The sequence below is a fragment of the Tetrao urogallus genome, assembly GCF_951394365.1.
Source record: "Tetrao urogallus genome assembly, chromosome: 11".
NCBI lineage: Eukaryota > Metazoa > Chordata > Aves > Galliformes > Phasianidae > Tetrao > Tetrao urogallus.
Genome location: NC_136824.1, coordinates 15,149,914 through 15,222,002, shown reverse-complemented (window position 1 = coordinate 15,222,002; position 72,089 = coordinate 15,149,914). Strand labels below are relative to the sequence as shown.

The 72,089-nt window shown below is 38.1% G+C and overlaps 2 protein-coding genes across 2 annotated transcripts; both read left to right on the top strand.

The window, feature by feature from the left end:
• Positions 1-48,687: 48,687 nt before the first annotated feature.
• Positions 48,688-58,432, top strand: BNIP2 (BCL2 interacting protein 2; the record flags this gene model as incomplete). Its single annotated transcript, XM_079540654.1, has 10 exons — positions 48,688-48,737; positions 49,421-49,488; positions 50,398-50,562; positions 52,321-52,497; positions 53,239-53,341; positions 53,606-53,737; positions 54,290-54,376; positions 54,492-54,590; positions 56,119-56,154; positions 58,384-58,432. 10 exons carry the CDS (start codon positions 48,688-48,690, stop codon positions 58,430-58,432), a joined length of 966 nt encoding a protein of 321 aa, XP_079396780.1.
• Positions 58,433-63,860: 5,428 nt separating this feature from the next.
• GTF2A2 (general transcription factor IIA subunit 2) lies at positions 63,861-67,834 on the top strand (the record flags this gene model as incomplete). The annotated part of the gene is made up of 4 exons (XM_079540655.1): positions 63,861-63,932; positions 64,915-65,019; positions 66,239-66,365; positions 67,691-67,834. The coding sequence occupies 4 exons, from the start codon at positions 63,861-63,863 to the stop codon at positions 67,714-67,716; spliced, it is 330 nt and encodes a 109-aa protein (XP_079396781.1). The 3' UTR covers positions 67,717-67,834.
• Positions 67,835-72,089: the final 4,255 nt, after the last annotated feature.

Sequence of the window (72,089 nt, the reverse complement as noted above, 5' to 3'; positions counted from 1 at the left end):
GCTGTCTTCAAGGTTTATTGTAGCACCTCTGCATTTTGATGGCTCCATGATAGAAACTGTGGGGCCCTCCTGACTTAGAGTTTATGCATAACAAAAATGCTGTTAAGAAAATTTAGTATCAGCTGTTCTGCAGAGATGTTCAGGACTCCAATTATGGTTGATAAATACTGCTTTGTGCAGGGCTTCTGCAAGTATTTGTAGGAGTCAGAGGGCTATTTGTTGTGCTGGCTCAGTCTTCTACCCAGCACTGGATGAAATGCCCTGTGCAACAGTTAAGGGAAATGTTGGCTGGCAAAAGGCTGCTTCTTACCAGAAGATAACATGCTGACAGACTAGCTGATCTGCACCGAGTATCTGAAATCTGGCTGACATTAGTGGCAGGTGGAGAGGACAGTTAGAGCACCTGCAAATTAATTCTTCTATCCAAAACTGGGGCTGCTTAATCAGTGTTCCTAAGGGCTCTGTGGAAAAAAAAGATAAAGGCTCCTTTATGCCTCTAGAGGAGAACATCTTTTGGGTGGAGAAAAGATGTTCCCTGTGCTCAACAACATAAAGGGGACCCATTCACCAATTTATTATAAATCAATTTATTTCAATAAGTTCCTAATGCCTCATTCAATTCTTTTCCAGATGAAGATATCCCATATAGATTTAGCTTTGCTCTTTTGCTCTAGCTCAGCAAGAACACTAATACAAAAGGTATTCCTTGCAAATAAACACTGCACAGATACAAAGAAATACTGTGCAAAACCTAAGCCGTGCAATGAGCTCCAGAAAGATCAGACCCACAGATGTGCTGACTGAAGTTTAAGAGGCAACGTAACAGATGTACAAAGCTGTAGATCAGAGGGGATATAAAACAGTTAAACTTGCTTAAAGGCACAATGTGTCACAATCTAACGATTACATGCATCCTAAGCCTGACAGAAGAGGGAACATACGCTCAGCTATGTGCTCTTGGCTGTAGGCATGCCAGGAAGATTATAAAAATGCCATGCTGTGATATGTTGCCCTCCTGCCTGAAAGGCTACCATTAAGCTGCTTATTTACTGCACCTATTCAGGCAGCAGTGCGGTTCAGAGTGCTACCTGTCTTCTTGTTGGATAAATTAGTTGTGGATATCACAGGATTATTGCTGCCTATTGTTCAGTCTGGTGAAGGTGGGAAGAGATGAAAGATGCTGTTCTGACCTTGTAATGTTTTGTGTAAAATAAGAGATGCTTTTTCTTCATAGTGAGTGTCATAGTTGATCTTAGTGTAGGACTGATAGAGTTTGCTAGTTTGGAGCTAATTTAAAAAGGCTACAACAATAATGAAGGGAAAACTATCTCATTTGTATACATATATAAATGAGATAAATATAAAAGGAAAAGGAAGAAAGATGGAGGTGAAATGATACAGAGATGTGGACGAAAGTGCACGTCACTAGAGCTTTCTTTGGCTTTGCAAATCAGAACTGCTTGAAATGAAATCTTCCAAAAGCACACATGTAAAAATGTAACCAACCTTTCAACTCAGAATGTTTTTTTTGTATAAATTGTTGTCCTCGTATTTTTATCATATGTGGAGCTACGAACTTTAAATTAGTGATAACAGAAATTGGCAAGTACAGCATTAAAAAATAAACCATGCAGCCCTACAGGCTTAATTATGAAGTGAGCAGGAAGACAGACACAGAAAATCCTGTTTCAAAATTTTACCTCACATAATATAAATAAAAGATTATGTCTTCCACTGGTAGTCTATAGATCAAAAGGATAATATAAAATGACTACTCTGGTATTTATCTTGCCTTTATTATGTGTATAAACTATACATTTCTCATTTGTTATGTCTCTTAGGTATAAACAGAAACGCTTAAATATATAATTATGGATACGTGTCTCTGTATGACTGTGTAAGCAAGTCTGTTTTCACACTGTCATTCGAAACATGACGTAAAATTACAAAATGTAAAAATAGGAAAGAAATTAAAAGCATTCTGGTATATGGCTAGTGGGATGCAAAGGAGGCAAATGAAAACAGTAGCTATCAATAGAAATTTATCTTAGTAATTTTTACTCTGAGGTATGTTTTAGATAATCACAGAGCATCAGATGCTAACATAGCAACATATATTGCATCTAAAAGATACACACAAGGTACACACTGTTTTTCATTCAAATTCTACGTGTGCTGAGCTGGTGATCTTCACTGCTGTTTCAAAATATTTCTCCATGATAAGGTTGGTTAAGTCACTGGACAGGGGAGATTCATTTTCCAAGTGAACCTCTGCTAACTTGAACTATTTCACATAGCTTTGTAGCAGATTAGTGGCCAAAAGTTGAATTTTAATGTCTGTAATCAATAAGTATAACTTCCTTGATGGTCACACACAAATAGGCCTAAAGTCCACATCAGCCTATTTGAAGCAAAGATCTGAAATGTTATGAATTTTCAGCTATGCATTTTTTATCACTGGTGAAGAAAGGAGGAGGAAAAAATCTAAGAGAAATAGGTACAACTTTCTCCTTCCTTCCTTGAGCTACTTATTTGATCATTTTCAAATGCCAGGGTAAAAACTGCCAGAATAGCAATCAATCTTCAGCCAGTGAAACCTGCACACGTTAGAAGTGGCTCTGTTGTGACAGGAGATGAGATGTTGAGGACAACTCAAGAAATACCAGCATCTTTTAATTAGGGCTTGCTAAAACTAAACCTATGTATTTTTCCTTGTTACGTCTCAGAATGCATGATACCCTCAGCAATGGGATCATCAGAAAAGTGTCAGGCTGTAAAGCATATTACTGTTCTAATCAAGAAATGCCCCATTTCTGCATCTGTTTGCTTGTGATTTAGGACCGTAGCTGTAAAACCTTGCTGTGGCAGTTGCTCTGTTAACATCAATTGAGATGACGGCTGAAGCCAATATCTTACTGATATTGGTCTGAAGTGACCTGTGGATGTATAATCTGCTTATTTTGTGACAAATTGACAAGGGTTGAGAAAATAGCACCTCTGTTGCCAAGTCTGAACTGTGCACAAATGCATCTCTGGAAATTCTAAGGTGACTGCAGTAGCACGGCTGTGTCTTCAGGTACTAGAGTTTGTTAGCTTTTGTTTGAAACTGAGTATTCAAGGAGGTCATTTGGCTTCAGTAAAAAAGGAAAAAAAGTAATGAAGAATGAGGCACATGCCCTTATGCTAACTCTGATGGAAGGACCTAAATCACTGCAGTTGCAATTAATGATAATCACTGGCAAATCTGCCTTAAATGTATAATTAATCCAAGCATGTGAGTAGTCTGACTGATGTGAATGGAACTGTTAACACACTCGTGTACTCACATGCACAGAATTAGTCAGGCGCTTGGCTTCTCCAGGAGAGCGGCATGGAAATGCAAAATTCTTCCGCTAAGTTGCCACAGGCTCAAGAGAATCGTGTTGTTTAATTACCTTCAACCAGGGTTAAAGAGGGATGGAAATATCCTTTTGTGCCAGAGAGATTCATCCAGATGCCATCTGTAATGGCAGGAACAGCCAGCTTCAAGGAGGCAGCCACAGGTGAGGTTTTGTTGTGTGGCAGTTACTTGAGAGGTCAAACTACTTTAGATTACTAATGCAAGCATGGGGTAATCAGTCTAGGATAAGGTTGTGTTCATTCAGACTTAGAGAGATGTTTCTGTTTGAAGGGAACATCCCCAAACAGCGGGGTGGTGGAAAGGGCAGAAGGTGGGATGGATCCCAGAGCTGTACAGACTAGAACTGTATCCTGTGAGCAGTTCAGGGTGATGGGTGAGAGTGGGGTTAAGAAGGACGTGACTAGAAGTTTCACAGCAGTGAACAACAAAGTTGCTAATAAGTTGCAAGAGCACATACAGATGCCATCAGTTTTCACTCATTTCTACTGCCTGAGAAAAAGACCTTCAGAAAGAAGAATGTAATTGTTAGGAAATTGTGTGGGTGGGGGTGTATTGGTCAAAATTAAAGTGTGATTAAGAAAATTGAAATTCAGAGTGGGTTCAGAATATGATAATCCTATAAAGCATATGCCTAATTGTGCCAGTATTAACATAGGTAATTAAAACAGAAATGTGTTGTGTTTGGCGTGTAGGCCTGGATAATGTTTTGCATATACTTATATATAAGTGTGTGTGTATATATATGTATATATGTACATATGCATCCTTTATTTTTTCTATAAATTTCTTGCATATCTTTTGTGATGTAAATGTGTAACTGAAGATCAGCATGCACTTACATCAGAGGTTAATGCTTCAGAAAACGTGTCATTCTGGTTAAACAATCTGATGAGGCTGAGCAGTTTTGATAAAGGACTAAACCCAGAGCATTTTAATGTGGCAGGGCTTCAGGCAAGCTTGCTGTGAGACAGGTGAAGGGCCCAGCCAGGAAGCCAAGTCAGCGAGGTGCTGGCTGAACGCTGGCATGCTGGCAGCAGAGCTCAGGCTCTCACCTGAGCAGAAAGCACAGCTCAGAACAAACCAGGAAGGCGCTGGCAATGCTTTTCTCAGCAGTCTGAGTCCAGCTGACACAGCTGCACTAAATCAGAGCTGACCTACGGGAGGCAAAAGGAAGAGTTTGCAAAGGTAACTGTTCAGACAAATGCTTTTTAGTGCATTTTTTACAAAATTAAAACAGTACAAGGGCATGCTTGTAAAAGGTAAAGTCATTTGTGGGTTAAATGTAAAATAGCTGATGAGTTTGGATTTTAAATATTACAAGGTTTTGGCAAATTATTATTTTTTTTATCTGACCTAGATTTGCACTTAAAACTTTCTTCATAGCACACTGAATGTTTTGACCATTTATGGGGGCCTCGTAAACTCAGTGGATTTAGCTCACTAGCAGCCATTGTAAGCCACGTGCAGGTGGGATGGTGAGTGATACTGAAGGTATTGTAACAAATGCTTTTTGGATACTGAATTGTGGCCAGTGTAAAAGCAGCTAAAAAGGGCTGTATTGATGCTTCAGAACTGCTGGGGTATGTCAGAAATTGTTAAGCACAGCCTGACCTATTAAAGTGCATGCTTTCTTACCAGTACAAGGAGTACCCATCTTGGGAAGGTGTCTCCCAAGTTATGCATTGGCAGGAGTATGGCTCAGGTTTTCACTACATTTATTATCTTTCACCACTGCTAAGGCACCCCAGCTCCCACCAAAATCATCATCACATCTATGAAATCAACAGCATCATTCCCTGAATCACTTGTAGTTTGTGCAGTCCTGATCTTCACAAGAACAAAGAAATTCCTCATTAGTATGAAAGAATTTGGTTTTAAAATATTTCTTGGAACACTTTAAAAGATTAATATTAAAACACCAGTCTTAAAAGTCTCGTTTTAAGTGACTTTTCTATTATTAATCCAGCCAGCGCAAATCTGTTCTACTGAGAGCTTTGCCTTAGTGAAAACTGCAAAAATGGTGCTACGTGGTCAGCCTGGCTCCAGCCTAGTGATGCTTTGTCAGCAGTGTATGGGGAGTTCGGTTACTGCAAGAAAACAGTGACATTATGGAGCTGTAAGCAGTTAGAAAATAGATTGCTTATTATGTTACATGCTTTCAGTCTGTTTAATGATTACATTTAAGCTCTGGCTGAGTGATATACTTCTCTCAAAAGCCACAAGTGTCTCTCTTGCTTAATATTTAGATGTTTTTTGATGAAATTAACAGCTAATTAAAACTTAATGAGAATGCATTTAGTAGAATGCTAAAACATATTTTTTTTGAAATCGCATTGTTTTATTTCTAACTACAGTAAGTAAGTTGATGCTGATTAAAGGATGAATTTATAGACAGATCAGTTCTGGAAAGCCATATCCAGTGTGTATAGATTTTGAATTTAACTCAATTATTTATATAGTCATGTAAGTAATTGTAACTTATAATTTGAGGTAACAGCTTTAAGGTGTTTGTCAACAATAATGGTAAAGATAAAATTTAATTAATAAGAGATGGCTTTTGTTTGAAATACTCCTCTGTGTTTGCAGTATGTCTGCAAACAATGTATTTTGTGTCTGATCTTACTCAGCACTGTGCAATGCTGGACCAAGTCTGTTATACCGTCAGTGCTTGCTTTGCTATGTAAATTCAAAGTCAGAAAAGGCAAATGTTTTGTCTTCTAAGGCATCTCTGTAATTAAAGGGATTAATTTAATATATTTTTTATGTAAGCAAATATTTTAAATGATCTGATTTCACAACAAGCAGCCCCATTCTCCAAATAATACTTATCTAATCATTTAAGTTTCAGCTTAATTTTTTTAAGCTGAGAAATTTAAAATTCATCCTAGAAAGAATATAGTACTCTCTTAGGACTTACAAAATGCCCTCTGAAATCTCACCTCTGGAAGTGTTGAATGACCTTAGTTAAGTGATGTGTCCGTTTGGACAACAGAACGATTGCATCATATGCCAAGTGCTTGCACTGACAACCAGAGTGTTTTAAGAGCACGCTGGGTGGAAGTGAGAACCTCATGTTTTTCCATGTAGTGTAACTGCCTCCAGAACCGTACCTTCAAGTTGTCCACGTGTGTGTAGTTGAATTACTGACATATCTCCTAACTGCAAGATTGACATTCCTGTAAGGAGACAAAGGTCTCCCAAGATAGGGTGGTGACAGCTTCTGTCAGGGAATCATGTTCACTGTATTAGAATGTGGAGGAAGAAACTGGCAGTGGAGGCTGTTGAAAACCAAGATGCTTTCATCACTTCTGCTTCACAAAACTATGAACCCAATCAGTGTGAATGAAAGATTCCTCTGGGACTGATTGCCACAAGTCAGACTGCTTGCCACAAGAGCAGTCAGTCTGTTCAGAATACTGTAGTCATTAGAGTGTTTCCCTGTTCTGACTGGTTCCCTGATGTGTTTGCTTTAATCCTTCTTCCCAGTTCCTCAGTTACACTGATAAATGCACACCTTTTGTGGACTGTTTACAACTCTTGATGAACCATGCACGTGTTAACTGCAGCATGTCATCCTTCTTCCTGAGAGAACAAATTCAGGTTACTTTTGTCCTGAATGTACTTTGCATGTAAATGTAAATACCTAAAGCACGTTTTCTCACTTGGTCTTTGTTTTAGTGAACCTCCAAATCTGTGATGTTGGTGCCAATGCCATGTTTGTATAAGCTCTCTGCATTCATGTATGCCTGTCTTTTAATACTAACAGTTTTCCCTTCTTCCCTGGAGAGTTTTTGTGTAATGGTACTGTTAGGACCTTGATGTGATTTAAATAGAACTTAAAATAGAGGTGTCTTTTTTTAATTAGTCAGACAATTTTGTACTGAGTAAATACTGAGAAAAGAGGAATAAATGACCAGATTCTGAAAGAGCTGGTATGGGGACCTGCCTGCAGATTAAGTAGCTGCCCTCGGAAGGATCACCTGGAGCTGCCAGGGAGGCAAGTGCCAGGGGAGGCTACAGGGCTTCCAAAGAAATGAGAATTGAAGGGGTGAAGGTCTTTACACACGTTAGGTTTACAAGGTTGGATTCACCACACTGATCAGCTAGTCAGCATTCTTCCCCTATCAGAACAATCACTTCGTCTTCAGGTGTAAGCATATGATTTTAAACAAACAAAAAAAACCAACAGAACCTTGAATTTTTGTTTGCGTAATCTTCCATAGCTTGAATTTTCTTTAAGGATTTAATGGTCAAGTGAGGTCTAGAAATAAACTCACAAAAGATATAGGCTGCTCTTCTGAGTTTTAGATGCAGGGAATTAATTGAATAGAAAATTCCCTGTTAGATCAAGGAGATCTTCTTGAGTAAGTTTCTGTGGGTCAGGGCACTGAATATCAGCATCTTTGGGGCTGGTAGATTTACTTGTTATGTTCTGGGTTTACTACCATTGGCCAGTGTAATCTTCTTTTAACTGTTGTCTGCTAAGTTTTGAGCCATCTACGTAGCCTAATCCTTCTCTGTAGTTAGATAACATGCGGATTAGGTTGTTAGATAGGTTAGATAATATGCAGATATTTTTTTGGTGGAACAGTGACTCTGACTAGGCAACAACTATCTGCTGTGTGTTTAATGTCTATTCAGAAGTGCTCTTCAAACTACTCAGTCCGGAAGCTGGTATGAAAACTACCTTCTCAGTGGAGAGGCAAGTGTTCCCATGCACTAAAGCTAGGCACAATTCCTTGGACAAGTGCCTAATTGGTATTCAATCTTAAAAAATGTCTTTCATTAAAAATATAATTTGACGAACTGGGTAATTGACTTGCATTTGATTAAGGCAGATTCTATTGGATTAACATGATTAATAGATAAAATTATAATCAAACAGAAAGCAGTACAAAAGGTGACTTAAGTCATGGATCATATTAAGATACTAAATATAAAAAAGATTGATACTGTAGGAATATTAATTTCATAGTAGATATCATGCTGTTCTTTACAGATAGTGATGTAATTCAAATGAATTTTGTAGTCAGAATCAAGGCCTATTCCAAAGACTTGAGAGCTGTCTGGCAAGGCAAGTGTGTTCGGGATAAAACTTTGCGCCTTCAATGTAACTGTTTGCTGCTATCAGAATGGGAGCAGTGAAATACTCTATTACTCTTAGTAATACCAGTTTTGAACTTCAGAGGGGAAGATAATAGCTTAAGAGTCTTATAGTGAGAAAAAGATAACCAAAGAAGAACAGCTGTCTTTTGAGACCTCTTGTTACATAGCACTGGAATACAGTGGAGTATTTCATTGTACACACCTGTCAAAAAAAAAGCAACACACCAAAACAAAACTAAAATTCAGTGTTAAATTTGACACAGCAATATATAAGACATGAAATAATCTCAGAAAAGCTTACGCAGGTGAGAATCCCAGTGTTAAAAAATAGTTTTCCTCTTAAGGATAAGTAAAGATGGCAACCTCATCTTAGAATAACTATAAGGAGAGAGGAAGCACTAGAACACTTTTGTACAAAACTGGTTGAATTGTCAGCACTGTTGTACGTGTATAGTTTATGCTTTATTTTAAAACAATTAAGTAATATTTCCTCTAACTCAGAGTACTAGTTTGTTGCAGTTAGAACTTTTCCCTCCTTGCAAAAAATGGGAGATAAATTGGTTCCTTTTTAGCTGTGACATACCATTATGTATGGTAGATAAAAGTAATTATGGGTTGAGATGCATAAAATGGCCCACTGGATAGCTTATCTAGGCAACTAGCTACATTCTGATGCTAGGTGTAGAATCTGATCTGAAGATAAAAAAAAAAAGTTCCATCAACATCTGTAGTATTTCAAAAGGAATAGTGTGGAAATAACTAAAATTATAGTTAAGTAGCCTTCTAGATCAACAGCTTGTCAGTAACTAATGAGATCAGATTAGTTAGTAATTAGATTAGCACTTCATCAGCTAGTCAGTTAGTAAATGTTACATCCACTGACTTTGTTGAAACAAAAATCTGATTACCAAATTGAAGATACTGGTGAAATATACCTAGTATATTCTCACTATGAGATGGCACACTGTCTGTTTCAAATCTAATTTGCATTAGAGATGCTTTTATAGAGAGGTATCTGCAAGATAAAAACTAGGTGAATTGTAGACTTGATCAAGTATTGATCTCAGGAAGATACAAAATCTTGAAGACATTTCCAGTATTATTTCATGACTCACTAAAATAATGTCAACATGACAAATCTCAACAGGTTCAAAGCACCATGGAAGAATGAGCAGTTTTGGATTTCTAAAACAGAGGAACTAAGTTGGATCCAACTGGTGAGCCACGTTGTGTTTAAAATCACAAAGTAATTCAGACCACCGAAGTGGGGGATGTTAATGCTAAGCAATGTGGAAGAGCTGCCAATGCAAGACATTTTTCTGTTGGTTGGCTCACAGTATCCCAAATGGAGAAAACAATCAGAATGTTTGCTACCTAAACAATAAATTCTAACATTCCAAAGGACCAACAGTCTTGTTTCTTCCAGCAGATGCCAGATGACTTTCTGCTGGAATGTCTTTATTTAACACCCTGCAGATTGAGCCACAATTTCCTTCAGTGTGACATCTATTGACAACACTGCCTTCTTTAGACATACTGAGATTTAGGATTTATAAGTTAGACCAAAAAGAGAATCACTACGACTGTTTGGGTCATTTTTGTTCAGCTTTAGGCAGTTTGTCTTTTAGAAGAGAAATAATTTCATTTCACATCCAAGTGTACCTGAAACCTTCTCTTAAACTGCTGTAGGTGATGGCATATTGTATCTTAGTGCCAAAGGGAATCAGTTCTGTGGTCCTTGTGGTATGTCTGTGAATGGTGCTAGCACTGAAGATGGAAAGGCTGCAGTCGACTCTATATTAGAGTCACTGGTTCATAAAACTGAAGAAATCAATAAAATTCAGCAGGTCTGTTATTTAGTTAGTGAGATTTCACTAACTGAAGAGTAGACTTGTCAAGACAAATATAAACTCAGAAGTTAAGCACAAATCCAGTTTTTGTGCAAAGTGGAAGACAACATAAGGAAAGAGGAAGAATGTGTTATTTTCAATGTAATTTAGCTTAGGCTGGACACTGCCTAACTTTAAACTGTTCACGTGGAACCATTTGATAAAGTTATTGCAGAAACAGTGTACCGTTTCCACTGAACGTAGCAATGATTAACTAGAAATCACTGTATATGGGTTGCTCCAAAAGTAATGTCTCTGATTTATTTCCATGGGAACTGCAACAGGTACAAAAAGCAAAATAATGCTGTTTGATAGTGTTTTGTATCTGAGGATTTACTCTCTTTCAACATGGCCACTACCCTTACCTATGCATTTTTACTAGCAATGAACAAAAGCCTATATGCTGTGCTCATAAATATCTGCCAGCAGAGGTGGCGCACTGTTGCCACTGCTGAAATGCTACACTCACTGCTATCCAGTGTGCGGCCTCCAGGAATGTTCAGCAAGCATTGGTGATTATCAGTGGGCTCAATTTTTTCCACACAGAGGAGTTTAGTTCCAGTTTTTTGCTTGATCTGTACGTCCACATCAGGTGTCGTTCTGTCCAACTGCCCCTCTGCTGCCATCTGTTGCATGGTAACAAAATGGAATGGAATATAGGTGGGAAGATTCAACGTGCACTGCGATACCACCAACATCTGCCTCTGACATCGTGCGCCAACATAATAAAGTAGGAGGCATTGCTTTCAGAGCAACCCTTGCACATAGATTTTCCACATTTTTAGAGAATAAAGTCATTTTTAGATGGATGGATGAATTTGGGACACTGTTGCTTCGTCTTTATCTCTAATTGAGATACTATCCGGATTGTAAGACTCTGGAGTATAATGATTTGTCAGCGCAGGACAGAGTGGACCAATTTAATAGCTGCTGGAGGGGTTAGGATTCCAGCAGCCTTTGATCAAATCCTTTTTAGGTCAGTAACATTTAGAGATGTAGAAAAAAAAAATCAAGTAATTGGAGAGAGACCAGATGGTTTGTGGCTAATTTGGAAAAGTACAGATTATATTGTTGTGCAGGATCTTATTAAATAGAAAGGTCTTAAGATTTTGCAAGGGATAGATTAATATTGATATCATGTTATTCACACTGTTTAGTGTGCAAACATCATCCATCTTTTTATTTTTCTGCACGTGCTCAGCGCTGCCTCTAAAACCACCGTGTCAGGAATTAGCATGGTGAGTCAATAGATGATAGCATTATGTGAATATTTCTCTTACATGTTTTCCGTTGTTGAAGAAATATTTACATGTGTGTAAACTCTCAGTTCAAATATTACAGAAGTAACCGAGTGTATGCATATCATGGAAGTAATACAGGTGAGCAAAGTGCCATAAGCACAGGCTGATCTTTCTGCACTCCATACCACTTTCGCAGAGCATTTTACCTTATTTGCACAAGCTCCTACTCACTGCAGTTACACTAATGAAATATGTGTTCATTTTTAAGTTTCTTTAGTGTTATATTCTTTGTGCACAGAGACGCACTAGATAGGAATTAAGCCGTGTGTTTACTTTAAGGGGATAAAGGTAAAATAACATGGATAGAACTGGGTAAATATTACTTGTGTTTATTGCAGCGCTGCCCAGAGGTTGTGGATGAAATTGCTGAATATTTCACAGATACTACAAGGGGTAACTTCTGCCCCACGCAGTTTACAGCAAAGAATAACAGTAGACACAGACTGGGAAGTGACTTTTTAAGAAACCTCTTTTTGTGGGAAAGGTAGAATGCAGAATAACAGCATGTCTGCTGCCTGAGTCTTGGGATCATACTATCTCAAAAAAGAACGACCTACCTGTCCCAATGCTCATATACATGTGCCGTAAGATATGTTTTAAAAACACTTAATACATTAAATATATTTATGGGCTTACATGTGTATAGTTTTGCAGATATATCAAGATGTCATTATAATTGTTAGGACTTCTTTGCAACTGTTATTGGGCTGTTACTGCTTCTTATTATCTCACTTAGTGTTCTCACTTAGTGCCTTAACCATGATTAACAGATTTAAACTTTACATCATCTTGCTATCATTTGCTGGCACACACTTAAGAATATATCTGAGATTTTTGGATAATCCTTTCTGTTTGGCAGAGATGTTTGGAACTAAAAAGTACAAAATAGATGGTCAGCTCTGGAGGGAATCCTTCAGAGAGGGAATAGCTTAAGGAAAACATTGCCAAACAAGCAAAGATTTGCTGAGAGGTTTTCGGAATAACATTCTTGACTTAGAGCCCATTATCTAACAGATGTGTATTGATTTAATAAGCCTCCCTACTGTTTCACTATAAGTACTTAGTTCTCTCATCTTCAGTGCTGTATGTGGAGCAGGAACTTATTAATAAAAAGTCTGTAATTCCAGCAAGACGTGTCGGTGCCCATATTTATCAAGGACAGTTAAGTATTTTAAAGCTAATTAAAGCTGCTTCCTTTTTTTTTTTTTTTTAAATTGGGATGCTGCTGCTAAGTCCCTCGGTCAGAAGTAGTACCTGATGTATACATTTCTGTCTTTATTTGACAAAAGAATGATATTACAAGCTATGTCATTGATTCCATTTTTTTTTTTTTTTCCCAGGATGCCTCAAAATAATCTTACAAAATAATATCTTGCTGTGGCTGCACAAGAACTGACACCTTGCAACTGCCAAGCTATTACTTCATTCTCACTTTTTTTCTAGCTGATGTTTACTAACTGTACAGAATCTGTTATTTTTAATACTACAGGCTTCATTTGCCATGTGAAAGGCTTAATACCACTAATTTCTGGTGAATAGAAAAGCATGTAATTATATGGCATATCTCACTGCTTTGCAGAATAGAGGACAGAATAGAATGGCATCAGTGCATTAACACAACTCCTACCTAGACTCTAGTTGTACTAGTTTGTAACACTGAAGCTGTTGGTAGCCTCTGCCTAGATTGACATGAAGACTCATAATGCAGATGATAGTGAAGCACAAACAGAGGCATCCAGTAGTCCAGAACTGTCACAGATGTGACAACTGCTTACCTCTGCTCCAGAAAGTGGTTCCCTTGGGAAGAAGGAAGAAGTCCAGCCAGTTTTTCTGCTTTTCCCCTGTCTTATTTCTTACTGTAGCAAGAGGCGATAATAAAGAGAGGTAAAAAGAGCTGGGATTTGATGCAAAACCTGCTGCAAGAAATGCAAATGTGGCAAGGAAGAGGGAGAGAGTTCTGCTGCTGAAAATTGCTGTAAGGGTTAGCAAATGCTGCTGCATTGGAATGCAGCTGCCTGCCTCAGAACTGGGCACAGAACGTCATGTACGACTTTCTCAACAGTCTTGTGCTGTGCACGAAGGAGTCATCTCATGCCTATGTACACATGTGCATGCTTCAAATGAAGGCTGTTACAAAAGGCTGTAACCTTACGTAACATGAGAACAGCCATTATGATGCTCAGATTTTAATCGAGTGTGAGTTAGGCTGTGGGTTTACCCTGATACTTTGTGTGTTTATTCATTGCTATCAGGTGTTAAAATGAAAAAAAATCAGCTGCATGTTGATAAGCAACTAATGATTTTACTCTAGTTTTGTGGCACTAAGCTTCAGGTAGTTTAGAAGAGTCTGAAAGATGGAAAACTAATAGATTTGTCACTTCAGCCTCTTGAAAAGCTGTATTCCTGATGTTTCAACATGCACATTGCAAAAGGGAGACACTAATGGAACACTAACAAGTCATTTCTGAAAGTCTTAGCCTTCAAATGTTAGTCTTACAACTGTAAAACAAAACAGCTGTGTATCACTGTAGTGGGTATGTTATCAAGTACCATAATCCCATCTTTTTTTAAGGTAAGAAATACATGTGTGAGAAGTTCAGCAAGTGTTCTGAGCACAGGACTTCTTCCATGATCTATTACTATTTTCTTGCAAAGTTTCAAGTAATTTGCTTTTCTGATTCAAGCTATAAAGCTTTTAACTATAAAATTGATCTCCCCATAAAGTGCATGTTGTGTTCTAATACCGTAATTACCTACGGCCTGATCTTCCAACCCTTGGTGGCATAAGTAATCTTTACTCATCTGTCTAATCTTACTGATTGCATATACAGGAGGTGTTAAGTGAGTACAGCAGGCTGCTACCCAACTTTTCTAAATCACGATTTGTTTTCACATGAATAAGTGATCTAAGTGAAGGGTTAACAGTGCTCTGTCTCTCTTAATTTAAGATTTGGAAGACAATTATAATTCAAAATGCTTCTTCTAGTTGAGACTCCTTAGGAAAAATATATACAACGCCTAGAGCTAGAAGTCCAACTTTGCTTTTAAATGCAAATATTTTAACAAGTATAACACGTAGAATCATGAACTATCAATTATTCCTACTAGGCACATGTAAAACATCTTGTTTATCACAAAGAGGCCAAATTAAGCAAAAAAATGTAAAGTAAAAATTTGTAATTGAAGTGTTGCCTGTTCTGCTTTGAAACTGTCCGTTGTTCTTATCAGCAGTAGCCTCCAGGTTGTCTTGATGCATTTGAATGGGTCTTTTAATAAGAAAAGTTGAGAACTGCTGGTAGTGGCTCTCTGTGGCGGTTGTTATGCAAGTGAATCTGGCTTGCAGTGACTTCTTACTGAGAATGGCGTTAGAACAGTGCATTGTTTACAAACACAAGCCTGTCGGATAAGAGAGGACATTAGTTTCCTCTACTTCCATTCCCTAAATGTCCTATGGGTAAGTACAGAATGACAAGGGGGAAACATTTCACCTCGGGAAGAGTGGATTTCCCAGCTAACCTACAGAGAGAAGAATATAGTCAAAAGTTCATGTAGATTTTTGGAAGCTTTAAGTAGAATTTTTTTATTCCAGTTTAATTGCATCAGTCTGAAGGCAGATCAACTACAAGTTTCAACAAATGTTGTTTTTAATTTTCAGCATGTTGTTGTTTCAGCCTAAATCAAACAAACTGCTGTTTATCTCCATGCCCAGGAACAGTTTGTTTGAGACTGTATCTTTCTTTTTGTTGCTGTTTGCTTGTTTGTCTCACCAGGGTGCTATTAACTGTCTTTCAGAACTGTAACTTCAAAATTATGTCCTCAAGGTGATTTTGTTGCATTCTTTTGAAGACGTGATGACTGTTTTACTGACACTTTCCTGTTCTGAAGGGTGAGCTGATAGTTTTGGACCAGCAAGTAATTGTCTGGATCATACCCAAAGTCTCCTCTTCAGGTTTCACAAACGTGTATGCACATGCATGGGATTAATGTGAATGCTGAGTCTCTGTATGGCACAGTCCTGTGATGTGTTCTGAAAACACGTCCTGATCATACAGTTATCTCTGGGAACATTCAGTGAAGTTAATGTTACATCACAGCAGTGATGGGAGTGGGGTGGGATTGGGGGAGAGGAGAGGATTTTTAGTTAGTTTTTAATATGTCCTATGAGCTCTTTTCTACCTTGCAGTCTTAAGTCTCTGGCAGTTAATGGACTGTTCTGTGGTTTTTTTTTTTTGTTTTTTTTTTTTGTTTGTTTGTTTTTTACATTAGCCCTGCTTTTGAGGAGTGATTTTTGAGATCTCTGCGGTCTTGGTCGCCACTTGGGTCTACAACCCCACTGATTTGCTTGGGATGTTATTTTCAGACATCTCTTGGTCGCGTTTTAACCTTGGAATTTACAGCGCTTCGTAAGTCAATCCTACGTTGACTGGATTGATAGAGACTGTAAAACAGGTAATTATGCAACAACAAATTATGTCCAAATAGTATTATTAAAGATGCACTGTCTATATTGCTTCACAGTTTCATCCCTCTGTTCTCTTAGATTACTTCCATGCTTTTTACAGTTCTGAGGTTCTATGTGCAAGAATATGAATTTATTCCACACGTTATTTTCTCATATGCCTTGAAATGAAAGGTAGTTTGCTTCTGTACAAGGTTGATTTCAGAAAGGTAGGAAAATCTTGTTTTTAAAAAGCATGTTCATCCTGCTATCACCTAGTTCTGATTTTTTTTCAACAGCACATGATTAAAGAGACTTGACCCAGCTGTAGTGAGCCTTTTGCTTCAACTCCTTAGGTGCATGAGAATTGCAGTAATGCTTATTTCACTTAAAATTACAGCAGCCACAAGAGAACCTGTTTTTATATATTTTTCTGTTTAAAACATAAAACACAGATGATTTGTCAGGGAACCACTCGTCTCAAGATAGCTGAATACATTGATTCCATTGTTTTCTGACTGTTGAATCTAAGCAAGACCACCAGTGGTGTATTTCTGTGATGTGATGAAATTTTGACATACACTGAAGAAAATTCATGGCATTGAAATCATCAGATATTTTTTCCTTGTATTAGTTAGTGCTGTTATATAATAAGCATGGTTTATTTCACTTGTTTTCCAGCACTGTTATTTCATGGTTGATTGTTGACCATGTTTACTAGTTGTAGCAGTTGTCACTGGACAGTGCGGAACTTTTCAGATGTGACCTGGAAAATGAGTCATTTTTTGGCATGAGCAGAAAAGCTGAGTTACTGGGATCATTCACAGTGATACAGATGAGCACTGATGCATCTTACAGTGAAATTTATTGCTTCTCTCTTAAAGTTCTTTTATCAGATCAGAGTACTAATTTGATTGAAAATGCAGAATGGTGGCACTGCACAATGGGAAGAGCTTCAATGCAGAAATGAGTTCTGTTTCAAATGAAAACTGAGATGTTCAAGTACAGGTCGTATCTATGAGTGGACTTGAAGGGAAAAGTGGTCTGTCCTTGAGATGGTTAGAACTGCATGAACAGTTCTTCAAACATGTACTTTGTGCCAGACTTCTGTACTTTGGTCTGTAAGTATTCAGTTTGGGCTTAATGAGTCCTGCTTCCTTCTCTGTATTCTACTACTAAAAATAATAGAATTAGAGGAAGTCTTATGCAATAAACAAATGCAACTTATTTGGCCTGGAGTTATCTAAAAAATAAAAAGGCACATGCAAATTAAATTTTATTCAGGGATCTCCTGTTTAAATGGAGCAGAGATATCATTGAACTTGCTCTGAGATTACTGCATTGTGTTGGAGAAGTGGTGGGCAATGTAGGTGGGCACTATTTGCTGTTCTTCCAGATTTTTTAAATGTAAACAATGCTTAAAAATGTAATTGGCACACTGTGATAGTGAACTGCCAGCTTTATGGAGTTGAATAATGGCTGCTGTACTGTAAAAAGAATTCATGCTCAGACTTGTAGTTAACTATGTAACTACTGCAGTGTAACAAAGATGTTACTTCTATAGACATCCTTTTGTTATTTCAGGTTGAACTTTGGGACTTCGGAAGCCATCTTGGAAGAGGTTAAATGATGCCATGAGAAATTCTGGCCAGCATACAGCCTTTCTAAAAGCTCTGCTTTCTTTAGCCACGAACTCATTTGCTTTGTAGCTTTCTGTTCACCTTTAGTGTCTGATTTCGTAGTCGGTGAAGTTCAGCAGCAGAACTCAGACCACATCCTTTGTGCCACTCATACTTCAAAAGGACATGAAATAGCTTTCACGTCTCCACCTCCCTACTAAAATCTCTCCTACCTTTTGGTTTCTTGCATTAGAAGGGAAGGAATGTGCCTGAAACAGTCAGTTTTTTCTTCTTTTCATATTGTTTGATGCATGATGAGCTTGGCTATCTGATCTCATTGTGTTACTGAATATGGCTTCATTAGCCACAAAAAGTGCTATCTACAAGGAAGAAAATATGCCCTCTGCTGACTTCCTATGCAGCTAGAATTTAAAAAGCTGCTGTCAGAGTACCACGATGGAACTATTGTTTGCAAATAAAGCAAATTAAAATAAACATCTTTTATCATAAGAAAGCAATTAGTGTTGATTCGCAGCTTTGCTTGGTTTTTCTTTCCTGACCTTGACTACATCGTGATGGTTTTGTGCTTCCTCGGACAGCTTCCACTGCATCTGCATCGATTAAACCTTGATCTCATTTATTATCTCAGGAAATGGTCTCAAGGTCACAGGGCTGGAAATTTAATTATGGTGGCAGTATATTAAGTGGCACATTTAAAGATGCTGAATCGCAGTAATTAATTTTTTGGATGGTGGTCTCTAGGGAACAGGTTTTCTCCACACTGGGTGTTTAGACATCCATCATGGCCATTCAGCTTGGCAGCTGTCTTTTAGCTTTAAACTGTGTCATTATTCATCTTTTACGGCTGACTTTAAAAACACTAGACAACTATATTCTTTTTTATTGTAATATATGTCAGATGCTTGTATTAAGCTATACTTCACCTTTGCTATAAAACATTAACAGAGGTTGCTAGTAGTTACCTGGCTGGCCTCTAAATTGAGATAACAATTACCCTTCGCTGACATCTAGTGTCAAGGCATGAGATATAGCTGGAGTGCTGAATCCATTGGCCTGGAAATCCTGCACTTCCCCAGTGATTCAAGCTCACCCGTGAAGCTACAGCACTGGACGTAATTAGTGGACACGAGGGATTAAGTTGGCACTCGGTGTTGACTTTGTAGCAGCACTAGGTTATTGAATGAAATGCAGCACTGCCAAGGTCTTAAAAATCTTGTAATGTTTAATGAAGGAATGGTCATTAAACTTGCTGGATCAAATATTAGGCAAGATGGAACTGGGAAGTATTTAATAAGGGGTCTGAAAATATGAACTAAATCACATCCACTCATTTACAAAGCTGGCAAAAGTCCAGTCTTTCAAAATTCTTCACTGCTGTTTTAAGGTAGGTGGTATTGAACTGGGGAGGGAGAACAGTGAGCAGGTTTTAGCTTCTAATGCAACTTCATTGAAAATTCTTCTACTGTAAAATTATTTTTCTTGAATGAAATATTGTTTACATGCTGCTCAGACTGCAAATGAATTTTCTCTGGGGACTGTGAAGGCGCTAAAGTTCTCATTGTGAGCAGTGTTCACAGGTTGATGTGAGGTCTTTCACACCCTTTGTCAAATTGAATATTTCAGGTCTCTGAGTGACCTAGTCTACAAACATGTTATTGAAGTTGAGTGAACTGCATGTACTATATGGCAATGCACGTAGCCAACCAAAGCAGAGCAAATCAGGGCTCGCTACACCTGTAAGAACAGGATAGTCCAAATGCTTGGGTTTTTTTACATGGCTTTTTCAATAAATCCGGAGTCCATTGGATTTTTTTGAAGAAAAATATGCCGCAATATAAAAAATCGGAGGTAAAAGCAGTATTTGAGGGAGGTTTATATTTGGAGCTTAGCAAATAATTACCTGAAAATGTAATGAGGGTGTATCAAGCTTGTGTTTTCTTCCTTGTTGTGCCTCATTTTAAATAATCTATGTATGTGAATATTCACAATGGAATGCAGAGTAGCCATATAAAAAGCTAGGATTTTGGAACACGAGGGGAGAAGAGAACATAGCTTACATCACCACTGCCTGGAGAGTGATGGGTGTGTAATAAATAATCCATAGCTTAGGATAAGTTTGTGCGAGTGATTAGGCAAGCAGCTGTGCACAATAAGTAGATAAACAGGAAAGAAAATAATTAATGTTAATTTCAGATGAGGTTAGTGGTACCATACTAAGTATTCACTAAGAAATGCTTCTTTAGCTGTAGTCCTGATGTATACTCTATCCTTGCAGCTCACCATCAGATTAAGTCACTGACGTTTTTGTTGAAACCGGGAGAGCAAGTCTTCCTGCAGTTCAGGTGGAATGATGTGCTGTTTGGAAAATCTCTTGTTAGTATTAAACACTGCTGTTCTTCTAATGACTTCCTGCAAATGTAAAATCTTAAGTAAAAGTTTCCTAAAAATATTATTTAAAATACCTATCTGGTTTACTTGCTTCGTTTTTCTTTTCCTAGTTCTGAATGCCACATTTTTAGTCTGCATCAGTGTAAGTTTCTTTCATACGAGGTATGCAATAACTGCATTTCTGCTTATGAGAACTAGCTTTCAAAACTGTTTCAGTACATACTCACGTAACTGATATCCTCTTAACCATCCAGCCTGAACGACTCTCAACTTTCCTAAATGACATTTTATTGGAACTGATTATGATTAGATAAATGGATGACTTCACTAATGTATAATACATTTTTCAATTATGGAGTATGTGTAATAATTTACATTTCTTGTTTGATAACGTGATATTTATGTGGCGTTCTGCTTGAGATCTGCTGCTGTTCATATAATGGTCTTCTCTTAAAAGAAACTGACTTTCAAATTCTTTCAATATATTTGATTTTTTGGATAAAAAAAGATGTTAGAAATCCACCTTGATTTATCATTCGGTGGAATGAAACCTGCTGGTGGCTAAATTCTAGTCCTGGAATTTGTTGCCTTAGGATCCAAGTTCTGTCATCAGCCTAACCGATGCAAGATTTGACAAGATTTGTCTGAGAAATCATTGAGAGTCATATGACCGTAGGATAGCCCAGGCTGCTGCTGGAATGACCCTCTGGACCTCCATAGCATTGTCACCTGATGAAAATAGGCTCATTTGTGAGATCAGATCAGGTTACTCAGAGCTTTTTCCAGTTGTGTCTGAAAATGCATAAGGACTTTCCCAAATCTTTTCACACCCTTTCTTGTACACGCATGCTGTGCTTGTACTATTTCTCAGTTTTTTTTTGAAACCTCAGATGTTTTATTTGTAGGTACCAGGGATCCTGCGTGTCAAGCAAGGTGAATGAAGCCTTCGAGGCACTTGCTAAGTGGGGTAACTATACACGTGCATGCTGTTGCAATCGAGATTTGTGATCTGAATCTGACTACTTCTTTCTAACTTACCTCATTACCTTTTAGTAGCAAACTACTGAAAGTGCAGGAATCTGATCATGAAAAATCAACTACCATGTAGAAATAGACTACGCACTTAAACTGAATGGAGTAGAGCAGCTATGTATGAGCTTGCAAAATGTAACCATGATTCCCTCTTTTTTTTTTAAAAAAAAAGCACCGCTTGCAATTGAGGTCAAAATATATTCTGATTAAGAGTAGTTTCAGTGCTTTTTCTCCTTGAATTTGAGTAGCCAAGCGTGTGTTTGTTCTAAAACTGCCTTAATACAGGTAAACGTGAAAACATTTGTATGTGATTCATATTGAGTTTCTTGTACAGAAAAAAGAAAGAAACACAACAGGAATATTCCCTGTAAGTAAATAGTTCAACTTAAAACTGATACAAGTTTGAGGAATGCTGAGTTCACAGAATGCATTATTAACAGATAGGCATCCACACTGGTTGAGACACAGGTAGTTTTGTATCAGGTTAATAATTTGGTGTCAATGGGCATGGCCCATTTTATTTTCATTTAAAATCATGATGCATTCATGAATCAGTGGGAGAGCTTTTCTTAGATTAAAACAATCTGCTAAAGCAATTGGGTAAAATCTTTCTTGACTGCGGGACTGATGACTTCTGTTCCTCGTCTAAATTGGTGTATGGATGTATATATACATATATGTATGTGTATATACATTAGGTTTTAAACTGAAGTCCTCATCCTTCTGTATCTTTTTAAATTCCCTTTCACAGTTTTTGAAGTGTGAAGCTTTACTCCATCAACTTTAATTCTGTTTTGCGACTCCTTAAGTACTTCCCAGGGAGTAGCCAAAAAGAAATCTCCTTCCAATTAAAATTATTGAATCCAGGTACGATCATGCAAATAGCCAGGCGGAATTTATTTAACCTTCAGCCAGCTGCCTAATCAAGTTGAAATTATTGATAGCCCATCAGCAGTGATCAAGATGGAGAGGCTAAATGAAGAGGTGCCTTTTCTTAGCTCTTCCACTCCTGTTTTTTTTTTTTTAAATAGGAGAACCATTGAGCTGGTAACAAGACTTGAAATGCCGTGTCAGCTCAGCTAGCATGGTCAAGGAGCTCAGCTGTAGAAGGGAAATAAAACTGTTAAGTTATGGCTGCCCTCCAATCAGTCACAGGGGTAATGATGTTTGGCTTTAGTCAGGTTATATGTCAGTAAATATACATCTCTCAGACAGCCTTTAAGACAGCCTTAAGCTCATGCTTATTGTTTTATATAGATAGGGGTCGGATGCTGATATATGGTGGTCATAGGCCACTGGTATAAATTTCACAACATTCATCAGGTAAAGTTAATCTCAATAGAACAGAATGTGACTGCAGTTTTGATAGAATATGCATTCCATCAACAGTGATGGGGCATTTTTTCTCTTTTATGCTAATCTAAGTTAAGATGATCTTTTTCCCCTGCTCTGATTCTAAATTTAAATCTAAAAATCTCTGCTTGAAGTAGCCAGTTACATTGAGTTTTTAACGTAGGGCCCTGACGAGTTCAAAATTCAAAATTGCAGCTTATAACACCACTGATGAACTGTATTCTGCTCACTTGTCCTCTTCACAGGAATCTATGAGTCAAATTCAAAGGTAATGAGACCTCAGAATTCCATTTTTGTCCAAGTGCTGGAAAGCACAAATGTCAACTTCTTCTCACGTAGAGTGATTGTGTGAACTCTTTTTCAAGAGTTAAGGATTGAGACAAGACCGTACCAATGCAAACATTCTAGACATTCCACTTAAGATCAGTGCTAAAGAATCTGTGTCTATTTGCAAGTACAGGATTATGCCTTCTATTACTGTAGATTTACATTAGTTTGTTAGAAGGTCCCATCACTCCAGCCTCTGCTCTTACTAGTATTCCTTATTACCATTCTGCACAATGAGGAAATGTAGAAATACAGCGTACAGGCACGTGACTGTGTGCCCTTTTCATCTTTAGTCAGTACAATGAGACTAGAATTTGGTAAAGTCACAAATAGTATTTTCTTAATAAGCAAAACTTGCTTTGAGGCTTAGTGTGTAAAGTAGTGTTCATTTTTTGGTTAGCAAAAATTTGTCTGTAAGTGTAGGTTTATACTACAGCATCAAGCTGTCATGTGGTATAGCAAACTTTAATCCAGACCTCGTTGGACCAGAATAGCAAAACTGTTTCAGTTGAATGTAGTAGGATTTATACAGACCAATGACTTAACTCTGAAGTTTTATTTTGTGTCCTAGTTGTCTAATGGAGAATTTGACTCGGTAAAGAACATGACTGGGAAAACAACAAGTAATGTCCAGGTCTGCAGGCAGAAATCATTTGTAGGAAGTTGATTGTATATCAACTTCAAACGTTAAGCTTAAAAGAAAAAAGAAAAACAGTGCAAATAAAGTTCTTGTAGTCCTTATTATAGCACAGTAATGTCACTCAAAGTCCTCAGGCTATGTACTAATTTGGAAAAAAAAAAATGATGATTATAACAACACATTTCTGTACTTATTTGATCAACAATAAACAGTAGCACAAAAATAATTACAAAGTCCATCCTCAGTTGAACTCCACTGAAAGCATAAAGTTTAGCCTTTAAACAAGCAAGCCTAGTTGATAGACCATATCTGTATATCTAGAAAATACAGAGCTGATACAGTAAGGGAGGGAGAGGCATCAGGAGAAAGGAAGATGGAACTGCCTGCTCAGCTGAGAATTAATGTACAGCTCTGAGGAAAAGAAATGGCAGCTGCAGCAAAGAGCAACATTTGTTTGTATTTTAATAAATTGCCTCCTATGTAGACCTACTTGAACTTGAACTGGAGGGTTATTTTGCTTATTCAACAAGCATGACTATTACTTCAGCTGCTGAAAACTGATCTACCATAACACAAATCCTCACAATGTTTGTGGAGCCTAACGCCAGGCATCACCTAATACTTGATTTTACTACTTTTAGAGCTGACAAAGTTCCTGATGGACAAAGGGCTACAGGTGGCTGAGCAGCGGGCCCTGAGAACAACTGTCTCCATCATCCTGGCTGCCCAGGTAGCACTGCTGCATGGAGTTGTATGAATGCCCTGCATGAACAGTCCTTCAACTATGAGAAACCAAAATCATACCAGAGATCCAGGTAACCCCGACTTCTCTGCCACTGAAAGCATGGCAGAAACGTTTTTATACGTAAGAGAGACTTAATTTTAGGAAGTGGATGAGAATTCAGTTTATAAATGAGGCTGAAATTAAGACTTTGTAATACTTCTGCTTGTATGACTATAAGCGCACACATACTGGTCACAGTGTTTAATTAAATAAGCAAAAATTTGTTTTTCTGACTTAAAATCTGGACTACTTCTTTGAGAAGTCTGTGGAACAGCTGATTTCACTGGAGAACTTAGTACAATAAGGGATGAAAAATTTGCCTAATGTTATCTTCCAAAAGAAGAGGCAAGCTTCTCAGCTTTTATAGCGTTGCTCTTCCATATGCATTCTGTCTCTCGCATTCTAACACCTGAAATCTGCCTGCTAAGACCCCAAGCAGGTGGTACAGATGGCATAGGGGGTGTTGCGCTCTGAGTTTTATCATGCCCTTTTACAAGCATTTCATAGAATCATAGCATCACCAGCACTGGGAAAGACTTCTCAGATCATCCAGTCCAAACATCCACCTATCAGGAATATTTCTCACTAAACCATATCCCTCAGTACAACATCTCAACGCTTCTTGAACGCCACCAGGGGCAGCGACTCCATCACCTCCCGTGGCGGCCCATTCCAGTGCCTGACCACTCTTCAGAGAATTTTTTTCCCAACATCCAACCTGATTCTATCCTAATGCAACTTGAGGCCATTTCCTCTAGTCCTGTCACTAGTTACATGGGAGAAGAGGCCGACCCCCAGCTCAGTACAATCTCCCTTCAGTTGTATACAGCAATAAGGTCTGCCCTGAGCCTCTCTTCTTCAGACTGAACAATCCCAGATTGGATTTCCAGTGGAGTCTGTTTGAATTTGGCCTAAAATTCCCCTAAGAACATTGGAATTTGACTTAATATTTCATTAACTAGGACCTTCAGATTTTGCGTGAGCAAAAATCTCTAAGATTATTTATCTTCTAAACACAAGGCAGAATTCCTTGTAATGCCATCAAACAACTCTGCTAATAACCTATCCATATTTCCTACCGCAAATACCCCAGATCTTAATAATTTTTTGCAGCTGGCAAAGGATGAAATGATGATGACATTAACTGTGAAGTTCTCCAGTGACTGATAGTGGTCCTGACCTGATAGAAAGATGCATCAGTTTATATGTACATGGTTAAGTGTGTCTTCAAGCATAGCTATAATTCCACTAAAATGGTTATGTAAAATGAAAGCAGGCTAGAGGATTTCATGAAGAGTAATAACCTCGCTTTTTCTTTGTTGTTTTCCTTTTATGTCATGTAACTTGAAATAGAAGTGTTTTATTCTAATAGAAGTGTTTTATTCTAATAGCTTTGGCCTGCCTTAAATGGACTAAGAAATCTAGCTACATGATAAATCAGCTGCACTGCTGCAAGGAACATGCCATTACACTTAAAATAAATGCTGCTGCCCAATCCCCAATGTCTGCTATTTTCTCATAATTTAAATTAAATAAAAATATGCTATTCTTCCATTATAAAATATGCAGCATAAGGTGTACTGCTTTGCATTGTAAAGACCCACGTCCACTTGATTTCCACTGAGAAAAAATAGTGAACCAAAAACTTCAAGGGAATTATAACTGGTTTAGTAGTAGACACTGAACAATTTGTATGTCAATGAACATCTGCTGCTTATGAATTTGGTGTATTTGCTGCTCCTTAAATTACATCTTACTACTTTATCGTTCTTTTGGTAATAACCATTAATTAAAAGTCAGAACTATCCAGCTAATGTTTTAAAATGCATATGGTCAATTATAAAAAGAAGCATTTCTTACACACCTAAAAATCAGTTTCAAATGACAAACAATATTTACAAAAGATTCTAGACTTCATTAATTCTTTCTGTGCCATTTTTAAAGAAATATATCAAGATTTTAGGCAGGAATAGTTTTCCAATGACCCATGAAACATTCTTGTTTCAACTACTGAAAAATGAAAAAAGGTTTTTCATTTCCCTGTATCTTTGAGAAATAAGTTTCCCATTTTATTGTGCTTCAGATGTAATATTTTTAATAAGCAGTTATAGCAATAACAACCCAAATACACATTTTTTCATTTGATTTCTTTTTTGATACAAATCTATAAAATGAACATTAAGCTTTGATATATGCTGTGTCATTGTTCTCGTAACTGCTAAAGGAGAGATGACCGAAGCTTTCGTATTAGTACCACTTAACAGCTTTGCACTTTTTCTCCTTTGGAAGTTCTGACCTTTGGGGCGAGGGGAGAGAAGGGAGAAAATTAATTCAGAACAGTATGACAAGATATATTTCTTCCCTAAAGGAATTTTTCTTACAAATGTATTTCAAGTATATATGTAATATTTAGTTTTCATGTTTATGTTATTTACAAATTAGTTTCCAATTGGAATTAGCACACAAATTGAACAGGCTAAATAATCTGAGTTAGTCTGACTCCTGCTACCCTAGGAGCACTGTAGTTCCTGGCTCTTAAACCAATGTATCGTCCATTCATTCCTAACTTCATCTCAGTAAGGACAAAATCTGAAAGATCCTACATGCACTGCTCAATTTTCTTTCTGCTTCCTCATTCTAAATCTGCGTTACTTATTTGTGGTCTGGAGATGGAGGGCGTTTATTAATTGCTTCCAGGAGTCACTGGTTCTTTGGACCCACGGTTCTCAGCTCAGGGAAGACTTTAGTGTGCCCTCTCCTCAGAGGGATTCCCACTGGGATAGTTGTCAGTAAAGATAATGTTCTTTCGATTTGTTTCTTGTGATAGTTGGAGCTGGATTTGTTGCTGTTTCTATAACATGTATGAAATACATCTTGAATCTGGCTTGAGTGCTGGTGGAGACAGGAGAGCCAGTGGTCTACGCTGCTGTTATTAAGTCACCATTCCTAACACCACTATGGCATTGTGTATTTATTTTAGGCTTTTCTTGAGGTAGTTTGTTTATATTTTTCCCAAAATTTTTTGTGGGAATGCAATCCTGGGGTACAGCAGGCTCACTCTGTTAGAGTACTTAATGACAACCCCTAAGGTCCTGTGATTCTGTGAATTTCCAAACACCTGATAAACCTATGATACATAGAAGACTTGATGAACCTCGAGGTTGATGTGGATGCTTTTATCCTAAACCCTAAAAAAAAAAGGAAAAAAAAAAGCACCCTACTGTCAGATCTAAAACATCAAACATTTACCCCGTTTAGCAGCTTGCATTCTGGTGAGCATGCTGATCCAAACAGAAGCTTGATAGCGGTCCTGACCTATGGGTCAGAACAGAGACAATCAGGTGGCTGCTGATAGTCAGAGCACTTAATGGATTTATTACTTATATTTGATGTTCTTTTAAATTTCCGTTAAAAACCGAATTGTTGGAGCATATTGACTTCGGTAGGACAGAAGTCAAGGTATCACTGGATAGTTGGCAAAGCTCAAAGACAATTCTGTATCTATAGGCTGTTAATTCTACTAAAGGCAATTCCTTTGTTTACCTGAGTTTTTGATTTACCAGTGATTACAATAATTTTATAAAACAGTAGTTTATAAATGCACAGTCACTTCTTCCTTGAGAATTTTTGCAATGGATTTTCCATATGGTGTTACTGTAATCTGTAGTTATCAGATCACTATGGGGAGCAAACGTTTTCTCATAGATGCCAGGGTATTGAAACAAAATTATCTCAAATCTGACCAATTTGTCTTTAGATTGTTGGTATTTCTACTCCTAAGTATTTAACAGCAGGTCTTATTCACAGATAACTGGGCTCTTTTTAAGTGTTTCTATGCTCATCAGATGTTCCTGCCCCAATAACGTCATTAAGAGGCTCTTGAAAGGTAGACAGCTACTCTGTGTGGATGATGCCCATGTGTAAAATCAAGATGGCTGGATTTGTTTCATATTCAGGCACGGGTAAGGTGCAAACAAAGACAACTTATCTGGCTGCAATCAATCTGTTTCCGGATTATTTAATCTATATTCTATAGCGTGTAATATATAACAGCTAATATTTCCTAAATATGTTCCAGGTCTTAAGAGAAAATGATCATATCATCAACATAAATGTAACAGACTTTACCTTTTACACTTGCCAGGAGAATTTTTAATAAGTGTGAAAGAAGTTATTTTATTTTATTTTATTTTATCTTATTTTTTTAAGTTAGGTAGTATTAACTAGTTATAGTCACTACAGGACATTCTTCAGTTTTGTTTTCCACTGACTGATTTCCATTCAGAGATGCTCTGGGCATATATGGCACTTTGAAAACAGATTTTCTAAGACCTCACATTGTAGTAAATGATGTTTCCTAAGCTTTTTAATGCAAGTATCATTGGCTGAAAAAAATTCCACCTGTTACCAGGAAACCCATCATTACTTGGATTCCTTTATATGTGAAAATTGAGCAAGAACTGCAAATTTGTGCCTACTTGAACTACAAACAACATGAAATGATTCAGATATTTTCCATACGATCACCAGGTGTGAACTTGCACCTACTAAGGCACATTTCAGGAATAGGCAGGAAATTGCTTAGCCAGGTATTTCAAGCTATGGACTTGTTAGTGTTTGGTTAAGGGCTTTTGAGAAGAATGACCCTGATTATCATTCTTATGATTTAAATCAGCTCGGCTGTGCCTGTGCACTTCCTCAACTTGGGGAACAAAGATTTAGTTTTAAAATAAACTTATTAAAGGTTTGTATTTTCCTTGTGCAATATATTAAATTCCTTCCATCAGAGAATGAGAAACATTTTAAACTACTGTTGAAATTTGTCAGGGTCTGCTGGTATTTTCCTCCTCTTTCCATCCTGGTCAGGCTTAAAATAATATATTAAGTTGTACATCTCTGTATTTTCTCTTGCAAGCACACATATTCTGCAGCTTGCCAATTCTGACTACTCTCCTATTTAACATTTGATCACTGTGTGGAAAGGCTTTAGTTTGAAGGGAGCATATGAGCAGTAGTGATTTTGATTTTTTTTTTGTCTTGCTGAAATTTGGTTGTCTCCTGACATTGCTCTTAAAGCTATGAAACTACTTCTGTTTCACATTAGTGTATGTTGTGCTATCTCTTAAAAGCTGTATGTCAGTATTTCCTTATTTTTATTTCTTTTTACCTGTTCTTAATACCTGTATGTTATCATCCTGTCAAAATTCACTTCGCATATTCTAAAAAAAAAAAAGTTTACCCATTTAAAATTAAATGTAATTAAAATGATGTTGTTTAAAAAAAAAAAAGTCCTTATTTAGACCATTTCTCTAGCTTAAAGAACAAACAAACAAAAAAAACCAACCAGCTTTTGCAACTCTATAATGAATTAATTTAAAGTGTTAATTTAAAAAAAGCAAAAACCAACCAAACAAAAGCAAAGCCCATAATGTTTCTGGATCTGATGATTTTTTTTTTTAACTCTGATACAGCTTATTCCCATAACAAAACTCCAAGTATTTAAAGACTTCATAAGTACCTTTTAAAGTGCTGTACCTTCATGTGTGCCAGGCACTACAGCTTCAGGAAAAAAAGTAATCATAGTAATTCAGTAATTACATTGGTGTGACTGTCCAGTATTGGTTATTCTGTGCTGCTATAGGCTGTAGAAAAACTACACCGGTGTTCACAAAGTGCAAGGCAAGTAATTGAGTAGAACTAAATGATCTGAGAGCACGGGTTCAAGTTTGTGCAAAATGAGATCCTAGCAGTATCTGTGTGTGGGTTTTTTGGATTAGTTTTTTTTTTATACTCGCATCATATCTTCACTGAACAAATTTTCATCCCTTGGAAGTCAAAGCATCTATTTCTTATTTTTCTTATTGGCACTTGAAAACCTGCTCTTTTTATAACATTTTCCTGTATCAGCAAAAAAATGTGAAAATATCAGGAAAAAAAAGTCTGGGAAAAAAAATTAATGCTTATCTAGAATTCAGACAGCAAGGACAGTCCTAGGGTCAGAAGGCACACCCCATGAAGATGGTAAGCTCTGGCATTAAAAGGAGGCACACTGCTGTACAAGTGGAATGTATCAAATATACCAAATGTTGACTGCAGCGAATCCCCTTGCTCAGTTGCTGTTGAAGAATGCCATCTGATAACTGGTGATTCTCAATGTGCACTTCCTAGGCTATCTTTGCAACGTGAGGGACCACAAGTAAAATGCGTTTCAGAATGCAATATGTGATTTTCCTTGTGATGTCTAGTGCCCCTATATTAGGGGATCCTGTGGCTATTGGCACATTTGGCTCTGTGAAAACACTATTTAAACCTTTCAAACTAAGAAGATCTCATAGAGTACTGACAAACACATCAAGAAATAAACTGCAGTGTTTAATCACATGGGCATCGCTGTGCATGTAGCTGATCTGTTGGAGTTTAGTGGGATGCTCTCGTGAAAAAAGGTTTCTGGAACTGATCTGCGTTTTTCTTGCACTTTCTTGCTGGAACACAGAGGTTCTTTTATTAATTAAGATGAATTATTCTGTTATTTTCTATAGACAGTTTCTGAAGGCAATTGAAACATTATTTTCTGAGGTATTTGTCTTGCCATCTAGAAGGTGTTTCATCACTGTCAGAAAAGCTCCCTGTGTAGTTCCCAATGAAGCCTCACAAACATTTAAATCCCATTAGTAGCTCCCCTACTGGAGGGGAAGTTGATTTAATTGGGAGTCAAGATAATATTAAGCCTCAGTTAAAAAGAAAATAATAATCCACATTTTTTTTTTAATTATTATTTTTTTATAAATCAACTGGACCCGAGTGTGATTAACAGGAAAATCTGTCTACAGCACTACAAGGGATAATTAAGCCGTAAATTTCATCTTTGTTTGCCAGATAAGAAATATTTTTTACCACGGGCTCTTCCCACCCCAGCTTCATCAGTACAGACAAACATAATTAAATAATGGCTGATTTGTTAGCATTTTATTAGATGCGTTTGCAACGGCATTATTAATAATAATAAAATTCACAACAAATATTATAGATATTGAGATTTTCAGCAGTGGAAAACGTGAGTTTCTCAAATCAGGCGGGCTGGAAACATCCATTCCTACAAATGAACTATTCCTCTGTGCAGAAGAGCAATTGAGATACTTCCATCTTGGTTGATTTACATACTCTAATTGCTAGTTCCAGTTGCTAGTTCCTACTAAGCACTGAGTTCACCTGCTCGATGAAATTCATAAATTAATATTTTCAGATAGTGAGTATTGACAAATAGCAGGAAACAGTAAATTCACACTTGATTTTAGTGACAAAACTGGATTATTCTTTCATTTAGGAATCTGTTTGCTGCTGTCAAAATTTGCAAGGTTTTGTAGGTCTATCTTGTGTAAATGGATGTCTATGTACATATTTATATAATGGTAAAAGTTTAATGCAGACAAGGATGGAAATACTACTTTTTTCTGTTCTTTCACAAGTCATATGATCAGGATGTCTCTAAAGTGACTCACTTATCTGGCTGGGAAATAATTATGTTTATATTTTGCTGCTGAAACTTTACAGCAGATTGAATTCTCCATATATAGGACCTATAGGAATAATCCATATTTATGGCCAGTGAAGTTCAAAGGAAAATCTGAGCTGGCGTTTGTAAAATTGTTTGCAAGCTGAACTTCCCCCAAAATCCATTTCACAGCTTAGTTCACTAGCATATGTCTCATCTGTATCTTAATCAATGCACAGCTGACAAGGCAGAGGACAATTATTATTATAGGCATCGTATGCCTTGCCGGCCTGTGGCAGAGAGAAGCCCCTGACTTCAGAGGCGATGCTCAGACACAGCACAAGTGGCGTGGCCTGTCCAGGCTCTGCGGCAGTGTGGGTGTGTTGTTTTTGCTTTCTCTCAGGTTTGGTAAAAATCTGAAGTCCAGAAGAGACAATCCTGGAGATCTGAGACCAACTCCTTGTACGTGTTTCAAGAGTTGTAGAGGAATGTCATAGTCTGCCTTAATGGCAGTGCTGAGGGATTGTTTTGGGAACATTGAGGTTTCTCAGTTTTAGACACTTCCTTATCTGAGTTCTGAAGATAACAATTTTCTTTTGTTACAGAGCTGCTTGTTCTTCAAAATGTCCTCGTTTAACCCACTCCCACAGCACTACAACAAGCCTCCCAACCTCCCAATAAGGCACTACAACAAGCCAACCCTCATGGTACCTATCCTTACTTTTAAGTAGTATTTGATTCTGTACATACGTATTTAAATTTTATAGAAAATGAAAAAAAAATTTATTAATTACTAGCTGGAAAAGTAATTAACTCCAAAAAGTAATGGAAGGGTGTACGCTGGTCTGAAGTCTGAAAATGTTGATGCAAAGATTCTGGATTTCCTCTTTCTTTCATAGGAAAATACAATTTCAAAGGTCTTAAATGACTTCAGCAGATAGGATGAAGTCACACTTCTCAATTCTGGGTTGTGATTATCCTGTCATCACTCAAAATCACTTTCTTTTTTTTTTTGTCACTACCTTTACGATAACCTAAAGTGCTTACAGTGGAAATATCCAAGAGAACTTCCAATTTAAAGCTCAGAACCAAGTTCCATATTCTTTGTTCTGGCTGAAAATAGATGAGATTTGATTCTTCTAAAGCTTCGTTTGGGATTTGTTTAAAGCCACTGATAACTCTCCAAGCAAAAATTATAACAGAATTTATAAAGTGTGAGAATTAAGATAGATGCTCACTAGGAGTATCTATATCTATGTTACATAGGTTTTCTTATCTTCATAATGACATTGTCTGAACTCCAGTAATTATATATCGTAGCAGTTGATTACCAGTAACTTTAATGAGGTCTGTCTGCTGTGTTTTGTCTCCAGTTCTCCAGGTACTTTGAGATGGATTTCTAGGACTAGTGGAGAAGAGAACTAACTTTCACTATTATTTAGACACAATACATATGTAAAACTAGAGCTTAGTTTTAATTGCACATCTGAGTTTAGGACTTCTAAAGTCAGTAGTTCCCTAAAAAGATCGTAGGTGTGTCACCTAAGGTAGTATGGCTTAAGATCAGCAAATAACACAAATAACTAAGGTGCTTGTCTCCGATTTGCGTGGACATTCAGATAATGCTTTCAATTTTTGTCCTTTTGAAATGCTCATGTAGTATAGAGGCTATAAATCAATTCTTGCAAGCCAATATCCTCTGCTTTCACTGTTAGAAAGCACGTTAACAGTATTAAAACTGCTGAAACTTGAATGCATTCCACAATCAAATTTTTAAAGTAAGAACTGTAAATAACAAGCAATTTTGGAGTAAAATAAATGATCCCTAACAAAGTTTAATGATAGCTTAGTTTAGTCACAGTCCTTCTAGCAACAGCCAGCTTAAAAAAATCATTCTTATAGCATATGCATAATTTTAGATGGGAGGAATAAAGTTATGGAGCGAGTCTGTTAATTTATTCTGTATGAGTATGACGAAGACTAGGAAAGTCTTTAACAACCACTCATCTTACATAGAAAGCTTGCCTTGTCTTCTGGGATTTCAGTTTGCCATTAGGATTCTCTTTGCAGGTAGCTAGCATTCAAGGTGTTCCCTTTCTACTCAGACTATTGCTTATCTTTATTGATCAAATCCCATCAATCCAATGAGAAAGATTTGTAAAGTATGCTTAAAAATAATGTTTTAAAAATGAATGAAATCTAGATGTCTCTAATTTAGGAGTCTCTGAAGAATCGTATTTTCCAGATGTTATTGGAACTCTCAAGAGTAGTATTTAAAGTTTTTTAACTTAATGAAAGCACCAACTCCTACTTAGCCACACAGCTTTGGAAATTGCAAATTTAAAAATATAAGATCTGTGATACAGCTGAGAGACCAAAATAATGCAGCCATATTATGAGCACTAATTTTAGCATTATAATGTTTACTTGTGATCTGAGCAGATACCCATTTTCTAGCAAAAACAGGGTTCAACTGTCTTAAAAAGATAGATATAAATCAAGTCCCCTGCAGATAAATAACTGCACCTTTCTGCTTCAGATGAAGTTGTCATTCAGCATCCAGCTCAAGACATAGAAGGGAGGATAAAAAACGCTGTGCGCATTAGTGCTGTTCATCATGAAAATGAGTGATCAGATGAGCTTCCAATTGAAACAAACAAAAAATCTAGCTTGGAAAAAACCACATGCTTGGAAAAAACCACATGCTCCTATGTTTTGCTTGTTTGTTGGTTCTGCTCTTACTGCAATTGTAATAGCATCCCGTCACCACAATATTTAAGTGTTATATTCTCCAATTAGAGTTGTCTGAGAAGAAAAGATAGGAATGAAAATTATGTATTCTGAGTGGCTATTTTTTTTTTCTTCTGATTTTATTATGCAGTCAGATTCGTGCTTGAGAAGCAAGGTATCACGCTCTTGCTTCCTGCCTTTGTGCTACAGGCTGTCAACTGGCACAGCCACGCTGTCCTTTTTGCACCACTACTTTTTTTACACAGTTTAACTTCTCGTGCTAGTTGAAAAGATGAAAAGCTATTCATGGAATAAATAGCAATAAAAGCTAGCCAACTCTAGCACTGCATAATGGAGTTTTAATGTATTCTTCCTGTCGGCATAGTGCATTTCTGTGATAATTTTATGTGACAGCATAATTAAACAGGAAAACAATTCCCATTTCCTATGTATTTTATCTATTTATCATCATTTATTTCTTTACTTTCTTGCTCTGCTATAAATAGTATTGTAAGGAGAGTTAAATAAGTTAAACCAATGCAATTACTTTTACAGACTGAAATTAAGTTCATATATCAATTTATGCTGGTTTGCATACAGCACCTACTATTTGCCCTGTACAAATAAATGCATTTGTTGCAGTATATTTCTAGTGTCACTGTGGTTTCCATGTTTGCACTCTTTTTGAGTAATGTTCTGTATGTTAAAACTCGACATTTTAACAGTATTTTCAAACAATTTCATTCATTATCAAATAACCATTTATTACACCGTGGCAATTTCAAAGCATTTACTGGACCCTCAAAGCATTGCTGAACAACAATTTATCAAGGAGTGTGCAAATTTTAATGCTTATCACAGCAAATACAAAAAGTAGCATTAAATAGGGACTTGACAACAGCTCTGAATACATTATCCTTTTTTAATCTTGATGAGTCATTTTTAGTAATAGCTAGTTGAACGAGTTGTTAATCTGGACACTCAGGGCAGCGTGCTAGATTGTTTCATTGCAGAAGACTCTCATTTAATCAATTCTGTAGTATGCGTGGGGTGTTATTTAACAACTGTGGGACACAGAAGAAACATCACGCTGCCTTTGATTTCCTCATGGTGCCTACCATGCCCCAACACTGCCATGCTTGAAGTGCGCTTCGTATTTTATCTGAGCGTGCATCTCACAAATGACAACTCCAGCCCAAGCTGTGCTGGTTTCTGCTTACCTCAGGTGAATAACAGTGGTGCAAGTGACTTTAATTTTCTGTTTTCAGGCGGATCTATTTCCCAGTGTTCTAGCCAATAAATAGAATTGATTTAATTTCATATGTGACCACTTAGCTGCAAAATGCTGTTCATGCATTTCCATTTCCTTACATTTCTAATTCTATTGAACTTGAGATCCACAGCATGACAGAGAACAAGGCTGATAACCACAAATGTCAAGTTTCTGGAAGCATCTAGGTATACATATTAAAAGAGAGTAGTATTTGAGGGAGTTCTCAAAGATCTGGTTAATCACTGAAGAGCTCATGCATTCCACTCACCATTAAATAAACCGTTAAGGCTTAAAATGTTATAGAGCAAATTCTTGGAAGTTTCAGTGGCTTGAGAATATTTCTCTTTATTTGAGGTTCGTATGTGGCCTACAGCTACACGAGCCCTGAATCAATCATTTGGTATTGCTAATTTCAGTTATAGTAACATTAAGCAGCTCCAGATCAAGCCTAGATCTCACTCTACTAAACAACAGCAGCTTAACACCATCCTTACACAAAGAAGTTACAGGCTACAAGTTTACTGAATGAATAGGGATAATAAGAAATCACATATTCCATGCTGATTTTCCTTGGCCAAGGTAATGCAAAGAGCAAACTAGAACTTGCACAGGTTTTCTGTATTTCAATCTTCATTTTAAAAACAAGCTGAAGGCATTGATTCATTGTCTCCAATTCAGGAGTGGTCCTCAGGCCCACTTGTTCTGTTTGGGCTTCCATATTGGAGCCAACAAAAGGAGTTTTTACTCATTAACTTAATAATGTAATCATTTAATTTAAATTGCCACAGCTTTCAAACTGTGCTGGTAAAACAGGCTGTAAATTGCAGTAGAAAACAAACAGGCAGCTTGTTCTGCAGCCTGCACCAGAGCGTGGCGCGCTGTGCCAGAAGAAGTGCAGCTAGGCACGGTAGCTTCAGCAGAGAGCAGAGCAACAGCCATGATGCGCCATAAATACGTGCCTTTATACGTGCAGAAAGGGAAAATCCTCTTTGTCTGCGTTGCTTCCACTGTAATGCCTTCTATTCTTTCATTTTACCTATGTATATCTTTATGTTTAATTTTAGACTCTCTCAGTTTCCACGTTTAGTTGTTATTACCTTTTTGAAGGAGTGCAGGGCTTCTATTTATTTATTTGTTTGCTTTTTGTCACCAACTCTGTTAGCATCCCATGAGAATTTTTCTCTCATCATTTTGATACCTTCGCAAAGCATGCAAAGAAAACTCATACAAAAAATAGATTAATTAATTAATTAATTAAAAAGAAAAAAGAAAATATCTTCATCCCAGCAAAAAGCATTAGAACTGATACTTAAATAAAATTGTCACTGAAGTCAGGAGGGTCAGATCATGTGCACTAAGAAGCTTTGGATTACCAATCACTTAATGTTAGTGATGCCACATAATGCCAGAACAAATGAATGATTATAGCCCTGCTAATGCTTATTTAAAAAAGAATACATACATACATACATACATACATATATATAGACATACCAAAAATTCTCATGTAAAAAAAATAAAGTCTTAGGATCCACTGAAGCCAAGAATAAACAAGATCAAGCATCCAAAAAAGTCAGTAGTTTAGAGCTGCAGGTCTACACAGAATGTTGTACCCTGAAGTATTTTGGAGACAGATGTGCTTATAGCCAAACACACAAATGAGTATAATATAAGTCACTTTGTGTCTGCCTCTTTTTAGTTTCATCAGCCTAAACGATGAAGTCCTCAGATAATGAGGTATGCTTAAACCCAGCTGTTGTTGATCTGGAAGTGATCCTTTGATGACTGTTCTTCCCACCTCTCAGCCTCCTTTCCACTAGCCTGCCTGTTTGACATTACTATTCCTTGATTCATACTGGCTAACCAAATAGTTTGGCTTCTTTTTCATCTCTCTCTGAAACCATATATATATATATATATGTAACTGTGGTAGACTTTCTGTGTTACGACCCAAAGAGGTCCACCAGCAACCTGCCAGAGCTAAGGCCTGAAATTGGCAATAAAGGTTTATAATATGATCAGGGCTAACAACACACTTTCTCTCAGATTTTTTTCTCAGAGATTTTCCTATGATCAAGTATATTATTTGTACATGAGCAGAAGCCTGAGTTCAGGGAGGAGAAGGAGAGTGTCAGCAAGTGAAGGTTTTGGTCATTCGAGGAGATATTGTACAATGCATTAAATGCAGTGAGGATATCTGTCAAAATCTAAGGTCCTCCATCTCTGCCATCACCTACCTACCATTATAGATTAATTTGACACTAATTGCAAAAATGATATAATCTTCAAAAACTATATGAACATTAAAGTTAATGGACAGGATAAAATCTCAAGTATTCTCACTGAATAAAAGCTTAGAAAGAATGGGCCATGGGCTGACACAGAAAGCTTAGACATGAATTATATTAAAAAATTGTGTCTAATACAGAAAGCAACAGAGAACCAAAAGGGAATTTAAAGAAAACATGACTGGTACCAATGAAGTAAATTTCAGAGAAATTATTGATGATGATGAGTGGGCAAAAAAACACACTGGGAGCCCTTTAGCTCTAAAAATGACTTTGGGACTAGACTTTGTTAAACTTAAAGAAACAACTAACAACAACACAAAAGCAAACAAAACAGCACAACAACAAAGCACACAAAAATACCCAACCTAAGATATTTTTTCAAGTCTATACCACCAGCAGAAAACCAAGTGCATGTGTATTTGGTGTGCTGGACAGACTGGAGCATGTGATTTTGTCTTGCCAGCTTCTGCGTGTGAAATTCGCACTAGCAAACTAATCATAGCTTTGTGATATTCTTCCAGGTCCCTGTTTCTGGTAAAGGCATTGTAACGGAATAGACCCTTATCTGCACCAGATGGTACAAGTCCCTGATGAATCATATGCCAGCTGCAGCCAGAATGCAATACGCTCCAACTATGCGGCCTCTTTCCTCTCACCGTGCAGCCAGCACAGCAAGGCTCACGAGCACTCAAAGCCACAGAACATGTGTCTCTATGTAGTTGTCCACAGTAGGCATATGAAAGATGACAGCTTCCAGAGCCGCACACTGTGCTCTTCCTGCTAGTCTTTTCACACAACAGGCAAAAAGAAAATGGTTTCCTTCGTCTGTTATGTCTGTTTTGTCCAAGAGGTTAGAAGGGCTCTGTTCTCCATCAGATGACACTGCTGTTTTCCCTTTTATTTTGCATTAAATTAAAGGGTGCTAGTTAGACTCCTAACTTGACTCCTAACTGCCCCACTGCAGCACAAACGTCTGTGCTCGTGTGTACCAACTTAATGCAATTAGCAATATGTGCAGCTTGCAAGGGAGAATAAGGGCGATGCTAACACATGGTTAATTAAGATATTACAGTTAGCTATTTGCTAGGCTGGCTCAGGGGAGTAGTAATAGGATATGGAGTCTTTCACCTTAAGTTCAGCAGTTCTTACCCACAAATTCCCAGGCAGTGATCAGTAATTCCTCATTAACCCCGGAACAAAATGAATCTGACTCCACTCAGACATGTAGATGACTTTTGAGCGTGTCTGTCAACAAGGAGTATCACTGTCTCTGTCAACTAAATTTCAAAGTGAAGAACTCCAGTGCTGTGAATAAATAGGAGAAGTCGATGCTTTCCTGCAGAATTAACTTTTTTTTCTTTTTTCTTTTTTTGTCTTGAGACTCAGCACACTAACATAGTAACTCCAGATACAGACTTAAAGACTACAAATTAACTGGTGTCCTTTGGTGCCCCTTCAAGACAACCAGCTAATAGTACCACAATCATAAAAGCTGGAAAAAAAATTCTTAAGAGAAAAAAATTTAAAAAAGCAAGACTGAAAACTAAAAAAACTAAAAACCACCATACCTAAATTATAATGAATCTGCAAGAGGACCCAAATTTCATGATCCTACTTGCACTGCCAAGAACATAAAGAATCACTGCTTCTTGACATCATACTTTTGCTGAAGGGCAATAACCTCCTCTGTATGCATTGCCTTAATCATGTCAAGTTGTGTCCCACAGATTTGCATATCTCCCAAGAAAGCATGGTGCATTGCCAGCAGCCTGATAGGCCAGATCAAAACAATTTCCTAATGTATGTTTACATCAGTTTTGGCTCCTGAGCCACTCTTGTTCTAGTTGTTCTCCAAAACAGAGCCAATTCCCTCTCTTAAAGCGGTGTGTTGCACTGGGGACAGAAAGCAGAATAAGCAGACCATGCACCGATACACTGTCCTCATCAAAATTGTGCAATGCTTTCTAGATTAATGAACTGCAAATCAGATACGCAAATGAAACCACATGCTGGATATAAACCCAGTCCTCCGAGACACGCTTGTTGTCACAAGTCAGAGAGGGAGGTGGGGGGAAGAGGGAAAGAGAGCGCGCAAGCCTGTGTGTGATGGGGGTGTAATGAATGCCAGCTACCCTCTCGACTCTCTGGGATATGTAGGGATGACAAACTCTCTGAGGAACAATTCCTTTGACTGGTTCGCTGAGGAAAGGAAACTTGTCATGCTGCCAAGAATAAAACTGCTTCTGGGCTTAGTTTTGAATTTTATAAAGTGAATAAGTGAAAAATGTATACACATTCACTTCAGACCCAAGTCATGAATAATTGAAAGAATATATAATTGTACCCAGCTTTCCCCTCAAGCTCAACCAGCAAAGATATCTTCTGTCCATGTAACCGGGTACCTCAAATTCCGTTCAGAAACTGAAAACAATCTTAACCGAATGTCACTGAATTCACACCGCATGCAAGTAGGAATAACAGCCTGACCATCAGAAAAGCAAAGGAAAAACTCAACAGTTTTAAATTAAGGAAGCTGCACATTTCTGGTTATACAGAAATGTTTTGCTAGTGTGGCTCATCCACATTTGATACTGGGTTCTGACAACAGTATGACAGAAAATGTGTTATTAGCACACTATGATGGCAGACATTAGACTGGTACTGCAAATGGCAGAGAGTACATTTTTATAAGGCACAATAAGATAAAAACGTATACCAGGCCAAAAATACATGTGCAGAAAATAAACTCAGCAAACAGAAGTTATCTGTACCTGTTTGTAGTGCTTTTTTTTTTTCCCCTAAGATAGGGAGATGTTCCAGTACAGATAGCAAAATGTAAGTTAACAGGAGACTGCCACGTTTTCCTCCACTTATACTGAACAATATACTGAAGTATATATATATATATATACATACACACTATAGGGTGCATTAAAACTGTTTAATGGTATTTTTATCAAGAAGACAGATGCAAGAGATTTACTGCTTTTATTCTTCCACATTATTCCTGTAGTTCATAAGTCCTTCCATTTTCAACTGAGAATTACTATTCTCTGAGGACACAGTAGTTAGCAAATACAGTATGGATAGCAATGTATCTGGTATGGCCCATTTGCAGATACAGAAAGCTTATTTAAATACTAACAAAGAATATCGGTGACTTCTGTGAACAACATGACCATTATCCGCTCCCACTGTGGTATTAATGTTTGTGTCCAACAAACTGTGATGCTCTTTGATATGAATAATATGTTAAAAAAACCTGAATCACACACAGATGAACAGATTCAATTTAAGTAAAGATAATAGTTATATCTTCAAAATGGTCTGGGGTTTGGCTTGGCTGTTACAAAAGTTGCACATTCTTTATACTGTTGTACTTCCCTAGCTGAATTACAAACACCAAATGTTCACCTAGATCCAGTTTCTATCTTGGCTGCTAATCAACAAGGTACTTGCTGAGACATAAGAAAGGGCAAAACAGCAGACATGGGAAGTGCAATTCTGATTACGAAGAATGAGTCCTCTACAGCACAGTGGGTTCTATCTGAAGTAGCTGAAGGAGGTTTGGGATAAACTGTATTGCAGTATTGGAGGACCATGATGAGGACAGGATCACTTTCTGCTCAGTATTTTTCCCATGATATACAGAGAGGATAGAACTACCACTACTAGCTAGCTACGTCAGCGTGATAACAGACTGCAATTGTACACACAGCTTTATAAATACAATGATGACGCACCCTACAGGAATACCACAGGAATATCAGAATATTGTATGCTACTTTGTTCCTGTCCACATGTCTGAGAATTATTACTGTATAATATGTTGCTCTTGTAATTGTGTAGCACAGGTGCCTAAGACAAAAGTGAAAAAGAAAAGGTTGGAGAAAAAATGTTTTTACACTTTACAGGGAAAATGGCTGGGAGGAGTTACATCCAAATCCAAACTCAGACTTTCAAACAAATATTTTTAAATTCCAACATTCCTGAGCTGTTGCCTGAATCAGTTGAAAGAGGGCATTTGTAACACAGGGTTTGCTTTTTTTTTTACTTTAGAATTAATAGATGACATTTTACTAATAAGCAAAATATGAAAGGACCATGAAAATGTGAATGTTTCTGTGTTTAGTAGTTTTGGATTATTATTTTCTATATACAGGTTAATTGTGAATAACTTCAGACTTGAAGCTGTGTAGCAGTTGATTTTTCCCACATAGAGGACAAAATTAACATGACAGAGTATTATTCTTAGAAGCCTGCTCTCTTTGGTAAAGCTTTCGTGTGAGAATCTGCTTATATTTGCAGCTGTCTGATGTTTAAAAACAGAATTATTCAACATCTGCGAGTAGTTCTCTTCGACCCCTTGTTTGCTTGTTTTCTAGGTTACCCAGGAGCACCGGAAAGATTTCCAGCCGTGTTGTGCCACCCCGTGTAAGAAATGGGAAATTGCACAGCTCTGCTGGCTGGGTGGTGCCCTGCAAATGGCAATTTGAACAATTTGAAGGCAGTTTTGAGTTTATCAGCAACCAACTTATCATTTAGAAAAGCTCAACAGTATTTTGTATGAAACATGTTAAAACATTAACTTTAAACCTTTTGACATAATAAGTAATAGTGGCCCTTTTTATATTACAGGTCTGATAAAGAATAAGGAAGGTTGTCACACAGCCTCAGTTTTCAGAGCTCAGCTGAGCCCAGCTCCGTCTGGAATAATTCCAGCTGTTCACCAGCAGAATGAGATCTCTATCCACTCAGCCCTAAACACCCGAGCAAGAACCTTACAAACTGTGTACAGAATTCCTGTAATCAGATCTGCACTATTAAAAACCGGGATGCTACAGGCATGAGCTGCTCCAAATATGTACACTAGTAATGGTAAATTTGGTGTGCAGCCAGGAAAATGTAATGCCCTGAAGCACGGAATAATGCTATTTTAACACCTTCATGGCTGTTACCTCCACAAACAAAAAATTAAACGGTGACAACAGAGTTGGGAGAACAAAACACCGTTTTCCTTTTGCTGTTTCCCCTTCCTGTTTAATTGTATTTCTCATGCCAGCAGCTTCATAATTCCTTATATTTAAGCTCGCTCTTGCTTTGTGCTTGTAACTATTACCTGATAAGCCTATTTTGCAATAATGCCTACAGGCCTCAGGCTGTTTGCTGTGAATTATACTAATTCCTTATAAATATTCTAACAAATTTACCTTAATTGCTTTATTTCCTTAGATTTCATCTTTGCTGGAGGGGGGTGAGTGTCTCTGTTTTCTATTCTTCTTTAGCACTATATTCTTACACTGTAGGTTTCTCCATTCACGTCACGCACCATTAAATCACTTTTTTATTCTTCCTACCCTTCTTCCACACACGTGTCTCGTTATCCCAGGTTCCTGCTGTACTCTGGGCTCAAACAGACATTGGTGCATCTTTGCCTTTTGGCTGCGAGAAGCAGGAATTCAGTTTGGTCACAGTCTGACTGCAGCAATGTTGCTGCACAGGGCCAGTTCTGTGCAGCTGAGTTTGTTGGCACACACACAGCAATACATACGCTCACGTTCCAGCAGATGTACTGGTTGCAGAAATGAGCTCCCGATTAAAAAATCAATCTTGCCCCTCAGCTTCATGAAGTCTGTGTGTGCAAACGCTGCCTTCCTGCTGCTGCGTCCCAACCCACCGTGCTCCAGCGGGGCGGGACTCACAGAGCAGCTTCTCAGGCAGCATTCTGCACCTCGGGCACTGCTCTCCCATCTCCTCCCCGCGATAACCTCTGTCGTTACTGCTGCCGAAGGACGGTGAGCTCAGGCTCTGCGTAGCTCCCCGAGCTCCTGCTATGGGTGCACGGTCCCACCTGGTTTCACAAGGACTGCTCACCGCCTCCGCCCCACCACAGCCCTCAGACAGGCACCGCCCAGCCGCGCGCCTCGCGCTCTCAATAGCCGTCCGCGTGAGAGCAGCAAGTGCGCGTGCGCCAGCTATAAGAGGGCGGCGGGCGGCCGTGCTTTGGCGTATGTGCGTGAGTTCTCCAATCATTGCAGGGCGCGGCGGTCACGTGAGGCTTGCGGAGTGCGCGCTTCCGGGGCCGCGCGGGGCGGCGCGCAAGGCAGAGCGGCGGTTCGGGCCGCGTCCGCCGCGGCCAGGCCCGGGTCGTCCCGTCCGACTCCCGCCAGGTACGGCCGAGGGGGTTTTGGGGAGGCGGCGGCGAGTCGGGATCTCGAGACGTGGAGCCGTGGCTGAGCCGCCAGCGGGGTCAGCCTGGTGGGGCCTGGCCGGGAGCGTTGCGACGCGGGGCGCGGTTCCCCGAGCTGCGGCGCTGGGAGCGGGGCGGGGCGGTGCGGTGCGGTGTGGTGTGTGGCGGGTTCGGACGGCGTTTCCTGTTGCGAGAGGCGGCCGGAGCTGCGCGGGCCGGGTGGCTGCGTGTGGCTGCGGGGCCTGGGCTGCTCCTCCAGTGCCCGGCGATGCGGGAGGGATGGGCAGCAGTAGGGCTTTGCCGAACAGCCGCAGCGGTGAGCGGGGCAGAGCTGTCGCAGTTGGGCCTCTGAGCCGTCAGCCGTTCGTGTAACGTGTAGCTGCGTGGTAGCTGGCGAGTTTGGTTAAGTCTGTTCTCAGCAAGTAATTCCATTTGCTCTTCGGTCGGGTGCCAGTGCTGTCGTCTGTCTGACAGATCGGCACTGAGCTGTGAGTCCCTGCGAGTTCAGCAGCGTGCGTTCCTATACCGTGCTGAGTGCTCCCGGCGAACCTGCAGCTCTCTTGCTTTGCCGAGTGATTTCTGTCCGTTTGCTGAGGAAAAGCAGCGAAGACTGCTATTAGCAGAGGGCTGTGCCTTGCCTCCTTGTGCTGACATGCAAGTGACACGACTTGGATGTCTGTCCTTGTATCTGGGATATGTTTTCAAGGGTTCGTGTGGCTTCGTTCTCAAAGCCAGTGGGGTTATGGAAATACTTAGAAATTACAGGGAGCTTTGCAGTATGAATCTGTGTGCAGGAAAATTATATATATGTATTCTTCTGGCGTGCTTTGAAATTAAAAACTGCTCTTGGAGGCATCTCTTTAATGCCTGGAATGTGGAATTCCATTTGATCTTTCTCATGAAATGGCGAAGGTGAAATGTAGGAAAACAGCAGCGTACCATTTTTTTGGCTCACTGGGACTGCAGCAGTGTGCTGTGCCCTGTGTGTGTCAGGTGGAGCTCAGCAGTGAACTCCTCATTGCAGGAGTCTCGCAGAGTACACTCTATTCATTCTACTTCAAATGCTGTAATCCTCATATCCTCATCAGGGACCAAATATGATGGGTCTTTGTATTGGATGTATAGATGTGGCCACACAAATGCTTATCTTCTGTTTGTGTTCTTCAGAGAATTCAAAGGTGAAAGAAAATGTTTAAAAAGTAAAATAATAAAGCCTCTCAAAATGCAACAGGCCTTCTTCAAAAGTAAATTTTAGGCATTCTGTTGTCTTTTTTCCTTTAAATATCAGGACGTCTTAGAGTATGTGTGTAGCTGTAAGCCACATCAAACAGTGGCAGCTCAATGGCCTTCTCAACCATGCTATGCTTGTATCATACATGTACCCAAACCAAGCCAGCGCCATGTTGGTGAGAGCTGAGAACCAGCCCTGCTTCCAGGAAAGGGATGAGAACACCCATGTTGGGCTTCTGGTGCAAGCAGTAACACACCTCAGCTAAGTATTTACATGGGTTTAACCTGTGTGTCTGCACTCAGGTCCTTTCATTAGCTGCAGCAGAGAAGTGATTGCAGTGATGTGGTGCCTTGCAGTACTTCTTCCTGTTTGTAGTGCTCTGACTTGTTTAGAAGTATAACAGCAGTGCTGGTCACTGAAGTCCAGGGTTTGCATGAAGAAAGCAGAACCACATGGCAGTCCTGCAGCCAGGTGTTCTCTGTGTTGAAGTTTCTGACCTGATATATTTTCCAGTCTTCTAATTCCATTTCTGTACATTACATGGAGAGTAATAGCAAACAAATCTGCTGTTCTGAGAAACTTTGAGTTGGCTGTGAGGAGTGCTAGCAGCAGTCAGAAATTAATTGCTTCTCTCCTACGTGACTAGTGAAGACTTGCATTATTAGTGTTATACTTTCAAGTTTAAAATTTACGTGTTTCATTTACAGCTGATTTAGAAAGACTTGGGCGCAGTAAAAAAGAAAAGCCACTACTACCACAGCAGCCATAGGAAAACAATCCTAAACTCTGCTTTAGCTTGTATGAGCAGAGCTTTGTTCTTACTTTCTAAGCACTGGTATGATGATACAGAATCGGTCATCAGCCATCCTGGAAGTCTGCACTTCTTCAACTTTCCTAAAACTGAAGAATACCTTTCCTTCTGAATTTTTTACGTTGTTCTAATTGACAAGTGACAGTGCTTTTGTTCCTGAAACTTGAAGTCAAAACATCCGCAGCTCATTAACCTGCATCTTGAGTAGGATGTGGAAGTGAAGTAGCCTGAACTTGTGCTTTTCTGATGTAGGACTCGGAGCTTGCCCTTTAAATTGTTTGCAGTTATACTGCGCAGTATTTTATGGATGATGGTTTTCTCATCTACCTTTATGAGAAGCTGTTGATGTGGGAAGCGTGTTCTAAAAGTATCTTAGCTTGGTTACAGCATAAATAACTTCCAAACCCCACACCTGTCCTGTATGCTGATAGGCATTGTTTCTGCACTGAAACGTGGTACATCTGAAATTAACAGATGTTAATTGGTGCTCAGCGTTCGTCATGAGTGGTGATAAAGCTGTTAGGGCAGAACTCAGCTTTGAAGTCTTGGGGGAACAGCAGTGTGATCACAGTGTCTTACAGCCACTTGTGCAGTGACTGAGTTGGTTGCTGTTTTTTCTTTTGCTGTCTTCCTTTCTTTATCTGCCCTTAAGAATGGAATAACCAGTTGAGATTTTCTTTTAGGTTTATTCTGTTTTTAGGGAGCTGTGTCTTTGTATCAGATAATTCATTCCATGCTGACTGTAACCATCACGTTCTCTTCATTTGAGCATGTGGGATATATTGTGCCACTTCTTGTGCTTCATCTCAGTGTTTCAAGACAAGTGCTATGTACAAATTCATTGTTCCTGCTGATGGGGACAGAACTTCATCCCCAAGCAAATTCTTTAAATTCATTATTGCAAACACTCAGCAGGTTAGAATGCAGGAAGAACTTCATACCAAGGATGTCGACATCGTAATGAGAGAGGATGTGTTTTTGTGAGGAAGGTGGTATGATTCAAGCAGCAAGAAAGCATTCCAGAGAGCACACTAGTCAAAATGGACAGATAGGAAGAGGAGCGCTGGGAGGACTCTTACTGGGGACTTGAAGACTGTGTGGGCACATATTGCCTACAACTACAATTCCCTACAGCTGCAGGGGCTGAACAACTCAAGGAAGGAAAGGCTTCTGCTAAGGAGAGTTAGGTTGTTACCTTCTAGAAGTTTTATATTTATTTCCTGGGTGTGGGAGGAAGGAAAAGTCAGTAAAAAAAAAAAAGCACTAATGACAAATTCAAGCTTAATTGTTTCTGTTAATACAGTTTTAACAACAAAATACTTCTATATTTTTATATTGTGCAGCTTGTTTAATACAGCCTTAAGCATTGCAGGTCTTTTGAGAATCGGTCTGTGGTTATTATCAGATCAGGAGAAGAGAAATTGACATTTTCCATAGTAGTTGATTCTACTGAATAGTAAGCATACTTGTTTCTTTTTATCCATGTAGGAATAAACTGTCTCTCTAGCTTGATTAGCAGTGTGATTGTATTCCAACTTTGTACTTACTGGGCTTTACCTTAATTGCTTCTTTACATTTAAAAATACAATTCAATTTCCTGTTTTCATGCTTTTCCTATCACTGATAAGTTTACCTGTTCCTGACAGTCTTCAGAGCCAACACAGCCAAGATTTTCAACTGGATTGGATTTGTATCATAGCAGAATGGTTTATTATGTTCTGTTGTTGGGGATGCCCTGTTGCTGGTGATGGGTGAGCCTGAAAAAGCCACAGCTCGACTTGCACATCTCTGGGTGAGTGCTCTTTTTGTTGAAGTGTTTTTTGTTTGTTTAAGAGCTGAGTTGTATTTTAGACCTGACCATCTGGTTTGTTTGCTCGTTTTCCCCAGAGTACACCTTTATTCGGTATCTCATATAATTTAGAGAGTTGTCAGGTTTTGTTTTTTCATACAGTGTGGAGTGAAATGGTGTAATCCCAAATGAAAGATCAGGTTACTCTGAGCTTTTGTTGTAACTTAAAGATTAATTCTGCTTGAGCAGAGTGTTGGGTTAGATGATTTCAAGAGATCCCTTCCAACCTAAATTATTATGACAGTTTTGTTATTATAAGCAGTTTATTACAAGTAGTTTTGCATTTGGAAAAAAAAAAAAAAAAAGCGTGAGGATGGGCTGTGGTGGTAGGGGATGAACTGTTAACTGTTCCCTATTTTTTCCACACAATGTCTCAACTTGGTGGTAAGTGATAGGATGCATTGTTGCAATATTGAACCATATCTTTTTATGTTCCTGTAGCTGCTGTTTAGCCTGCAGTCCAGAAGACAAGGGGTTCTGGCTGATCAGGAGTAACTATTAACAATTCAAGTTGGCTGGAGAATGGAAGGTGTTGAGTTTAAGGAAGAATGGCAAGATGAAGATTTTCCAAGGTTTTAAACTTTTTGTAAATAAAAATCAAATACATAACATCCAAAACAATCTGTCCCTATTTTCCTGATAAACTAATACTCAGTCTTGCAGTGATTTCCACTAACATAGTGATCTTGAGAGGCTTTTGTGCCTTGTTTCTTTGTGGTCTGGAAAGGGATAGCTTTATGTTAGTGTGTAAGTAATATAAGAATGCTCATACTGAAATTTCTGATGTTACCAGTATGAAAGTGTAAGTTCAGCTTTGTTTTCTTCAAGTGTTAAATGAACTTTTCCTGATTGCTTATAATCACCAATGACTGGGGGCCTGAGTACTGCAATAAGCAATGCTTCTGAGCAAAACTGCTAGCATGTAAGAGTACTGTGATGCTCAGACCTACAAAGAAATTAAAAAAAAAAAAAAAAAAAAAAAGACTTCATATATGTTCTGTTTTATTTAAAAAAAGTACTGTTTCTGTGATGTATTTAACATTAAACTTCATCAAGCAAGAATACAGTAAGTTTTCCTAAAGATGATACCAGTGGCAACTAGTACTTTGGCATTTCATAATGTGAATGCTTTAAGGAAATTTCTGCTGTGTTGTTTACTGCCAGCTTGAATTTAGATAGCATGTGCATTTGGATCAATACAACCCACAGTGTGTTTTTAGTGGAAGCTACTATTAAAAACTATTTTGTGTGTCAGGCCCCTGCCAGAGGATGATCCTGTTGACTCAGATATATTGGCTGCAGCAGGAACAGAAGGTGAAACTGGTAAGAACATGTCAATGTAGTTGGGCTGATGGTTTTCTACTTAAATGGCTGTCCTAAAACTCTGTTTTGTGTTGGTTTGTTTTTTTGTTTTTGTTTTTGATGAGGCTTGAGGGATCAGCATTCTAAAGGACATATTCATATGTGAACAGAGGGATCTGAGTAATAATGAACATAAATAACACTCATTTCATGACTGATCTTAAAATCTTGGTTTGGTATTTGATTTCTGTTCTGCATCAGGTCGGGCCTCCCTTAGTCTAACTCCGTATTTCAGGCCTTTTAAGGTTTTTGGCAGTCCAAAAGATAAGAAAAACAAACACAGCTGTTTTGGATCTCGTCTGTCTGCTTTATCTTGGATAATTCCAGTACTGGATCAATATCTTTATTTGCTGCTTTCAGCTGCTGCCTAAATCACGCAAATGTTTGCCTTGTGTAAGAGCACGTTGTGTATTTGCCTAACACTTTCCTTAATCTGCTCATAGTATTGTCTTTTAGCTTTGTCTGTTTGTTTGGTTTTTTTTTTTTTGCCTTGTATATTGCTTCTTTCAAAGACAGCTGTGATGTTATTGATTCCTGACAAAAACAAGGGCTGGAATACAAATGCATTGCACTGTCTGCAATACTACTGGAGGAGGCACTTCACATTTTTCTTTTGTTAATAGTAAGGTGATCTCCCTCTGACCTTAGTATGTATGCAGTTGGGTAAACATAACGTTTTAAGGACTTGAACTTTAGTCTCCCAAGTTGTGTTCTTTTTGCCATGTATATTTTAATTCCTGATGTAGGGATGCATTGTTTAAATGGTGGGTGTTAACTTACTGTGTATTCTGGGGAAGTGCTGTTGTCTTGTTACTGTGCTCGTCTAAACTCACTTGAGCTTTGAAAACAAATTTGCTTTTTTAAATGCAGCAGTTAATGGAACCAAAGTGAGGAAGAAACTTACAGCTCCAGATATTAGCTTAAATTTAGATCGCAGCGAGGAGTCTGTTTTGTCTGACTTGGATGAGAGCGGAGACATTGATTTGGATGACTTAGATACTCCTTCAGAGAATAGCAATGAGTTTGAATGGGAAGGTAAGTGTTTTGTAGCTCTTGTATGTTGCCACAGGATGTTTTCTTATTCTTCAGGTGGGAAAGAACTGTGACTCGTAAATTTCTTTTCTCGTGCAAGTCATTAGATAGCGACAATTTTTAAAAAGCAAATCCTATGCTGACTGACTAATAACAGACAAACATAATAGCTATTAACTCCAGTAAAGTAAAGTGAATGCAAATCCTTGGTACAAACATACGCTTTACATGTGTTATAATTCCATTCTGTATAGAGGTAAGCAACGTGAATATTAGCAGGTTGCACATTAGCGTATCAGGATTTGTAAGCCTTTGTATTTAAAGAGATCTAAATGATGTTCTTAAAAAATGAGTAACACCTGAGTCATTTACTGCTGAAATGAAACTGAAAAAAGGTCAGAACTCTTCAGACTTTGCAAACTTTCTGTATTGGCTGGAAATAGTAGAAAAACTTGTATTTTCTGTCAACTTGAAATATGTTTGAAGTTAACTTACCTATAGCCATGGTAGAAGTGCTACAGAAATGATTCTTACGAAATGAGTAGATTGTTAATAATATTTTTACAGGCAAAATCTGTTGAATCTAGTTTTGTTGGAAATAACAAAGTTCTGTGTAGGAGTTAGAGCACAAGTTTCAAACTCGCAGCTTAATTATGATTAGGGCCCTTTTAATGTAAGCTAAGGACTATTACTTTGGTCAAACAGTTGGAGTTAAACTTCTATAAACATACTACTTAAAAATGTATCTGAAATTAAAGATACGTGACCTTGACTATTACTTGTTTTGTGCTGCAAATAATAAAAAAGAATCCTGAGAAAACAGGAAGTTCTTTTCATTGTTACATATGAAAAAAATCTGTTATTCATTCCAGGGTAGCTTATACATGGACGGAAAACGTTCTTTAAAGCAAGGGTTTTTAATACCTAAGATATTGCAGGTCAAGATTTGGTAACAGAGGCTCTGGGCTTACCTGTAGAAACGAGTCTGTTTGAGAACTCTAGAGACGAAGAGCTGGTGTTTGGGGTTAGCTTTGCAGTGCTGCTAAGGAAATGTTCCAGATATTTGTGCCTTGTTTTTCAAAAGTGGCTGAAAAGGGTTTCTGTCTTTTCTTCCTTTAATGCTGCTGCCTTCATTTTCCTGGAAGGATAGTTTCAGTTAACAGCTTTGTCTTGGGAACAGACAACTAACTTGCAGTAGGTTTTTCTCGCTTTGGGTAAGGTCTGTGCAACGAAGTCAAGAATCATTTATTTAATTGGAGCAAATTTTTTTGACAGATTGCTGTCAGCATAAATTTCATATAGTGATTGTGCGCACACACAAATTAGATTTAATTTCTAATAGAATGCCTGCATGTCTGCTTGCAAGATAGTGTTAATATTTTAAATTATGCTTCCATGTAAATCTGTGATCAAGTAACCTGTATGATTATCACAGAGTTAACCACTTTGCCTATTTTGGTGACATCCATTCAGGTCAGTGTACTGAATGCTTCCTGTTAAGTAGGCTTCTTACCTAATCAGAACCTTGCATGCGCTTTCAAGTATAAAACTGCAGTTCATGGCAAACAAAGCTAACAGTAGTTTGATAAAAGTTTGATGTTGATGAGATGGTCTTTTGTCATGACTGAAGGAACTGATATCCTTCAGCCAAACATATTGACTGACTTAAATTGGATAGCAAAATGGTTAACCTGTGTTATAATTGGCCATCACTGTATGCAGTATTCATAATGGATATTGAACATGTTTTAACTTCGGCAGATGATCTTCCAAAGCCAAAAACTACTGATGTAATTAGAAAAGGATCACTTACTGAATATACAGCAGCAGAGGAGAAAGAGGATGGTCGACGCTGGCGTATGTTTAGGATTGGCGAACAGGACCATAGGGTGGACATGAAGGCAATCGAACCGTATAAAAAAGTTATCAGTCATGGTGGTAAGAATTAGTGATGCACTGAGGGGATCTGTTGAAACTACTACTAGAAGCTGAGATGCAGTGGTACAGCAAAAACGGAAAGACTCAGTGATGCTGTGCTTTGTTGTAGTGTAAAGCATGTGCTTAGTTTGATACTTCTTGCATTTTAATCTAAAATTGCAGAACGTATTTGTGTTCAGCTCCTAACATGACCATTCATAATGTGCTTAGAAGTTATACAGTCTCAGTGTTATGATCTAAATTTTTTTTGGTTTTAAGAGTGTTGAAAGAGATAGCTTTACTTTGCTCAGGCAAAAATCAATTTACTGACTCTAGCTTAACAGTCTATGAGGTTCAGGTAGGAAGAAAAGTTGGCCATCAAAAAACATTAAATGTACTGAGATATGGAGTATAGGTACAGCACTTTGATTGCATCTGTTTCCATTATTTCCCTAAAAGTAGATTAACTTTAAAAAATACGCATATATTTAATAATTATAAGCAAAATGTTTTTGGAAACAGACTGACACATGTTCTTACCTCTTCCATCCAAGTGGTTCCAGAAGAGGTTCCAGAAGATCAGTCTGGTGATAGGTGATGTATAATGTGCATGTGTGCTTGTCCATTTATATACCATTGGTGTTTGCAAAGCTCTTTAAGGGAAATAATGGAAAAACTTGCTGTACATTCATGACTTTTCTTTGAGTGAAAGTGGTCAAGATATAATCACTGTAGTCACTACTGCTGCCTTTTTCTTTGTAGGTTATTATGGTGATGGGTTAAATGCCATTGTTGTGTTTGCTGTTTGTTTTATGCCTGAAAGCAGCCAGCCTAACTACAGATACCTAATGGACAATCTATTTAAGTAAGTCATCACCTGCCTTTGAACACTACCTTGGCTTCATATTGTAAACCTTAATAACGTCTTTTTTTTGTGAAGCTTTTTCTTTTAGGTGAGGGAAGGGTAAAACAATACAGCAACTGTGTCTAATTCCAGGGGAAAAAAGTGACTGGATGTTGCTTAACACTGTTGTCAGCTTCTCCTTTTTGGGCATATTTGGGCAGTGCTAGGAACTACTTCAATATCCACAGATGTTCACTTGAGCATTTTCTTTCCCTGTGTTTGCAGGTATGTAATTGGCACTTTAGAGCTACTAGTAGCAGAGAATTATATGATAGTGTACCTGAATGGTGCGACAACACGGAGAAAAATGCCAAGCATAGGCTGGCTTAGGAAGTGTTACCAGCAAATTGACAGACGGTAAGAAGTTCTGTAGTGTTTTCTCCCAGTGTTTGTATTCAGTGCTGTTTAATGAGGTGTCTGCTAATCATTAAGATGTAATTGTGAAGCATATTGTTTGTTGTATTGAAAATCTCTTCTGACATCTTGTTGGTGTAGAATAATGGTATGGATATGGTTTTTTTTTTTTTTTTTCTTTAATTCCGTTTTTATAAGTGAAATCATAGCATTAGAATGGTGGGTACTGCTACAGTTTAGTACTTTGTTAAACATTCATATGTGAATATAATAAGGTGGATCCCTTGACAATTTCATTGCAAATGTGTTAAAAAATACTGTAACTTTGGTTGTTAAAATGATGGTAGCCTTTTAATTCTGACTAGGTATTTTTCTAGTGTTTTCTTAGGGCAGTTGGTAATTTCAAGTAATGGGATATCAGAGTGCTAGATCTAAATAACAAAGTTGTAATTGCAAAAATATGTTTTGTGTGTGTGTATATATATATATTTTAAGAAGCTTTTTGTCATGTTACTTTTTGCTCTAATAATCATGTTCAATGTTTGCATCCTTCAGGTTAAGGAAAAATCTGAAGTCATTAATCATAGTTCATCCTTCTTGGTTCATCAGAACGCTTCTGGCCATCACAAAACCTTTTATTAGGTAATAATATGGATGCTATTATTCTTTTTAAAAGTTTAAATGTTTGACTGTTTGAATATTGATCTAATGGATACTTTCTAAGTTGTAACTGTACCCTGCATTTGTTCTCCCACAGCTCAAAATTCAGCCAGAAAATTAGGTATGTCTTTACTCTGGCAGAACTAGCTGAACTCATCCCCATGGAATACGTTGGCATCCCAGAATGCATAAAACAGTACGTCTTATAGTTCAAATGTGTTCTAGGTTGACCATGTTTAGGAAGTGCTGTATAATATATTCAGTGGTTGGTTTGAATGTAATACTTGATATTTAATAAAACTGCTATGTCTAGGAGGAATTGCTGAACCACAGTTTCAATATTCCATACTACAGAAGGAATGCTAATGTACAAGGACTTTCCTGTATAGTGTCTCACGTAATTAGCTGTTTATGATGTGTTTAGTCTTCTGTAGATTAAGCCTTGCTGCAGTTGTTCTACTTATTGTATGCTAAATGGCTTGAGTAAGAAATGCTGTGCACTTACATTGAACTTATAGTATTTTCACTGTTCATGCTAAACTGCACTACAAATTAAAGAGTGAAATATCAGTTGGGTAGGGATTTCATTTGAAGAAAGCTGTAGATAAAAAGTGCTTGAATCCCTACCCATTGTACTTCTGAAACTACTTCGGCAGAGAGGGGAAGGCAGTACCAATGTCCTTGATTTTCTTTTTTTCCTTCTGCTCTTCCTTCCTTTCACATCTTTGCCATATAATATCTATTTAATGTCAGCACAACTCTGCTCTCAGGTGTGACAGTGACACTTGAACAGAATCGGTGGCTGCAGTAATAAAGCGAAATCATAAACTTTTGTCTTGAAAAAGCTAGATGGAAATAATAATTTTGTCAGTAGATTAATTGGAAAGCATAACATACAGAGTCCATGGATTATGTACCACAATAGGTGATCACAGATGTGATGGCTAATGGGAAACTCTATAAAGGAAGATAGTGTAGTGTCACTTTGGGCAGAGCATCACATCCATGTTGGATAAACTGACTGCTGGGTACCACAGTAAACATTCAGCTGGTGTTAGTTGTGAATTTTTTTTTTATTTTTTATTTTTTTTATTTTTTTAGCATAGAGCAAATGCAGTTTTTTGTTGAGGGTGAAAGATGTGACAAAGTTGGAGCAGCCTTCTGCTACTCTGAGAATTTTCTCTTGGGATTTTTTGAAGGATATATTAGGGAAATTCAGGCTGTCATTCCAAGTCTTGTAAAGCTACTTTCTGTACTAAAGAATTGCTTGATTTGGAAGGGACATTAAAGCCCATCCAGTTCCAACCCCCTCTGTGGGCTGGTTGCCACCACTGTATCAGGCTGCCCAGGGCCCCATCCAGCCTTGCCTCCAGGGATGGAGCATCCACAGCTTTTCTGGGCAGCCTGTTTCAGTCTTCAGAGGTCAGCCAAGCTCATCCTTTATATTAGTTAATTATCAGACTAATGTGTTCGATATCTGGTTTTAAACTATTAAGAGTATAGACTTAAAACTTTAGCAATGGATAAATACTGCACAGGAAGTTGTTCTGGTAGTTAAATTTTAATACTAATTATCTTGAAGATGCAAAACTTTTTTTGTTTTGCTTTTTTCATTTAAAAACTTGGCATGTTTCCGCAAACTATATTGACAGTAATAGCAGTTTGTAGCTTCTATTGAATTTGGCCTTTGTATATTTACTGAAATCAAACTTTTCCCCACCAAGGTATGAAGAAGAAAAGTTTAGAAAGAAACAAACAAGGTATATTCATGTTTTGATGAGGGTTGCATCTAGATAAGACTATTTGCACTGCAACTAACCCCCAGATGATTGGCTTGTGTAAAGGAATAAGCATTTGTAAATATAAACAAGCACTAGTGACCTAGTTCTTATGCATGAAAGTAACATCTGAAAACTCACGTATTTGTAAATAGTGTCTACTATTAAATGTGATTCTGAGTTTTAAGGGGTGCGTGTGGATTCTTAACCACATTTTCAAGAGGCAAAAGCATGCTTCTGTATGAACTGATTCAATTGTTTCACTGTTTCTAACAAGTGATGTCTAAAGAGCTGTTTTTAGGTGCTAAGCTGTAGTACACAGCAGAGGCACAACTGCGGAGGAAGTTCTAATGTGTATTTAGTTTCATATTAACTACCTTTTTAACTTGCACAGATGCAATTTAATGTTTTTAGTGCTGTTTGTATTTGCAGTGTGTATATTCCTTGGTAACAGTCATTAGATTTTCACTTTACAAACTTTCAGTCTCTTGCTAATTATTCAAGCTATCTTAATAGCTGTGATAACTTTTTGTTTGCTTTTACTTTTTACTGTATAACTAACAAATGTACCAGAGTGTTCTGTTATTAACTTCACCTTATTTGCCTACTCTTCCGTGTGTGTAACTGTTGAGGGAAGCTTATTGTCTAACTTGGATAATGACCAAAGAAACAATGAAATGAAAATTAAAAAAATAATTCTCTCTGAAAACTTGCACGTGAAGCTACTTCACTATGAATTACTCCATTAAGAGAATCCTGTGGTGTTGTAACCTTAATTTCTAAGAAAGCTGAACTTAAGAAACCCACCTTTAGCATCCCTGTCAATGTCGATACTTGTACTACCAATACTTTTCACAAAAGTTTTACTTCAAAACTGAAGTAGACAGGAAAGATCACAGGCATGAAGTGGTTGTGAGATATTGTGTTGAAAGCAGCTGTAGGCGTTATTGTAATATGGGAAAGGAGGCATGTTGATGTTTGTCTATGAAGAGTGTTGTGGATGGCAGTAGGAATTCTTTGGCTATGTACACATCATTTTGGAAGCTAGAGTGTGATACTGTGGATTTATATTGCCAGCTATAGGTCTGTGTGTAGCCATCTTGCATTAGCTTACCATATTTTCTCGTGCTTCCTATAATTCTACAAGTCATGTCAAAATATGCTTTCCTAAGTTACTGCAATGAGGACAGGGATGAGTTGCAGCAGCATGCTGTGCAGGTAAACCGTTCCTTAATTAGGAATGTTTCTAAATTCCACTGCTCCAGGTTTACTGAATCCATATGTTTAGGTGCAGTTCATAAAACTGTAAAAAAAAAAATAGAACATCTGCCTCCTATTTTTATGGGTTCATGACGTGGAAGAGTTGTCATTGTTATAATCACTTTGAAGAAAGTGGCTGGCTATCATTGGAGAGACTGAACAGATAGGCTAGCCAGTTCTTCTGTTAGAAGACAAACTTATCCTGAGCCTCTGTTGCTTTGGAACTATGACTGGTTCTAAAGTTAAGTGATCTCCATTATTTTCCAGAAGATATAGCTAAGAGTGTAGTTGATTCTAAAGATGAGAAGTTGATCTAAAGATGAGAAGTACGTTTCATGCAGCACTGTGAGCCATCCCCTGCTTTTTGCAAAGCAGCATGTTGTTCAGTGGCCCAAGGTAGATACAGAAACTCCTCAGAAATGAGTTTTTCCTGGGTAGTCAAAGGAGTCTTATAATTTGATGGAAAGTACTGCAATTAAGGAGCCACTAAACTCTTGTTAATTAAGTTTTTGCTGTTACCTTCTTGGCTTAGTTACTTAAAATTGAAGAAAATTCTGTGCTAATATTGCAGCGTATGAGTTCATCCGTAGCAGCACCTGGTAGTATTGTTAACTGAGAACTTGTATTCCTGCTTGTATTTATTAGTAAGAGTACAGAACCTTTTTCTTGCTGTGCAGTCAAATTGTACTTGGGCTTTTCAAATGCTATGCTTGCTTTAATGGCTTCTTAACAATTTTAATCAATTTTGAGGGGGAAGTAAGAAAACAGACTTTTTAAATATGTTATTGTAACTGCATTTAATAAAAATCTTAACTATTCAATATTTACATGCTAAACCTTGTTCCATGCAAGAGCTTTCACCTTTTTCTGTTAATAGTTCTGCGTAATATATAAGCGAACTAAATTTGTTTTTAATACAGTTCTAACATCACTGTTTTCTTTACTAAGCAGAGTTGACCAAGAGCTGAATGGAAAACAAGAGCAGAAAAGTGAACAGTAAGTTGAGAGACAGAACAAGACTGAAGAATATACAGATGGATTTATGCTATTTTCTTCATTTATGATGCATTCTTGTGTGTATATATTACATAACTTGTTGCAAGAGGTGCTTAACTTTAGACTGGCACACAATGGACTCTTCACTGCTGTATTGGTTTGTCTTGATTTGAGTAGCTACCTTTGTGTAATCCTTTTATACGGCCAAATGTCAAAGAACCCCATGTTTAGAGGATGTTCTTACAATTGTTTATCTAAATGATGCATGTTCTTCAGTAAAATATTTATATATCTAAATGCTAAAGGAAAGATAATATATATTTTTATGACTTTGAGCAATACGTTGTGTACCTGCTGAAGGAATTCATTTGCAGGTAGGCGAGGCCATAAACTACTTGTTATTGTATAAAGTGCGTGATCTGTTTTTGCTCTAAATGGTCAAGTGCATTTCTTGGTTGTCAGAGAAACCTTACTTTGTTTGAAAATTAACAATCACATAACGTAGTCTACTATATGCGTGGAGATGCTTATTTCTGTTCACACCTAATACAAGCAGTACTCATTTACCTCACTAGAGTGAGCTTGAGCTTTGTCTTGTAGTCCACTTCTCAGAACACAGATCTGGAGTTCTCTGAATTCCTGTCTGTTGGCCAGAGGGTTTAAGCCTAAGCTGCAGTGGAAACTAAACTGTGTAAGTGACTGATATCAGACATGTGTAAATTTAAGCTGCAAATTTCAGATTCTGCTTCAGTAAACGAAGGCTAGTTCAGCTACAAGGATGAAATGAGTTTGTTCTGGGTTGTGTTGGGTTGTGTTTTTTTTTTTTTTTTTTTTTTTGTGGATAAATATCAGTTATCACCAGTAATTCTGGTTATTTTTCAGTAGAGCTTGAGAGTGGCATAAATATCTTACCCATAATATCACTTGTGTGCAGAGACTGGGGGACTCTTACTATTACTGTGTCATCCTTGTAAATCAGCATCCATTTCTAAAGCTCTTGGCTTGGCACCTGATAGTAGTATTAACTTCACCAAAAAAACCCAACAATATAAAAGGTTTCCTCCTTATCCCATAAGGGTAGTAAAGTTGCCTATGTAAAAAGCGTTCTTGGATTCCAGGGCAACAGTTAGGCACTGATTGATAGCCTGTAAAAGTTTGTGAAGTGTCTTGAGCATTGCTGTTTTCCTATAAGAACAGATGCACACAAATGAATCCATTCAGGAGCTGAGCAATTAAATGTTTTAGCAAATACTCAATCTTCAGATATTTTTATATGCTTGTGATTTTGTCTTTAAAATGTCAATTTCATGTAGTGTTATACGTTTCTCTTGAACTTTAAAAAAAAAAAAAATGCATTCAACTAGATTAATACCTGGCATGGATTAGTGGCAGTCTAGCTAGTTCCATGGTCAACATTTATTAATGGCCACTTCATGTAGAATCTCTAATGATACACATAATGGTCTGGGAACAGATACTCATGTCAGATAAAGATGAACTGCCCATGTCTCTGGGAGTTTGTCTGTGATTCAGAGGCTTTCATCTCAAGGTCTTGGTACTTATGCTACCTTCTGTATTGTGGTTGCAAAGAGATTAATATGTAGGATGTTCTCTTTCAGGAGGTAATATTGATTTCAAATTGCCTTGAATCTATTACATCATGTTTGGATCCTGCTTTGAAAGCAGAACACAAATGTGAACGTTTCATTTTAAGGCTTTTTTCCTCTTCCGAATTTGATGTTGACCTGGATTAAAGTTAGTGAAGTGGACACTTCCACAATTTGTTTAATGCTTCCACAATGCAACACATATGAACAGACAAACCTGGAAACCATCCCAGTCTTTGCTGATTCTGTGTGAGTCCTAGGGTAGATGCTAAGCATTCCAATCCACTCATCTTGTTTCAAATTCTTCCTAGTTCAAAGAAGTATTCTTCTCAGTAAAGTCGTGTTTATAATGGAACAACTGAACTTCTGTGAGTATCTGTCCTTTCCCTCCTATGTATATAGTGTCCTTTAGAGTAGACAGTCCTCTGTTTAGGGTGAATTCTCAAATGATAAGATTATTGGTTGTTTTTTTTTTTTTCTTCTGGTGGCTGAGTGGTTCTGCAGTTTCATGTTGCAGTAGTACTATTTCTTTTGGAAATACTTTCCCAAAAGTCTGTTTCTTTAGTATTAGTTTTTGTGAATGAATACACTGTAAAACAGTTGTTCTGTCCTGAAAATATACACAGCATGAGAATCTTGTGTACTAAAGAACGATTCTCCTCTGACCTTTTCCAGCTCATCATTTAATGATGAGAGGGATGTTTACAAAAAGCAGAGGTCCCAAAGTTATCCTGAACTCGAATTAACTTGTCAACTTTATATTTTTAAATATATAGAATAATTTAATATATTTTAATATTTAAAAACGTTAGAGTTAGAATTTCATACTTTATTAAAGTTATTTCTTTCTGAATCGCTTTGTGAAAAGTAACAGTATTACAGGGGGTTCACCTTATGCACTTCTTCCTAGAGGTAGAATTTGTGTTGCTGGAATATGTTTTGAGCTCTGCTGATAGAAGTTGGAGTCACTAATTCACCTTCAGTTTGGAGGTTTCATGAGTTTGTGTGTATGTATATATACGTGTTAATGGATACCTTGTTATTGCTGTGTGACACTGAAATGGAGTTGTTTGAAATGGTGATCTCTGTATGTGTGGATGTGAGGTTGTATAAAACGAGTTTTACAACGGGAGAAACATTCAGAAGTGACAAAGGTATTTTGGAGAAAGTGTCGTTAAAAACTGATGTGGATAGACTCTGGATTGTATAAGTACTCTTGATGGATTTATGTAGCGTGGCAAAGCTGTGTTCTACTGGAAAGTAACAGTGAGGGATCCATAGAAATTTAGTGCTGAATCATACAGAAATCTTTTGAAGTTTTGGAATTTTAAAATACACATTCTCAGTTCAGTTTAGAATTTTCAGTTCCATAAAGCTTAGAACTAGTTAGAGTAATATGTAACTTCTTTGTAACTTTATGTAGCTCAGCATATTTCTTCTTCCTTTCCAGAGGACAAGTGAAGAAGAGTATTTACTTGCTGTTAGGAACTGTGCATTGAAAACAGTAGTTATATTCCAGATTGCATACAACTAGTCTTAGCTGGGTTAACATGTCTTGGCAAGTTTCTTGCTTTACACACTTTAATGCTCTAATGGCAGATTAGGATGTTTCAACAGGAAATTTGTGTCAGACTTCAAAGTTGGATGAAATGTTGGTGGTAATGGGATCTTATGAAATGACCTCGCAGTGTGTCAAAAGGAGAAGAGGGCATTAGTGCCTAGTTACAGCCTCACCAATGTCATAGACTGGAAAGTCTAATAACTGTGGGGAAAAAAACAATTGAACTAAATCATGAACAGATGGTTTTAAACTAAATCTGTAATGAGCAGTAAGATTCTTGGAGAAAGGTGTATTTCAGTGTCAGACTTTATTTGTGTATCTTGCAGACTTGTATTGTATTTATTATGTAGAAAGATGGCTTAAGTGCATCTCTTACCCAAGCTGTTGTCTCTGAAGGTGACGTTAATTCTCAAGTCATTCCAGTCTCCCTTAAAAGCCTCATGTGAGGAAGAGGGGGAAGGGATAATTGCTTGTGTGCTTTCGGTAACCACAGAAGACTTAGAAGGATTTTGGAGAAAAATATGTATTCAGTCCTTGTGGATGCAGGTCATTCTCGAGAGGATTTTTTTCATGCTGGTTGTTAAGTGTGCTTTAATGATACTTTTCAAGGATACCCGATTTTAGTCAGAGTAGCACTTTGATATATAAGGAATATTTAAATATATTTTGAAAGACATTTTGCAGCTTTCCTAACATCAGAATTGTAAGTTGAACTACACTTTCTCCTGTCACCTCTTGTTCTCTGCATTCAGCTAACAGGAATGAGGGCAGTTGTGAAGTAAAAGAGTGCAGTTCTGTTTGTGTTTTCATCATTCCATTCAAGCATGACTGAGATGAATTAAAAAGCTTTAATTTTGCTAAACTATTTCAGATCACTTTTGTTTTGTGATTCAGATAGCCCAGATTATTTGTTTAAACATCTTTTTTTCTGTGTTTTTTTTTTTTTTTTTTTTTTAATTATCTGAAGAACAACTGGCTTTTTCAATTAATTAAAAAAAAAAAAAAAAAAAGGGAAATCTGTACCTTACCATGGACCTCCCTCTGGCTTACTCAGGGCTGACTATTAGTTGTGACATGAAGTTCCACATTAAAATTTGTTCACAGAAGATAAATGTTTGATTTCCCAGTGGCTCTGTAGTTCTGTGTTGCTTCTTACTCAGCATCTGAACAAGGCCTGTATAGAAAAAGGGAAAGGGCCCTTCAACGGGCTTAAAAATTGTCTATGAACGCAATTATTGGTCTGCACAGTGTGGCAAACTTGCAGTTTTTAACTAAATGGAGCTGTAGCAGTCATGCCAAACCATGAATCATTCTATAACCAGCTTAAATAATTGACTCTTAGTAGTCACTGCAGACACGATTGTATTTTCCTTTGTCCCTTTTGTATAAAGCTGTGTGAATACAAGGCTCTTCACCTACCTCTTGTATTAGTATTCCTTCTTTTCTGTTTGCTTTCCAAGATGTCACGGAGTAATGTGATGAACGTGTCTGACCGTGCCAGCTGTGAGCACTTATCGGAACCTTTTAATTAGGAAAAAGCAAATGCTGAATGCAATAAATATTTTTGAAAGAGGTCTGCATGTTTTCTTTTCCTACTTAGGACTGTATGCTGACTTAAGTTTCAGGAGTCTTGTCCTGCCCCCTCTTGGAAGGCATGAAATGTGATGTGGGTGCAGAAAGCGCTGCGGGTGCAATGAAACGCAGCGCGTTGCTGAGGACGTTCACATCCCCACCGCTACGCCCGGCCTCCGGTGGCTTTCAGGCCGCGGCGGGGCGCAGCCCAGGGGGTGGAGCCAGCGCTCGCACTTCCGCTTCCGGGTCGGCGGTCAGCGCGGCCAGTGCTTCTTCCGGCCGCTCGGAGCGGGTGAGGAGGTGGCGGCGGCGGTGGGCGGTGGTGAGCCGGGGCCGGGCCTGGCGGGCGGCCTCGGGGAGACGCGGGGTCGGGGCTGGGGCTGGGGCTGCGGCTCCCTGTCCTGCCGGAGCGCCCCGTTCCGCAGTGGGCACCCTTCGCCGGGGGCTGGAGGCCGGCCGGCCCGGCAGCCGAACGGGAGGCGGACGAGGCCGGCCTCGCGTGTCGCGTTCGGGCCGTGCCGGTGCGGCTCCGGGCTGCCGCCCGGGCTCTCGGCTCCTGCTGTGTACTGGGCAGCTAAAGGCCGTGTTGTGTTTTGTAGGTTTTTTCCCCTCGTTTATTAATGAGAGCAAGGATACAGCAGGCGTCCCGAGCCGTGGATGGTCAGTAAGGCGGCCAGCGCCCCGCAGGAACCATGGCCTATCAGCTGTACCGGAACACCACTCTAGGCAACAGCCTGCAGGAGAGTCTGGACGAGCTCATCCAGGTGCGAGCGCCGGGCTCGAGGCGGCTGCCGGGAGCGGCGGGGCAGATACAGCCGGATATGGCCATGCTGCGGGCAGCGTCTCAGCTTTCAGAACGTTTACCTATTGAGATCAAAAGCGATTTGCATTACGTGGGAGCCTTTAGGTGAACGTTGTAGATGGAAGCCTTTTCTGATGTGGCATTCTCCCGTTGTGTGGTCCAGTAAAGCTATAGCCAGGCTATTCTGGAACACTGCAATCAGTTTCCTCTTCTGCTGGTTTCCAACTAACCAGCAGCAATCTTCGTGTAGCACAAAAAATCTTTTAGCACGTTATTTCTTCTCCCGGGCTTAAGGTGGGAAAACAAAGGTAAATAAGAGGATATGGAGCTGTTGGAGCAGGTCCAGAGGAGGGCCACGAAGATGATCAGAAGGCTGGAGCACCTCCCCGATGAAGACAGGTTGAGAGAGCTAGGAATCTTCAGCCTGGGGAAGTCTCCAAGGAGACCTTACTTTGGTGGCCTTCCAATACCAGAAGAGGGCCTACAGGAAGGCTGGGGAGGGACTTTTTATAAGGGTAGGTAGTAACAAGATAAAGGGAAATGGTTTTAAACTGGAAGAGGGTAGATTTAGACTGGATATTAAGAATAAATTCTTTACTGTGAGGGTGGTGAGACACTGGAACAGGTTGCTCAGTGAGGTTGTGGATGCTTTCTCCCTGGAAGCACTGAAGGCCAAACTGGATGGGGCTGTGAGCAACCTGGACTAGAGGGAGATGTCCCTGCCTATAGCAAGGGGGTGGAACTGGGTGATCTCAAAGGTCCCTTCCAAGCCAAACCATTCTATGATGATACTTCTGTAATGCTTCTATAAGCTACTCTTTTAGAGACCTCTTCCCATAAACTTTCTTGTGATATTCTTAGTTTTTAGTGCGGTTCTGTTTTCTTTTTTTTCTTTTTTGACTGAAAGTGGAAGCAACTCAAAACTTGTTTTTACACCTCTTCAGTCACAGCAAATCACTCCTCAGCTGGCCCTTCAGGTGCTACTTCAGTTTGATAAAGCTATAAATTCGGCACTGGCACAACGAGTCAGGAACAGAGTCAATTTCAGGGTAAGATAACTGCCTGTCAGACTTCTTGGTAAGCGATGGTGGTTTGAGTGTTGATGCAGAATGTCATTAAAAACTGTGTGCTGTGAGCAGAGATTTCAAAAGGTTCTTTATGATTCTGAAATAATGGCTGCCTACTTGTATGTTCGGTATTTAATTGTGAAGCTTATTATCTCTCTGGTCTGTTGGGGAATTTTTGAAGGAATGCAGAAACTGGAAACAAGAATTTGGTGGGATGAGAGCAGAGGAAAAAGGAAAAGCTGAAATGTGTCGTGTTGCTGTTGTTAGTGGCCTGCAGATGGGAAGAATTTTGCTCCACTGAATTGCATTCTGCAGAAGTGAGATAAAGCCAGTTTTTCAGCCACAGCTCTGACAGGAAAAGAGGCTAGAGAGATGCAGGTGTACTTTTATATTCTGTTTGCTGTAGGTCTCACAGAAAAACTTGTTTTTTTCACAGCCACCCTCTTTAGTTAATGGCAGATAGCCAACGAATTATTAAATGTCAATTTGATTGTAGTATTGAGGGAAAAGTTGTCCTGAGTATTTCTCTGCAGTCTATGCAGAATGCAGAAATAAAGCATGCTTGTAGGATTTTAGATTTTTTTTTTTATTTTGGTGTTTTTTTCCCCTCACATAATTCTTTTTAATATGTAGTGTAGCAAACTGTCCTGAAGATGCAAAACAAACAAATTTCACGTGGAGCTTAAGTTCCAAAAGAATCAGTTTAAAATATGAGAAGATAAAGGTGTGCATGTCAACACCTTTGGAATGCACCACGTGTAGGAAAGGCCTGTTATGTCACGCTGATTAGTTTTTTCTCTTATAAACAATTGCAGAATTCATATATTCTGTGATCACTGCTCATATTTCTCAGGTTTTAAGAAATCTTTTTTGGTACTAATATAAGTTACATAGTTCGTTAGTGCACGTGAGAAAGCTTTTTAGTATACCTATGAAACTTCCATTTGCATAGAGTGTAACATCCATGCACTGAAAAGATACATGGAAAGGCCTTGAAAACTTCAGCCACTGGAGGGCATTTAAATAACAGTTTTCCCCAGTTGCTTGCTTGTGTGTTTGCATGCATTCAGGTTCATAGTTGGTTTTATGGCAAGCCGATTTGTCGTTCTAGAAGGTACATAGTTCTGTAAAGAGTAAATGTCATATTTTCTGATATTTTGGGGATGCCACCTATAGAAAATATCTTCTGTTTTTTTCAAAGGGATCTCTGAATACATACAGGTTCTGTGACAACGTATGGACGTTTGTACTGAATGATGTTGAATTTAGGGAAGTCACTGAGCTTGTGAAAGTGGACAAAGTGAAAATTGTAGCATGTGATGGAAAAAGTAAGTATGAAATAGAATATAAATAAGCACAGGCACTAGCCCTTTTCATTTATAGAAAGCTTTGATTGATCCTCTGATTAAAGCTATACTGATTGTATTTTTCAGGTGAAAGTAGGGCTCTGAACTCTGTTTCACTTCTCATCATTTGTTAAATAGAAGCCAGCTGGATGCTTCCCTAACTCATAAGCACTGAAATAGGAACGTGTGAGAGATTGTGGACACCTGTTGTGCAAGTGCAAAGTCAGAATTAATCTGGTTTGAGTTCCTGCGTAGTGATTTTTGAAGTATTAACCAGTTTGCTAGAACAGCACCATATTTTATTGAAATCAAATACTGTTTCATCAGTCTGAGCAAGCAGTGATACCTGTTGGAGCAATTGGTTGCTGGATTTGATAGCGTGGGACCCATGCACATGGGAAGCTTTTGATGGCATGGCAGATCACATGGTGCAACTAATGTCTGGCTCAATGGGCCCCCTGTATGTAACTGCTTATAGGAGTTTATTGCCTATCCGTGTGACTGGATTGCTTTTGTCAGTGTTGCTTTGAAGTTCTTTGCTGAAAAAAAAAAAAATCATTTAGTGACTACTGTGGCAAGCTGCTTCACAACTTTTCCAACCATTGATTGACAGAGTGTCACTGGTGTGTGGAAAGGTGCCCGTTGTTTTATTCTTAGAGGTGGTGCTAAAAGGAAGAACTGAGAATGGAAAAGGCTGTAGTTATGTGTAAGCTAGCCCACAAAGCAAGTTCTTCATGACTTTTTGGATTCTGGCATGATTATAGGGGTCATGTCAACTTGTAGTTCTAGATAGCTGTCAGAACTTATTGTTTGTTCAGCCTCTGCTGTTAGCTACTGTTTCTTTCAGCTTATTGGACATATTCACTCACATATATGCAGATAAGGTTTAAAGAACTGGGTGATTTAAAGTTGTTACTAAAATTTCAGCTCTTTTTCCACAAAAAGACTTGCTTAAAAAACTCATAGTAAACATTGATGTGTTTTCTACTTTATCCAAAGACCAGTATTTTGAGTTAGAGCAAAGCCTCTTCTATTTTTGGTACCGTATTGGCAAATGATGTATATGCACAGCCTTGAAGTTTTACAGTGGCTGTTCTCAGTATCATTAAATGAGGTGAAAGTACACAAGCAGTCCTTGCCTCACATTATAGCAGTGAAGGGATTTGGGTAGGTACAGAGCATGTGCTATATTAAAAGGCTTGAGGGGATGTTTTTGAGTTTGAGGAAGGTATTAAAGAATGGCGTTTGTTCTCTTTAACTGAGGTCTGTGGGATAGTGTGTATTACATTGCCTTTTTTCTTTCCTAGACACTGGTTCCAATGCTGCAGAATGAAAAGAACTGTGGTTTGCCTGCAATATTTTCTGTTAATGCGCAGCACTTTCTGGAGAGAAGCATGGAAAGGGACTGTGTTTGTACTTGCATTACTTGCATCTTGTGATGCAGATGTGAGTTAATCCATACTAAGAAAGCATCACAGGAAAACAGTGGAAGAAATACCTGTAGCATTTCTTCAGTTCACCATGTGGGGCATGAAGAACACAATGTTATTTCTTTTTTAAAAAGTTACAACAATACTGTTGCCTTTTTTGTTCACAACAATTTCTCTAATAAACTTTTATTTAAAAACTTGTGAATGAATGAGTGATCATTGGAAAGCTTTGTTTAAAAACATACATTAATGCATTCTTGTGGTATTCTGTAATTGTTTTTATAGTACTGTTGCAAATTCAAAGGGCTTTCAGTTGTAGGGTCTAATCTGAGTATAGTGGCAAAGGAATGGCATTTTCAAAATAACATCACTAGACATCAGCAAAAACTTAGCAGCTCTTGCTCATCAGTATACTTTTCTGTTTGTTGCTGTAGGTTATTATCATATTAAATAGACAATAGGTGTCTATAGATGTATTTGTTACTTGGTAGATAGTAGTTATCTGTAAATACCAAATCCACTGTGTACTCTGTGCTAGTAATGCACTGACTTGAGTATTAAAATATCACTGTAGCTCGTGAAAGCGAACCTTAAGGATTGCACTGTGTTCTAAAAAAAATACTGGTGCTGCTTATTTTTATGTTTATCTAATCACTCTTTGTGCATGACTTTGGCCTGGAATGGGTATTTAGAAGGTATTTAAAACGAGAAATTTCATGTTCTCAGTCAGAAGTGGGAGAAGTGATGAGCACTGAAAGCCTCAGTTATTGAGGATAAATTAGAATCCTTCCATCCACCTCCCCCTTCAAACCTGGAATATCTTCCATAGACAAGATTTATTTTTTTTTTCTTTGCGTGAAGGGATTTCACAGGCTTGCTTCACAGACATCTCCAGGTACTGTGATTATTACAATTTTTCTTTTGTCCTGTATCTCTGTTAAAATGTCTTCTGTGTACTGCAGTTTGATAAGAAGCTGTTCTGAAAAAAAAAAAAAAGAACAAGACTATTGCTCTTATTTGAACAGCATGGTAATTGTCTACTGAGGTCATTACGTTGAAGGATGTCAATGTGTGTCCCTCCTGTGGTTTTCTCTTTTTTTCTGTCTTACCCGATCTTCTATGTTTAAATGTTCTGTGATAATTGTGGGGCAAACTGAATTTCAACCCTAAGAAATCTGTTGGTTGTTCCTACCTCCAGCCCTGCAGTCTTTTTCTCTCTGAACCGAAGCTTCTCAATCTCCAGCTCTTTTGTAACCCTTGGATTCCTTTCTAAAGCAAATAAGTATATACTGGTTTCAGTTCCAAGTAATGTGCATTAGCATATTTACTACAGTCTTGCATGTGTACATGTACAAAGAAAAATTCCAAATGAAGGAGAAATAATTTGAATGAAGATGTCTGCTACTCAGCAATTCGTAAAATTCCAGTCAATGTGAGTGTGATCAGAAATGGCAGTTCGTAAATTCAAGACAATTTTAATGACTTGTTCAAAAAAAAGGAAAAAAAATAATGTAAGAGTTGTAGTGGAGATCTGGGTGTGCTCCTTTGGAGAAAGGTGATGGGCTACTCTTCAGAGCGATGCCTAACAGTAATACTCCCCATGTACTCTGATTATCTGTTGATTCGTGTTGCCTTGCTTTGTAAGGAAGTATTTGAAAAGGAGATGGACATTCTGAAATGAATTTAAATGCTCAAAACTTAAAGCACTCCATTCTTTCCATAGTGGAAAAATGCAAATGCTTAAATACCACTGAAGTTCTTGATTAGCCTTTTGTTTGGCCCAAGTTAACCAAGTACCAAAAAAAGCAACATAGATGAAAAGTGTGTTGCATGTTGTACTAAGATACTTTTTTTCATATCCAATGCAAAACTGTCACTGACTAGAGCATCAGCATGCTTGCTGCTACCTGTTTGGTTTTTCCAGCTGTAATGGCTTGGTTCACTGGTTTGTTGGGGCTTGTTTTTTCCAATTTATTTCAGAAAAGTCTGAGTGGCTTCCAGCTGTCCATAGTGGAGAAAAAGCAAAAGATAATTTTGACCTTGAGCTGCAATTAATGTTTATATTTGGAAAGAAACTTTGCAATAAATAAAAAGAATCTGGGGGAAAAATAAAAGTGAATGACTAAATCCTGGAACAAAAATGGCTGTGGTGACTGCCTGTGTAAACATGGATTCCATGAGAGGAAAGGATTTTGTGAATTCCTCCAGTGCACAAAAGTAGATCTTGGCTAAAGCAAGCTGTTTGCTCAGTCAGGGCTGTGAGTATTGCTTCAAATGTTATCAGAGAGATTAAAAGAACAGTAAGTATGGAGCTGTCAGGGTCATCTTGTAACACGATACAATGAGGTAGATAAGATTTAATGGCAATGTTGGATGTTTGCTTTGCTGCATCTTCAGCAACATAGGAAGTAGTATTTCAGTTAACGTACTAGTGGCTTGGTTTTGCTTCTCAGTGCTCTAACAGTTCCTGGGTGAACATGGGAAGAAAATTCAATAATAAATAATAAATAGGAGGAGCATAGGAAAGAGCATTTGAGTGAGTATCCAGTGGAACTGGAACTGCAGTGGGAGATCTAGCCTTAAGCTTCACTCTCATAAGAGGAAAAACTTAATTAGGAAATTAGTTTTGCTCAAAGATAAATGTTTTTGTAAAAGTTAGTCAGATTATGGTGGTATAACCAATGACCAAATCAATTCTGCTTATGGTGGCAAGTATTTTATCAGTATTTTGTTTCTGGAGGTTGTACTTCTTTCTAGTTTGTTTGTAATTTTTACCTGTAAATATTTACCTGTAAATTTATTACCTATAAATTTTTCCTCCAAATTTATTTCCATTGACTCATTTCCTTATTACAGGGCATCTCAGAGATGATCTTATAAAACACAAAATAAATGCAAAGCAAGAAGGAAATAGATGCTCTTGACTAGAGTGAAGAAAAGCCATTGATGGACTCTGTGTTTCAGTATGTGTTATGATAGTTTCAGCTCACGCTGGGTTGTTCTTGCAAAAGTGAAAAACATTTGGATTAAAGACAGATGAGTTTTTTTTTTTTTAAATCTGTTATTAGATTTTCAGAATTGTAGTTTCACCTTCCTCCTGTGCATACCTTGAATGGCTGTTTGCCACATACTTCCTCCTTACGCAGCTGGTGGTTTGTTTAATGATCAGGTTGTTAGTTAGCAGCTGATCTGTAGACAGAGGGGTCACAAGTAGACTTTCATACTCTCGCTGGATCAAGCTAATAATAAAATTCCTGATGTGACTGTTTCCAACTTAGTTCAGGATTTTATTGATGAAGTTCATAGGGTATTTGATCTGTTTTGGGGGATGATTCTATATTCTACTTTGGGCTGAGGTTTGTCCTAATTTACTGGCAATTTGTTCTCCTCAGTTCTACAGCTAACCTTGCCCAGCTGCATCATTTCTTTGTGTCCCTGTCATCAGTTTTCTGAGATGCTACTGAACTTATTTCTGCGACACTTTGAGATCTGTGGAACACAAAGTTACACGTGGTTATTCAGTGATGTTCTTTATGTCTCCTTATCATTACAGATCATAGTAATATACGTCACTTTTTTATTTGTATCACTGCTTTCTAATGTCAAATTTCTAATGTCTGTGGAAGAGGAAGTGCTGTGAATATTTCTGTGCCAGAATCTTTTTATCTTAGTTCACTTTCTGAATTTGGGAGTAGCCTCATGTTCCCCCAGACTAAATTAGGTTACTACTGAGAGGGTGAGTTTAAAATAAATTTGCACAAGATATAGCTTTGTTTTACGAACCAAATTATCAGAGATAAATTGTGAGTAAAATTTTCGAATGCTGTTGGTGGTGGTAAAAATAGTATAATGATGTTGAAAAGGTAAATATTTTGTAAGAGTGCATACAACCATGAGGTGTCAGAGAATGACAGTCTGACTACTCATTGACTGTTTCCACCCTTGTTTCCACCCTCTTGTTTCTGTCTGACTGACCGTGTACTGTGTAAAAGGCTGTATCCAAAGCACACCGAAGATAATCAACTGCCTCAAAATATAATGGCATAATCCTACAACAAAGATTTGGGAGCAAAGATTCTCAACCAAAATAGTTAAGAGTTAGAACTTATCAAGAACCAACTGTCCAAGGTAGACAGATAAAAAATAACACTTGGTGAATTGGGCAGATGGTCTCTATTTAAGGACTAAATATACTTCAAAAACGTCTTGATGTAATTATTTTCATATTTATCACTCTATAAGATGCTGCTTTTGTGATGTAACAGGCATTTGTTTG